Source organism: Lolium perenne, chromosome 1 (genome assembly GCF_019359855.2).
Source record: "Lolium perenne isolate Kyuss_39 chromosome 1, Kyuss_2.0, whole genome shotgun sequence".
Lineage (NCBI taxonomy): Eukaryota > Viridiplantae > Streptophyta > Magnoliopsida > Poales > Poaceae > Lolium > Lolium perenne.
The window spans coordinates 242,030,585-242,102,673 of record NC_067244.2 but is presented as its reverse complement, the minus strand read 5'-3'; the positions used below and the strand labels follow the sequence as shown (position 1 = coordinate 242,102,673).

At 44.6% G+C, this 72,089-nt stretch overlaps 4 protein-coding genes across 4 annotated transcripts; 3 read left to right on the top strand and 1 right to left on the bottom strand.

Moving 5' to 3' along the window:
* Positions 1-24,077: 24,077 nt before the first annotated feature.
* On the top strand, positions 24,078-25,498 carry LOC127327414 (transcription initiation factor IIB-like). Its single transcript, XM_051354190.2, has one exon. The coding sequence runs from the start codon at positions 24,244-24,246 to the stop codon at positions 25,189-25,191; it is 948 nt and encodes a 315-aa protein (XP_051210150.1). The 5' UTR covers positions 24,078-24,243; the 3' UTR covers positions 25,192-25,498.
* Positions 25,499-27,142: 1,644 nt separating this feature from the next.
* Positions 27,143-28,126, top strand: LOC127339250 (transcription initiation factor IIB-like). Its single transcript, XM_051365126.1, has one exon. The coding sequence runs from the start codon at positions 27,143-27,145 to the stop codon at positions 28,124-28,126; it is 984 nt and encodes a 327-aa protein (XP_051221086.1).
* Positions 28,127-32,969: 4,843 nt separating this feature from the next.
* LOC127327412 (uncharacterized) lies at positions 32,970-33,930 on the bottom strand. The gene has a single exon (XM_051354187.2). It carries the CDS (start codon positions 33,831-33,833, stop codon positions 33,216-33,218), a length of 618 nt encoding a protein of 205 aa, XP_051210147.1. The 5' UTR covers positions 33,834-33,930; the 3' UTR covers positions 32,970-33,215.
* Positions 33,931-34,051: 121 nt separating this feature from the next.
* On the top strand, positions 34,052-36,772 carry LOC127327413 (uncharacterized). Its single transcript, XM_051354188.2, has 7 exons — positions 34,052-34,205; positions 35,205-35,276; positions 35,376-35,425; positions 35,539-35,603; positions 35,829-35,920; positions 36,008-36,079; positions 36,454-36,772. Exons 1-7 carry the CDS (start codon positions 34,203-34,205, stop codon positions 36,490-36,492), a joined length of 393 nt encoding a protein of 130 aa, XP_051210148.1. The 5' UTR covers positions 34,052-34,202; the 3' UTR covers positions 36,493-36,772.
* The last annotated feature ends 35,317 nt before the right edge of the window (positions 36,773-72,089 follow it).

The window sequence follows — 72,089 nt, the reverse complement described above, 5'->3', positions numbered from 1 at the left end:
CACCCCATTTCAACAACAATCAAAAAGGGGTTACAGGAGAAATCCGGTCACCAGCCCGGTCCAACCGGGCCAGCAACCGGCCAGTCCGGCGTGCTGGCCGGTCAGCGAGCGGCGGCAACCGCGCTCCATAGGAGGAGCCAGCTGATCCGGTTCGCGCCCGGTCAACCGGGCTCTGACCGGCTGGTCCGGCGCTCCGTCCGTCGGCTGATCGGCAGCCGGCGGCAACCGGGGAGCAACCGGAGAAGCGCCAAGACACGCAAAGGAGCCCCGGTCTCTGATCCGGTCTGACCGGCCTCACGACCGGGCTGTCCGGTCTGTGGCCCGGTCAACCGGGTTTGTCGAGGAAAAATGCTGAGGTGGCAAGTGGCAACGGCTAGATTTTTAAGAACACTATAAATACCCCTTCTTCTACCTTGGAAGGGTTAGGCAACAAACTACAAGCTGTTCTTGAGCTCTCTCTCTCTTACTCCATTGTTAGAAACACCAAAAGCCTCCGATCTCCCTCCTCCTCCACCCAAACTCAAATCCCTCCGGGGAATCACTAGAGGAGGACCCGATCTACTATTCTACCAAGCCAAATCTCATTCCCCCTTGTATTCATCGAGAAGCTTGCTTCCTAGGGTTCCTTGGAAACCCTAGGTGGGCAAGAGGAGTCCGGAAGCATCCGGGTTGTGGATTTGCTCCGGGCAAGATTGTGAAGGTTTGGAGGCTACCTCAAAGTCTACCACAAGTGAGTGAGCTATTCCTTCGTGGGATAGGCTCCGGAGAATAGGGTGAGCCTTCGTGGCGTGGGGAATCCTTCGTGGGACCTCCACCCCTCCAAACGTGACGTACCTTGTTGCAAAGCAAGGGAACACGGGAATACATCCTCGTCTCCGCGTGCTATCGGTTATCTCTAACCGAACTCCTTACTTGTGATTTAAACTGCCTGAGAGAGCCTTCGTGCTCGAGATAGTTGTATCTTCATATAGGTTGCTTCACCTAGTTTGCATTAGGCTCATCTTTATATTCCGCAAAGCCTAATATTGCAAAGAAAGAATTAAAATTTGTAGAAACCTATTCACCCCCCCCTCTAGGTTTACCATCTCTATACTTTCAATTGGTATCAGAGCCTGGACTCTTATTAAGGGCTTCACCACCTTAAGAGTGAGATGGAAAAACTATTCGAGGGTCTAGATGAAAACTCTAACCTTTCGGTTAAAGAGATGAAATCTAGATTCTTGGCATATGATGCCGAGAAGAAGAAAAAGGAGGATGAGCTACAAAGCCAAATGGCAGAAATGTCTACCATGCTTAAGAAATTGACTAGTGGGCCTCCTAGTACGGCTTCGGCCTCACTAGAGAGCTATCGCGAAGCCAACCATGAATATCCCAAAAACACTTCACCCATGTCTCATATAAACCATAGTGGGAATGTTCCCCATTTTGATGGAACTCACTTTCCTTTTTGGAAATCTTCTATGGAGTCTCATATTCGCAGCTGCAGCGTGGAGTTGTGGGAGATCATTGTTCATGGATACCGGGAGCCACAAGATCCCATTCGGTTGACCTCCACCGAATTCTACAACCGTCAACTCAACGCCTCCGCCCGTGACAAGATTAGGAGTGGCATCAACCGCAAGCTCCTTGATCAAGTCAATGACATAGAGTCCGCTAAAGAGTTGTGGGATCGAATCGTAGTACTCCAAGAGGGAACCGATTTGACCCAATCCGCTCTTTATGAGACCGCAAAGCAAGAGGCTCATCAATTCATGATTCGAGAAGGAGAGTCCATGGCCGATGCTTATGCAAGACTTGGTGCTCTTAGAGTAAGGGTCAAGGGACTCGGTGTTGAGAAGTACAATGATGGCTTCGAGATGAATGAACAATTCATAAAGTCCAAGGTCATTGCTATGATTGCCGTCAAACAAGAAGACACCAACCTTGCACTCAACTTACAAATCATGACCAAGAGTGCCGACCTCAACTCCGATGATCTAGTCTCCTATGTGGCCGCCAATGAAAACATGGCCAAAGCGGGAAAGAGGCTCATGGCAATGAACCGTGTTGATGAAGCCTCATACAACCATGAAGCGCCATGCAATCTTGCTCTCAAGGCTAGGGCCGATCATGGAGGAGAGGAAGACTATGAGATTGAAGAAGAGGAAGATATGACCTCAACTAGTGACATGGCTACCGACTTTGCTTTCTTTGCCAAGAAGTACAAGGCTAAGTTCCCTATGCTCCTCAATGACAAGAAGAAGAAGAGAACTTGCTACAATTGTGATGAAGATAGCCACTTTGCAAATGAGTGCCCTTATGAGAAAAGGGTGGACAAGCCAAGATTCATCAAAGGGGTCAAGCCAAGATTGAAGCCAAACCCAATCAATGACCGATACAAGAAGAACAAGGGAAGATCCTTTGTTGGGGCCGAGTACTTGTCCGATGATGAAGAGGAAGATGAGGAGAAGGAGGCCGGGGTGGCCGGTTTGGCTTTCTCTAAGCCCGGGTCACTCTTTACATATGACTACTCCAAGGACTACTCCACGGAGAATGATGTTGGATCCTCCTTCATGGCAAGGATAACTCAAGATGATGACTCCGATGACTCTACCTCATCTACAACCATTGGCTCTTGTCTTATGGCAAGGGAAACCAAGGTAATGGAACCTCCACCTTCCCTATCTACTGTTCTAGATGATGAGAACGAAAATCAAGATGAATTAATTGTGCTTAAGGAACTCTATGATGTTAGATGCACCCTTCGTGGTGAAGCTCTTGTCAAGTTTGATTTCTTGATGGACTCACTCAAAGAAAAGGATGAGTCCATTGAGGAATTAGAATATCAATTGAATGAGAATGAACGGAGATTCAATCTCCTAAGACAAGAGCTAAAAACCGAAAGGTGCATATCTCAAGGCCTTAAGCAACAAATTGAAACTTATGAACTTGATAAAGTTAAGGACCTAGAAACTATTGATAGGGCTCAATTATTGACCCAAGAGCTCAATGCCTCAAAGGAGGAGCTTGAAGTTGCTCATGCTTCTCTCACTAGGGATCTTGACCACCTTGAAAGAGCTAACAAGCTTGTCAAGGATGAGCTCAAGAAACTTGGAGAGAACCATGATCTACTTCAAGAATCCTACAAAAAGGCTCTTGGATCAATGAAGGATCCCATTGATGTTGAAAAGCTTGCTTGTTCCTCCATTTCCTTTACTAGTGAGCATGCTAAACTTGTTGAGGAACATATTCGTTTACAAGAGGAACTTTCTTTGCATGTTGAGACCAATGCATATCTTGAGTCCTTGGTGACCAAATATGGTCTTGACTATCATCCTAATGAATCTTCTTGTGAGCAAGCATCTATTCTTGAGGAAAATGTTAGGCTAACAAAGGAACTTGCAAAGTTCACCACCGCCAAGAACAAGATGGGATTGGATGACCTCTTGAGTAAGCAAAGGTCAAACAATCAAAAGTATGGACTTGGATATGCTCCCAAGTCCCACAAGAAGAACAACTACAAGAAGGAGAAACCCGCTCAAGATAAGAACAAGAAGGTCACTAACAATGGCAAAGCCTCAAAGGGCAAAGCCACTAGTGGTGACCGCACGGGGCCAAACGATCACTATGCATTATTTGTTGATTATTATGGTGATGTCTATGCTAACTATGTTGGCCCTCCTAATGGCTATGCTTATAGAGAGTACTCAATTTGGGTACCAAAAGATATTGTTGCCATTGCAAAGGAACCCATTAATCGATGGGTTCCTAAATCCTCTACTTGATTTTGTAGGGGTATTCCTCCGGTGGTCCAAAATGGGTGTTTGATAGTGGATGCACCAATCATATGACCGAAGGAAAAGGTGTGCTTGATCAATTCATTGAAGATATCAACAAGAAGTCAAGCATTACCTTTGGTGACAACTCAAAGGGAAAGGTACTTGGGTATGGCAAGGTAGCAATCTCTAAGGACTTGTGCCTTGAGACGGTTATGCTTGTTGAACACCTTGGCTATAACTTACTTTCTATATATCATCTTGCCGATGCCGGTTACAATTCATATTTCACTAAATATTATGTGCAAGTCTTTAGGAGTGACAATCTCAAATTGGTCCTTGTTGGATATGTGGAGAACAACCTTTACGTGGTTGACCTCTCGAAAGAGAGCCCCTCCTTCTCCACATGTCTAATGGCGGCCAAGCATGACGAAGGTTGGTTGTGGCATCGCCGCCTTGGTCATGTTAATATGAGGAATCTTAAACAACTCCTAAAGGGTGAGCATATTGTGGGACTAACCGGCGTTTCTTTTGAGAAAGATCGTGTTTGTAGTGCATGTGTAGCCGGAAAGCAACTCAAGAAGAAGCATCCCATCAAGAGTATTGTTACCACATCTAGGCCTTTGGAGCTCCTTCATTTTGGATCTCTTTGGGCCATCACATTATGATACTCTTGGTGGGAGCAAGTATGGACTTGTCATTGTTGATGATTACTCAAGATACTCTTGGGTCTTTCTCCTTAAGTCTAAGGACGAGACCCATAGAGAGTTCATCACCTTCGCCAAGAAAGCTCAACTTATATATGAATCCGAGATCAAGGCAATTAGGACCGACAATGGCACCGAGTTCAAGAACTACACTATGCAAGAGTTTGTTGATGATGAGGGCATCAAGCATGAGTTTTCGGCGCCATACACCCCTCAACAAAACGGTGTTGTTGAAAGGAAGAACCGGACTATCATTGAGATGGCAAGAACCATGTTGAGTGAATTCAACTCACCCCACAACTTTTGGGGAGAAGCCATCTCTACGGCCGTCCACTACTCCAACCGGCTCTTCCTCCGTCCCCTCCACAACAAAACCCCATACGAGCTCCTTACCGGTAACAAGCCTAATGTCATGTATATTCGTGTCTTTGGATGCAAATGCCTTGTTAAGAACAACAAAGGAAAGCTCGGTAAATTTGAAACTAGAACCATAGAGGGTATATTTGTTGGATATGCGGAGAACTCTCACGCCTATAGATACTACAACCGGTCCTCCGGGACTATTGAAGTATCTTGTGACGTGGTGTTCTTGGAGGATAATGGCTCCCAAGTGGAGCAAGTTGTTCCATGTGTTGCAGGTAATGATGATGATCCATCTAGTGCCATCAAGCATATGGGCATTGGACACATCCGGCCCATGGAGGTTCATAATGATGATCAAGATGATGGAGTAGATGTTTCAAGCACGCCACAAGTGGAGCCTAGCTCAACTCAAGCCGAACCGTCAAGTGCAACTCAAGAACCATCCTCTACTCAAGATGAGTCTCAATCCGAAGAACAAGAAGAAGATCCTCATTCCATGGAGCAAGATCATGATGACGATCAAGAAACATCCTCAACTCATGATCAAGCTCAAGTGGTCCCTCATGATCAAGTACTAGCAAGAGATGAATTCATTGATCATGAAGGAACCGTTCGGAAGATCAAGGCCGCTACAAGGGCAAGTGACATGAAAGTGGATCAAGTCCTTGGTAGCATCTCAAGAGGAGTGGTAACTCGTAGACACCATGCATTACTTATCACCTATTGTCAACATCATGCTTTTGTGTCTAGTTTTGAACCACTTAAGGTACATGAAGCCTTGGTCGATCCGGATTGGGTAATTGCCATGCAAGAAGAATTGGAGTGTTTCACTCGTAATGAAGTATGGTCTCTAGTTGAGAGACCCAAGGATCATCGCATCAATGTCATTGGGACCAAATGGGTATTCAAGAACAAGCAAGATGAGAATGGCATTGTTATATGAAACAAAACAAGGTTAGTGGCGCAAGGGTTTGCCCAAATAGAAGGTATGGATTTTGAGGATACCTTTGCGCCGGTAGCCCGTCTTGAAGCTATTCGTCTTTTGCTTGCATTTGCATCTTTCCACAATTTCAAATTATATCAAATGGATGTGAAAAGTGCATTTTTGAATGGTCCCCTAAAAGAAACCGCATATGTGGCTCAACCCCCGGGTTTCGAAGACCCATGCCGACCCAACCACGTGTATTTACTCCATAAGGCACTCTACAGTCTCAAGCAAGCTCCACGTGCTTGGTATGAGTTCCTTAGGGATTTCTTACTACATGATGGGTTTTGCATGGGTACGGTCGATTCCACCCTTTTCACCAAGCGGGTTAAAGGGGGTGGCCTCTTTATATGTCAAATATATGTTGATGATATTATCTTTGGTGGAACTAACCCCAATCATAACAAAGCTTTTGAGCTATTGATGACTAGGAAATTTGAGATGTCCATGATGGGAGAGTTGAAGTTCTTTCTAGGCTTCCAAGTGAGGCAACTTGCAAAAGGCACCTTCATCTCTCAAGAAAAGTATGTGAAGGACATGCTCAAGAAATTCAACATGACCAATGCGAGTCCAATGAAGACACCCATGCCCGTAAAGGGGCAACTTGGTTCATGTGACGGTGAGAAGGATGTGGACATAAAGGTATACCGCTCCATGATAGGATCCTTGCTCTACCTTTGTGCCTCTAGGCCGGATATCATGCTAAGTGTAGGGATGTGTGCTCGTTTTCAATCCGCTCCCAAGGAGAGCCATTTAGTGGCGGTCAAACGGATACTAAGATACCTTGTTCTCACTCCTACTATCGGGCTATGGTATCCAAAGGGGTCAACTTTTGAACTCATTGGCTATTCGGATTCCGATTGGGCCGGCGATAAGGTTGATCGGAAGTCTACCTCCGGGGCTTGACAATTTATTGGCCGGTCATTGGTGAGTTGGTCATCCAAGAAACAAAACTCCACCGCCCTATCCACCGCCGAAGCCGAATACATATCCGCGGCATCTTGTTGCACTCAATTGTTATGGATGAAGAAAACCTTGAAAGACTATGGTGTGTCTCTTGGTACGGTGCCTCTTCTTTGTGACAATGAAAGTGCAATAAAGATCGCCAATAACCCGGTTCAACATTGTCGCACCAAACATATTGACATTCGCCATCACTTCCTACGTGATCATGTTGCCAATAAGGATATTGATCTCACTCATGTGGGAACAACCTACCAATTGGCGGATATTTTCACTAAGCCTTTGGATGAAGCCCGCTTTGTTAACTTGAGAGGAGAACTTGGTATTCTTGATCCTAAAAACTTGGATTGATTAACTTCTTGCACTATATTCTTGCATTTATCTTGCTATCTAGCTTAGAGGCATAGCACATATGGGGATAGTCATCTTACCATGTCTTGGTATGATGCATACCTATGTGTGCAACATAAATAGACCCAATGTCATTTATGGACCCAAGCATGTCTCTTCGCGGTCACATGACATTTGTGCTTTCACATAGGGGGAGTAATTCCCCGCCCCTCATTGAGCCTTCATTACAAATTGATTTGACTATATAAGGCCCAATGATCTTATTGCGAGCATCATTTCCAAAATGACTTATGATTCTTGATATACACTTCGAATCATGCCCATTGTTGCTATTCACATCTTGTTTGGATTTTCTCTCCAATGGGTATGCCTAGAGAACTTTGTGTTTCCAACCCCTTGTCTATGCTCATTGATGACCCACAAGTATAGGGGGTGTATCGTAGTATTTTCGATAAGTAAGAATGTCGATCCCAACGAGGAGCAGAAGGTGTTGACAAGCAGTTTCGATGAAGGATTCACTGTAAATGCTCACAGACAAGTATTCAGGGGGTTTTGATGTAACAGTTGAATAAAGTACGAGTAAGCAAAGTGCGAGAGTAACAATTGCAGCGAGTGGCCCAATCCTTTTTAGCACAAAGGACAAGCCGGTTTGTTTACTTATAATGACCAAACGTTCTCGAGGACACACGGGATTTTAGTCTAGTGCTTTCGCTACATAGGGCTAAATAATCTTCATTGTTATGATAAGTGTTGTGTGGGTGAACCTATGCTAATGTACCGCCCTTCCTAGGACTAATACATACTTGTGATTATACCCCTTGCAAGCATCCGCAACTACAAGAAAGTAATTAAGAATAAATCTAACCACAGCCTTAAACTCTGAGATCCTGCGATCCCTCCTGCATCGATGTACCAACGGGGGTTTAGGTTTCTGTCACTCCGGCAACCCCGCAATTGGCAAACGAATACAAGATGCGTTCCCCTAGGCCCATAAATGGTGAAGTGTCATGTAGTCGACGTTCACATGACACCACTAGAAGAATAACACCACAACTTAAATATCATACCATTGAATATTACTTAACCATAGTTCACTACTAACATTTAGACTTCACCCATGTCCTCAAGAACTAAACGAACTACTCACAAGACATCATATGGAACATGATCAGAGGTGATATGATGATGAATAACAATCTGAACATAAACTTGGTTCAATGGTTTCACTCAATAGCATCAACAACAAGTAGAAATCGATACCGGGAGAGTTTCCCCTATCAAACAATCAAGATCAAACCCAAATTGCTACGGCGGTGACGGTGTCCAGCGGTGGAGACGGCGGTGATGATGGTGGAGATGATGATGATGGTGATGGAGATGATGTCCAGCTCGATGACGGTGACGATGGCGTCGATTTCCCCCTCCGGGAGGGAATTTCCCCGGCGGATCTCAGCCCGCCGGAGAGCTCTTTTCTCTCTGGTGTTCTCCGCCCCGTAGAGGCGGCTGTAACTCTTCGCGAGGTACCCTCTGTGGCTTAGGTTTTCGGGACGAAGGGTTTCGCGAAGAAAAGGAGGCGAAAGGGGCTGTGGGGCCCCCACACCACATGGTGGCGCGGCCAGGCCATGGGCCGCGCCGGCCTGTGGTCTGGCCCCACCTTGGGCCTTCTCAGCTCCTCCTTCTGGCTTCCTTCGTCATCTTGAAAAATAGGATTTTTGGTATAATTTCCTTCCACAGTTGATCTTCCGAAATATTGCGTTCTGACGGTGCTTTTTCCAGCAGAATCCTGGCTCCGGTGCTTGATCCTCCAATAATGATGAAACATGCAAAATAGATGAAATAACATAAGTATTGTATCCAAATATGAAATATATCAATGAATAACAGCAAATTATGATATAAAATAGTGATGCAAATTAGACGTATCAACTCCCCCCAAGCTTAGACTTCGCTTGTCCCCAAGCGAAACTGAGCTCGGTAAACAGGACCACATGTTTATGGAGTGAAGAGTCGATAAATAAAATACGGACAAGAAGCATCATATTCATTCACACAAGACATTATAGTAAACAACTTCCTCATATAACTCAACTTGAAACAAGTATAAGGTAATCACAAATAAAGGTGCATAAGAAATCATAGTTGGTGATGGCAAACTTCGTTCTTGGTCAGAGAACAATTAACAGATTATATTTATCTCATTGAGCAGCGCTCTCATGTTAAAGTTTATAAGGCACAATTTGCATACTCAATCATAATGGTCTCCTCGTAATCATTGATAACTTGCAAAGTTATATTCATTCAGATAAAACTTGTACTAAACAAAGAAGAATAAAAGACATGATGAAGCAAATCACAATATAATGGTTTGATCACAACTACTCAAATGCTTGCTTGAGATGGAGGGAAATAGGTTTACTGACTCAACATAAAGTAAAAGACAGGCCCTTCGCAGAGGGAAGCAGGGATTAAATCATGTGCTAGAGCTTTTTCAGTTTTGAAATCATATAGAGATAATAAAAGTAACATTTTGAGAGGTGTTTGTTGTTGTCAACGACTGGTAGCGGGTACTCTAACCCCCTTGCCAGACAAACCTTCAAAGAGCGGCTCCCATATTATTTTAATTTTATGTGGCACTCCTTCCAACCTTTCTTTCACAAACCATGGCTAACCGAATCCTCGGGTGCCTGCCAACAATCTCATACCATGAAGGAGTGCCTTTTTATTTTAGTTTTATTATGATGATGACACTCCCCCAACCTTTGCTTACACAAGCCATGGCTAACCGAATCCTTCGGGTGCCGTCCATCAATCACATACCATGGAGGAGTGTCTATTTAGTTTAATTAATTTGGGACTGGGAATCCCATTGCTAGCTCTTTTTGCAAAATTATTGGATAAGCGGATGAAGCCACTAGTCCATTGGTGAAAGTTGCCCAACAAGATTGAAAGATAAAACACCACATACTTCCTCATGAGCTATAAAACATTGACACAAATAAGAGATACTAAGTTTTGAATTGTTTAAAGGTAGCACATGAAGTATTTACTTGGAATGGCGGAAAATACCATGTAGTAGGTAGGTATGGTGGACACAAATGACATAGGTTTGGGCTAAGGTTTGGATGCACGAGAAGTATTCCCTCTCAGTACAGGTTTTTGGCTAGCAAGGTTAATTAGCAAGCATAAGAGTTGAGGGAAACAAACAAATATACATGTGATAGAAACAATCATGCATCTTCCTTGTAAGCACAAACAATTTTAACTTCAGAATAATAAGCTATGAGCTAACAAGAAAGAAAGACAATGAAACAACTACATGTATTTCTCTTTTCTACTTAAACCTCAAAGTGTTGTTGCTATTGACCAATGCTAAGTTTGCCAAAACCAAATAGATTTATTCAATGCTCCCAAAGTGATACCAATACTAATGACAAGATAAATCATATAATAGAGATTGCAAACTAAAATAAGATGTGCAAAATGTAAATGATAAGACTTCTCATTAATATTCCATAACGATAACTCACACCAAGGGATACATAGACAACCAACTAAAGGAGAGATACTTCCAAACTGCAACCCATCTTATATGATAACTTCCCTACTCATGATATGACACTACTTGACAATAAAAAGTAAAAGGTAGTGATGATGTGATACCGCGGCACTCCCCCAAGCTTGGAACAAACCAAGGGGATGCCAATACCGATGATGAATTACTCCTGCGGCGATGGTGGTGATGAATTCCTGACAAGCTTCTCAATACGCTCCTGAAGCTCATCAATCTTGTATGTGAGATTGCGAATCATCTCCGAATTGTGCTCGACGCGGTTAAGAAGTCTGTCCGACGGCGAGTCCCAACTCTTGGAGTTATTTCCCCACTCTTCACCCTCAGGCTTCCTCCCTCCTGCAGTGTTAGAGCGATCTATATCCCACTGGCTAGGCAATGCTGCCTTTGGAGTCCCTTCAATTTGATTATTGAAAATTAGATTGTGGAAGGGATGGTGAATGCCTGATAGAGATGTTTTCGGAGCTAGGTAATGACGTGGAACCGCTCCTCCAGTGCGAATTCTTGCGCTCTTGTTTGCACTAAAAGGGTTGTCCACCACCTTGATGCTTGCGATGGTAGCACGCGGGTGTGCGCGCGAATCTTCCTCCACCTCTTCTTCATCCTCTTCCTTGACGTCCTTGTCCTCCTCTTTCCACCCAAGATCTCGATTATCTTCATCCGGAAACTCCTTGCCCTTGTTCTTGGAGACCATGGTGCTTCTAAACTGAAAACAGATCCTGGCAGAAACAGCTCGAAACAAAACACGTCGAGAAAACGATATACGGACCTCCAGGGGTCCAGGGGATTATATAGCAAAAAATTTCACGACAAACGGAAAGTACCAGATCGAACCAGAGTCGGAAAGAGGCGACGAGGCGGCCAGACCATAGGGCGGCGCGGGCCCAGGCCAGGCCGCGCCGGCCTATGGTGGCACGCCCTCGTGCGTCTTTTCCACTCCGTTTCGATCTCGTAATTTTTCATATTTTCCAAAAATAGCAAAAATATTGTTCGGAAAGTAAATTGCGTACTTTTCATTACCAGTACTGTTACCTATTCAAAGTCGAGTTCTGGCGGCCTGTCAATTTGCCCTTTGATGAAAGCCTCCGGTGTTTCCACTCGAATAATATCAACATCAACATTATAAGAATCACCTGAGATATAATGCTTGAGTCTTTGTCCATTCACCACTTGCGTGGCATTGCCTTGGAGAGAGCTAATTTTAATTGCTCCTGAACGATACACCTCCTCAACAACATATGGTCCTTCCCATTTCGAGAGTAATTTCCCTGCAAAGAGTCTGAGACGAGACCGATACAATAGGACTTTATCCCCAATATTAAATTCTCTTTTAATAATCCTTCTATCATGCCATTTTTTAACTTTCTCTTTAAAGAGTTTAGCATTTTCATAAGCTTCACTTCTCCATTCATCTAGAGAACTCAATTGCAACAACCTCTTATTACCGGCAAGTTTAGGATCTTTATTTAATTCTCTAATAGCCCAATAAGCTTTGTGCTCTAGTTCTAAAGGTAAATGACAAGCTTTCCCATAAACCATTTTATAAGGTGACATTCCCATGGGATTTTTATAAGCAGTTCTATAAGCCCATAGTGCATCCTTCAATTTACTAGCCCAATTCTTTCTAGTTTTATTAACAGTCTTTCCCAAAATAGATTTAATCTCTCTATTTGATAATTCTACTTGACCACTAGTTTGAGGATGATAAGCGGAAGCAATTCTATGATTAATACCATACCTAGCAAGAGTTTTTCTAAAACCTCCATGAATAAAATGAGAACCTCCATCAGTCATAATATATCTAGGCACTCCAAATCTAGGAAAAATAATGTCTAGAAGCATTCTTAAAGAGGTCTCACCATCAGCACTTTTTGTAGGTATGGCTTCCACCCATTTAGTAACATAATCAACAGCAACAAGTATATGAGTGTTACCTTCTGAAGACGGAAAAGGTCCCATGAAGTCAAATCCCCAACAATCAAACGGTTCAATAACAAGAGTATAATTCATAGGCATTTCATTGCGTCTGGAGATATTACCAACCCTTTGGCATTCATCACAAGATAAAATAAACTTTCTCGCATCCTTGAAGAGAGTTGGCCAATAAAAACCTGATTGTAGAACCTTTTGCGCGGTTCTTTCTCCGGCGTGATGTCCTCCATAAGCACTACCATGACATTTACTCAATATCTCTTGTTGTTCATATTCGGGAACACATCTTCGCATAATACCATCCACTCCTTCTTTATATAAGTGTGGGTCATCCCAGAAATAATGCCTCAAGTCATAAAAGAATTTCCTCCTTTGCTGAGCTGAAAAAGTTGGAGGCAAGTACTTGGAAACAATAAAGTTAGCACAATCAGCATACCAAGGACTGTCTCGCGAGCTCACCTTTATTACAGCCAATTGTTCATTTGGAAAACTATCATTAACAGGAACAGGATCATAAGCAATATTTTCCAATCTAGACAAATTATCAGCAACAGGATTATCAACACCTTTCCTATCTACAATATGTAAATCAAATTCTTGCAAAAGAAGTACCCATCTAATAAGCCTCGGCTTAGCATCTTTCTTTGTCATAAGGTATCTAATTGCAGCATGATCAGTATGAATCGTAACTTTTGAATCAACAATATAAGATCTAAATTTATCACAAGCAAAGACTACAGCTAATAATTCCTTTTCAGTAGTAGCATAATTTCTTTGAGCAGCATCAAGAGCTTTACTAGCATAATGAATAACATTCAGTTTTTTGTTTACCCGCTGTCCAAGAACAGCGCCTACAGCAAAATCACTAGCATCACACATAATTTCAAATGGTAAGTTCCAATCAGGAGGTTCAACTATAGGAGCAGTTGTTAAGGCTTTCTTTAGAGTTTCAAAAGCTTCCTTACAATCATCATCAAAAACAAAAGGTACATCTTTTTGAAGAAGATTAGTAAGAGGCTTTGAAATCTTGGAGAAATCTTTAATAAATCTCCTATAAAACCCAAGATGACCAAGAACACTACGAATACCTTTAACATCCCTCGGATAGGGCATCTTCTCAATTGCTTCAACTTTGGCTCTATCAACTTCAATACCTCTCTCAGAAATTTTATGTCCCAATACAATTCCTTCATTAACCATAAAGTGGCATTTATCCCAATTAAGAACAAGGTTAGTTTCTTCACATCTCTGCAAAACTTTATCAAGGTTTCGCAAGCAACTATCAAAAGAATTCCCATAGACGGAAAAATCATCCATGAATACCTCTACAATACTCTCGCAAAAACCATGAAAAATAGCAGACATGCATCTTTGAAAAGTAGCAGGAGCATTACATAAACCAAAAGGCATGCGTCTATAAGCATAAGTTCCATAGGGACAAGTAAAAGTGGTTTTCTCTTGATCTTTAGTTTTAACAAGAATTTGTGAAAACCTGCAATAACCATCAAGAAAGCAAAAATGAGTATTTTTAGACAATCTTTCTAGCATTTGATCAATAAATGGTAAAGGGTAATGATCTTTCTTAGTAACTTTATTAACTTTTCGAAAATCAATGCACATTCTATACCCTACGACTACTCTTTGAGGGATGAGCTCATCATTATCATTAGGCACAACAGTCATTCCTCCTTTCTTGGGAACGCAATGCACAGGACTAACCCATCTACTATCAGCAATAGGATATATAATACCAGCTTCAAGAAGTCTTAATACCTCATTCCTTACCACTTCCTTCATCTTCGGAATTAGACGACGCTGAGGTTCAACAACAGGCTTCGCATCATCTTCCATATTAATAGCATGTTGGCAAATAGAAGGAGAAATCCCCTTCAAATCATCAAGAGTGTAGCCAATAGCTCCTCGGTGTTTCTTCAATATTTCCAATAACCTTTCTTCTTCAAACTCTGTAAGCTTAGAACTAATAATAACAGGATATATTTTCTTATCATCAATATGAGCATATTTAAGATTATCAGGCAAAGGCTTTAAATCAAAGGCAGGATCTTCCTTTGGTGGCGGTGTTGTACCCAGATCTTCCACCGGTAAATCATGCTTAAGAATAGGTTGGCGAAGAAAAATTTCCTCAAGCTCATCTCTTTCTTTCCTAAAAACTTCACTCTCGCTATCCTCCAAATGTTGCTTCAAAGGATTATTAGGAACAAGAACAATAGATGCACACTGCTCCATTTTAAAATCATCACTAGGCAAATCAGCTTTATAAGGAGTTTTGGTAAATTTGGAGAAGTTAAACTCATAAGATTCACCAGCAAATTTAGTCAAAATTTTCTCTTTCTTGCAATCTATAATAGCTCCACAAGTATTTAGAAAAGGTCTACCAAAAATAATAGGACAATAATCACTAGCAGCAGAACCAAGTACCAAAAAGTCAGCAGGATATTTAATCTTACCGCATAAAACTTCCACATCTCGAACAATACCAATTGGAGAAATAGTTTCTCTATTAGCCAGCTGAATAACCACATCAATATCTTCAAGTTCACAAGAATCAATTTCGTGCATAATCTCCGTGTAAAGCTCATAAGGAATAGCACTAACACTTGCACCAATATCACATAATCCATAATAGCAATGATCACCAATTCTAACAGATAGCATAGGAACACTAACTTGTTTGGGTTTATTAGGATGTGAAACAATATTAGAAGCATCTTCACAGAAAATAATATGACCATCCTCCACATTTTCAGTCACAAGATCTTTAACTATTGCAACAGCAGGTTCAACTTTTATTTGTTCTTCGTGTTCTACAGGTTTCTTTTCACTTTTATGAACCGCACTATTTATAACAGAGTACTCCTTCATTTTAGCGAGGGAAAGGAGTTTTTTCAATATAAGCTTCAGGAATAACATGATCAGCAGTTTCAACTACAACGCATTTATTAATAGATGAATCAATTTTATCTTTATACGGTTCATGATACTTATCAAAATTCTTCTTAGGCAATTCATAATGAGAGGCAAAAGCTTTATAAAGATTTGCAGCAACTTGAGAATCAAGACCATATGTAGCACTCATATTACGAAATTTATCAGTATCCATAAAAGCTTCAATGCATTTATAATCATAAATTATACCTGATTCTCTATCCTTGTCGTTCTCCCATCCTTCAAGTATTTTCTTGGATCCGATCAAGAAGGTCCCTTTTAAACTCTTCTTTGTTGCATGTAAATGATCCAGAACAAGAAGTATCCAGAAGGTCTTGTCTTGAAAAGAAAGTCTTGCATAGAAATTATCAATAATAACATTACCAGGAAGCTCATGAATGGGGCATTTGAGCATTAAAGACTTCAATCTCCCCCAAGCTTGGGCAATACTCTCTCCATCATGAGGCCAAAAATTATATATGTGATTCCGATCCTTGTGAATTTCACTTGGAGGATAGAACTTAGAATAAAACCGGGCACAATATCATTCCATTCAAGAGAATCCCCATTATCCGAGAATTTATACCAATGCGCCGCCTTACTGCATAGCGATAAAGAGAATAGTTTCTTCCTCACTTCATCCATAGCAATACCTGCACACTTGAATAAACCGCATAATTCATGTAAGAACAATAAATGATCTCCGGTGGACAGTTCCATCCCCTTCATAGCGGTTATCCATAACACGTTCAATAATTTTCATAGGTATTTTATATGGTATCACTTCCTCACCTGGCGCCTCATCCACTACCGTTGCAGTAGTAGTAGATTTCCCAAATAGAAATTGAAGAGAAGATCTCTCCATAATGACTTATAGCAAGCAGTAAATAAAATCAGCACAAACAAGAAAGGTTTTCCTTACCAATTCCACTTACCAATAGCGCTTCACTCCCCAGCAACGGCGCCAGAAAATAGTCTTGATGACCCACAAGTATAGGGGGTGTATCGTAGTATTTTCGATAAGTAAGAATGTCGATCCCAACGAGGAGCAGAAGGTGTTGACAAGCAGTTTCGATGAAGGATTCACCGTAAATGCTCACGTACAAGTATTCGTGGGGTTTTGATGTAACAGTTGAATAAAGTACGAGTAAGCAAAGTGCGAGAGTAACAATTGCAGCGAGTGGCCCAATCCTTTTTAGCACAAAGGACAAGCCGGTTTGTTTACTTATAATGACCAAACGTTCTCGAGGACACACGGGATTTTAGTCTAGTGCTTTCGCTACATACGGCTAAATAATCTTCATTATTATGATAAGTGTTGTGTGGGTGAACCTATGCTAATGTACCGCCCTTCCTAGGACTAATACATACTTGTGATTATACCCCTTGCAAGCATCCGCAACTACAAGAAAGTAATTAAGAATAAATCTAACCACAGCCTTAAACTCTGAGATCCTGCGATCCCTCCTGCATCGATGTACCAACGGGGGTTTAGGTTTCTGTCACTCCGGCAACCCCGCAATTGGCAAACGAATACAAGATGCATTCCCCTAGGCCCATAAATGGTGAAGTGTCATGTAGTCGACGTTCACATGACACCACTAGAAGAATAACACCACAACTTAAATATCATACCATTGAATATTACTCAACCATAGTTCACTACTAACATTTAGACTTCACCCATGTCCTCAAGAACTAAACGAACTACTCACAAGACATCATATGGAACATGATCAGAGGTGATATGATGACGAATAACAATCTGAACATAAACTTGGTTCAATGGTTTCACTCAATAGCATCAACAACAAGTAGAAATCGATACCGGGAGAGTTTCCCCTATCAAACAATCAAGATCAAACCCAAATTGCTACGGCGGTGACGGTGTCCAGCGGTGGAGACGGTGGTGATGATGGTGGAGATGATGATGATGGTGATGGAGATGATGTCCAGCTCGATGACGGTGACGATGGCGTCGATTTCCCCCTCCGGGAGGGAATTTCCCCGGTGGATCTCAGCCCGCCGGAGAGCTCTTTTCTCTCTGGTGTTCTCCGCCCCGCAGAGGCGGCTGTAACTCTTCGCGAGGTACCCTTTGTGGCTTAGGTTTTCGGGACGAAGGGTTTCGCGAAGAAAAGGAGGCGAAAGGGGCTGTGGGCCCCCACACCACATGGTGGCACGGCCAGGCCATGGGCCGCGCCGGCCTGTGGTCTGGCCCCACCTTGGGCCGTGTCAGCTCCTCCTTCTGGCTTCCTTCGTCATCTTGAAAAATAGGATTTTTGGTATAATTTCCTTCCACAGTTGATCTTCCGAAATATTGCGTTCTGACGGTGCTTTTTCCAGCAGAATCCTGGCTCCGGTGCTTGATCCTCCAATAATGATGAAACATGCAAAATAGATGAAATAACATAAGTATTGTATCCAAATATGAAATATATCAATGAATAACAGCAAATTATGATATAAAATAGTGATGCAAATTGGACGTATCACTCATCTCATCATCATCTATCTATCTATATGTACATGTCATCATTTGAGCACTCACACACATTTACACAAAGCATAGGGGCAAAAATGAGGCAAAATTAGACAATTCTGGGCTGGCCGGTTCCTGGCCCGGTTGGACCGGGTCCCTGACCGGATGGTCCGGTTGACCGGGCGGCAACCGGGGTCTGGGCCGGGTCAGCCGGTCACCAGCCCGGTCTGACCGGACTCCTGACCGGTCGCGCGCCTACTATATATTGGGGAAGGGATACCCCTTGGGGTCATCTTCCCCATTGTTCCCCAACCTCCAACCTCCATGGCCGGCGCCCTGACCATCTCCACCACAGCCTAGGTCCTTCCCACCGCTAGTTCCTCCCCAAACTTCACCCAACCGTAGATCGGGGTCTCTCAAGCTTCTTCACCGAAGGATTTGGTCCTTCTCGAGTTCGTTTGGGAGATCTTGGGGATTTGGCCCTCAAGCCCTCTTCACGTGTTCTTCTTGCTCACTTGGGCACCAAGGACAATGTCATCGGGTAAATCTCCCTTCTATTCCCTCTCCTTCTTGCTTTCCCTCTCCCATTGCCACATGTTGAGGAAAGTTGAGAAAACTTAGGGTTAGGGTTAGGGTTTGTAAAGTCCTCATGCCTTTAGAGTGTCCCACATCACAATGCACTTCTCCACTATATTGCTATAGTCTATATTCAAGTTTATGAGCTTTTGCATGGTTTTGTGGTAGAAAATCTGGGCACAACATCACAACTCGACAGATCCGGTCACACGCCCGGTCGACCGGCCGCTCAACCGGCCGGCCCGGCGCATGGCCCGGTCAACCGGGCGCAAACCGGCCTGTCCGGTCTGCTGTCCGGTTGGACCGGCCTGTGCGCCGGGTTGCCCAGTTTTCGCACAATTTCATCACTACACTTGGATATATGCTATGCTCTTTTGGTTTCTCTCTTATTGATGACGTGTACACTTACCCCACTGCTATCCTTGCTCTATTTTCTCATTCACAGATAGTTGGAGTGGTGAGCCACCACGTGGCGGTGTTGCCAAGCGAGGAAGGATGGCTGATCCTCCCCGCCGTTCTAGTAGTCGTGCACCCCCTCAAGCTCATCAAGGTACTGACATTGGCAGCTCAGCTCGGGGTAGAACCAAGTCTGTTGCTACCAAGCACAAGGATAAGCATGTTGCCCAAGAGGATGATGAGGTAGTGCCAACCATCAATGTTGGGGCTGCAAACCGTCTTGAGTGGCAGGAATGGAGGACAGTGAATCCGTATCGCTTTGAGAAGCCAACTTACACTCGTGCGGACAAGGCCTTCTGGACCAACACACAGGCAGCCCTCTGGGAGGGTTTCTATGATTCTCATGAGTATATGAAGCATGGTAATATTGTATCACCCAAGGCCATCAACTCTGACGAGCTTGTCTTGTATGAAGCCACAAAGTACCGTTTTGTGGTTCAAACCTTGAAGAATCTGGGATTGTATGACCTTGTGTGCCTCAAGCCTGATGATACCCAAGATGATCCTACCTTTTGTCCCCTCCTTGTCCGTCAGTTTCACTGCACCGTCTTCTTCCATGATGATGAGGACCGCACTCTCACCTGGATGACCGGCAAGACGAAGTACTCATGCTCCTACTCTCAGTTCCGTGCAGCCATGGGTTGTGGTGATGACAGTGATCCAGGGTACAAGATTCATTCACGGTCCAGGCTTACTAGGGGTGACATCTCTTTCTGCTATCCTGCGAACCCTTTGCCTGGACCTCCCACTATCTCTGGGATGTACTACTCCTATCTGGTACTTGCCAAGCTGTTCCGTGAGAACCTCATCAGCAAGTCTGGCGACCACAGTGAAGTCCGGAACTATCACCTCAACTTGATGTACTATTGTCATCCTGACAGGGTAAGGAAGATTGATGGCTGTGATCTTATCTACAGTGAACTGAAGAGAGCAATTATGGACCGCATGACTCCCAACTACGCCCAGTATGTTCAGCGGCTCATCAACTACATTGTTCCCGCTCCTCGGAATGTTATTGGTGAAAAAGTCATCATGGACCCATTCAGGTTCCCCATTCAGGAGGCCACTCGTCCAGACGTTCCCTCCATGATGCCCAACACTGAGCGCCGTTCCAAGGCACACCATGATCATGATGCTAGCTCCAGTCACTCTCGGCGCTCCCAGCATGGGGCCACTCGATTCTTCACATGCATGTTCCAAATGTGCAAGAACAGCAATGATGTTGCACATCAGACCCTTTCTATGACCCAGGAGACACGGAGGCGCCAGAATGAATTCATGGCCTCAAGGAACCACTCTGTTCCTCCTCCTGGACCTGAGATGGAGCCTGTGGTAGCACCTCAGTGGGAGATGCCTCTTCTTACCGATGAGATGCTCCAGAACTTCGACTTCTCCGTGTACGCTCATGGTGCTCTTCCTACTAGGACTGCTCGTGCTCCCACTCCTACTGCTGATGATGCTGATGATAATGCGGGTGATGATAATGCGGGTGATGATGATGCGGGTGATGATGATGCACGCGAGAGCTCCTCCTCGCTTGGGTTTGGTCACTACTGATGGGTGCGATAGCATTTCTCCTCTTTTCTTCGCCTTTTTGGTGTTCCGATGCCAAAGGGGGAGAAGAGAGTAGAGTCTAGACCACGGAGTTCTTTGATTGCCACAAGCCATGGGAGTTGCTTTATTTGGATTTTATATGGCTTGTGCTTGTTTACTTTGAGTTTTTCAAGAACCATTTGCTATTTCCAATAATTCGTGTATGGATGTGTATGGACGACTATTATGTGTGCTACTCTATGTTAGGATGATTATGTGTGCTATGCTTATATATCTTGATATGCACATCTCCATACCATGCTTGTTTCCTAAAGATATTGGGGGAGCTTCTCATGTTTCACAAATGGTGCACTTTGCATTCAAACGCAAATTCTCCAAGTGCACACATTATGGGGGAGCTTTCGTAATATCTTATATGGAATCAAGGTTTAGAGCTTATCATAATATCTATTTGTGACTCTAGCTCGGTTTGTCATCGTATACCAAAAAGGGGGAGATTGTAAGGGTATTTCACCCTTATCCATTATTTTGGTAACGATGACACCGTGCTAAAGTATTTGGCCTAATATGTTCATAAGGATAATCTCAGGTATTAGGCAATGAGGCGTAAATGGTGTATCAAAGGAACAAGAAGGCTAAAGGAGACCCCCCATTTCAACAACAATCAAAAAGGGGTTACAGGAGAAATCCGGTCACCAGCCCGGTCCAACCGGGCCAGCAACCGGCCAGTCCGGCGTGCTGGCCGGTCAACCGGGCGGCAACCGGGCTCCAAAGGAGGAGCCAGCAGATCCGGTTTGCGCCCGGTCAACCGGGCTCCTGACCGGCTGGTCCGGCGCTCCGTCCGGTCGACCGGGCGGCAACCGGGCGGCAACCGGGGAGCAACCGGAGAAGCGCCAAGACACGCAAAGGAGCCCCGGTCTCTGATCCGGTCTGACCGGCCTCACGACCGGGCTGTCCGGTCTGTGGCCCGGTCAACCGGGTTTGTCGAGGAAAAATGCTGAGGTGGCAAGTGGCAACGGCCAGATTTTGAAGAACACTATAAATACCCCTTCTTCTACCTTGGAAGGGTTAGGCAACAAACTACAAGCTGTTCTTGAGCTCTCTCTCTCTCTTACTCCATTGTTAGAAACACCAAAAGCCTCCGATCTCCCTCCTCCTCCACCCAAACTCAAATCCCTCCGGGGAATCACTAGAGGAGGACCCGATCTACTGTTCTACCAAGCCAAATCTCATTCCCCCTTGTATTCATCGAGAAGCTTGCTTCCTAGGGTTCCTTGGAAACCCTAGGTGGGCAAGAGGAGTCCCAGCATCCGGCCGTGGATTTGCTCCGGGCAAGATTGTGAAGGTTTGGAGGCTACCTCAAAGTCTACCACAAGTGAGTGAGCTATTCCTTCGTGGGATAGGCTCCGGAGAATAGGGTGAGCCTTCGTGGCGTGGGGAATCCTTCGTGGGACCTCCACCCCTCCAAACGTGACGTACCTTGTTGCAAAGCAAGGGAACACGGGAATACATCCTCGTCTCCGCGTGCTATCGGTTATCTCTAACCGAACTCCTTACTTGTGATTTAAACTGCCTGAGAGAGCCTTCGTGCTCGAGATAGTTGTATCTTCATATAGGTTGCTTCACCTAGTTTGCATTAGGCTCATCTTTATATTCCGCAAAGCCTAATATTGCAAAGAAAGAATTAAAATTTGTAGAAACCTATTCACCCCCCCTCTAGGTTTACCATCTCTATACTTTCAAAACATCTCCTACATATGTCCTCATTATATGAGACCTCTGATACCCTGCTTTGCATGTTTCTGCTTCTTCATTTCTGCATTGGCCAATGATTCAACTATGGCACAACGAAAGGCATGGTGCTGCCCTCAAACTTAGTCATGTGTGACGTATTACTGGCACACTAGACTTAGTTTGGGGACAGTCCCTCTGCCTACCGTGTGATCCAATATATGAGGCCTCATTTTGGTATGTCTGGAGCATTGGCCAATGATTCAACGAAGGAACAATGGAAGGCTAGGTGGTGGCCTCAAACTTAGTCATGTGTGCCACTGTCGTAGCACACTACACTTAGTTTGTGGCCACTCCCTATGTCTGCCGTGTCACCAACTGTATGAGGCCTTACTAATGTTACCAATGTCCGTTTTCATCTACACTACTTGTGAGCACGCACACATCTAATTCCTTATGTTCTTCTCGCAGACTGAGAAGATCATGCTTGGGTCACCTGCTGAGGTTCCCGACAAGGGACCGGCGAAGAAGCGTCGTGGAAGTGGCCGACTCCGACTAAGGTCGGCCACTTCCACGACGAGCAAGGGCCGGACCACTTCCTCAAAATCATCATCAAGCCCACCTTCGGCCGCCTCATTATCCCTAAAGCTTTCGTCAAGTGGTTCGGAGATATCCCTGGCAACATCATCGTCACCACCAACACCGGATGCAACTGGAGGATGACTACGAGGAGACAAGGCGATGACGCATTCATCGACCAGGGATGGTCGGCCTTCGCCGTCGCCCATCAGTTCAAGGTAGGCCAGTTCGTCACCTTCAAAAGGGTGTCCTCCTTGGAGTACAGAGTGGTCATCTTCGACCACACCTGCACTGAGGTTGTCAGCAGGTGTCCGTACCATGGCGGTCACACCAGGTGCGTCGTCTCCGAGCACCATGTCTGAAGCTAACCTGGTGCCATGTCGTATCTAGTTGCTGCTCATGTCTAGTGTGTTGAACTATGATCTTGTCTGCCTTCTCCAGAACTATGACCGTGTCTGCAATATGTTGCGCCGTGAACTTGTGTCATCTATAATCACTGCTAAGTTATCTGTCGTCTATGATTTTGTTCTTACTTGTGCTGTTGATCGCTCGTAACCTCAACACTGAAGGGAAGAGGTTACCACAACCGGATTATGGGTTGCAACCAAACAGCAGGACCGCCGTTCTGGGCTGCTACATGACTTTAAAACCGACCTACCAAACGGCCAGAGTCCAAATCTCCACGGGGCCCAAAAATCGCTGTGCAGACCACCAAACAAAGTCGCTTTTATGACCCATGACCCGTCTTGGATGTACAATGAATGCGCAATGCCTCCCATCTCACTGTGTCAGTGATGCAGAAAATCGGCCCAGACAACCAAACACGTCCTTATAGTTGGTATCGTTGTATCATTTAGAGGTTGATACCGCTAGATATATTTATGCTTACTAGTATAAGTAAACAATACCCAAGATTACGACTTCCCACTAGTCACTATAGGAAAAAATGCAGTCTACATACCAACTCCAGGAGCATTCCAGCATGCAACCTAATTCAGTTTTTTTTTACAACTACCTAATTCAGTTGTCTTAAGAGTGAAGAAAATAACCCTATTTACCATTTTTTGAAATGAAAATAACCCTATTTACTAGTATGTCTCGAAGAGTCGTAATGCACTCGTGCACCCTAAATTCGTGAAAGGACAGCGGTTGGCAACAAAGCAGCCCGTCGCAACGTGTCGTGGCCTCCTGTAGCCGTTTGATCCACATCGGACGGCCAGCAAGGTGCGACGCAACTTCCGGCAAACCCCCACATTAACCGCCGCTGTCCCACCATTTGCGCCGCTCGCTGGTACACAATGGAAACCAGTACGCTTGCAGCGGCGCGCGCCGCCGAAAGGGACGCGCTGTACAGCTTGTACTTCCCGGATGCCGGGCGCGTCACGGCGGCGGCGGCAGCGGTGGCCGGCTGCGTCTGCCTCGACCACCTTACGTGCACCGAGTGCGCGCGCATCGTGGGCGCCCCCTTGGTCGCGATCGAGGTCGCCGCCCGCAAGAAGCAGCGCAGGGTTCCTCCCGTCCAGTTGCCGCCCGTCGACGTCAGGTGCATGCCCGGTCAGGGCACAGGCGGAGACGGTGCCCCGGCCGAGGGGATCGGCGCGGCCATCTCCGGCACGGCGGGACCGCTCCAGGCCAAGGGGTTCGAAGCGGCACTCTCCGGCATAGCGGCTCGGCTCGGGCTCCCGGCCGCCATCGGGGACCGCGCCAAGGAGGTGTTCAGGAAGATGAAGAAGGCCAGGGCCTGGCCGCGCATGTGCACGTACTGGACCGAGCAACGGCGCAAGGGCGCGCTGGCCGCCTGCCTCTCCATCGCGTGCCGCAACGAGGGCTCGCCGCGGTCGCTGAGGGAGCTGGCCGTCGCAGCGGCCGCGAGGAAGGAGGAGATCGTCAGGATGACGGCGCTCATCCGGAGGCGTCTCGGGGAGGAGGGGGCCGGGCTGGCGACGGGCGTCGGCGTGGTGCGCGCGTCCGACTACATTCGCCACTTCTGCCTGCTGCTCCGCCTGGGGGACCGCGAGGCCGCCGCGGCAAAGGAGGCGGCGCGGCGGCTGGAGGAAAGCGGCCTGGAGGTGCCGCACATCGGCGAGTCCGTCGCGGCCGCCGTCGTCTGCATGGCCCTCGAGCGCGCCGACGCAGACGGGCCCGACGTGCCCTCGGTCGTGTCGCTGGCAACCGGCGTATCGACGGCCACCATCAGCATTGTGTCCAGGAAGCTGCTCCCGCACGCCGAGCTGCTCTTCGGCTGATGGACATGCCGCCATGGCCTCATTCTTGCTAGATCTCCCCTCCTGCCAATTTGGTATCGATCCCGTCGTGTCCGAAACTACAGGATTCTTGGCGACTATCTATACGACTTGGTGATCTGATTCCTTCGTATTTATGCGGACTGTACTGAATGTTCATTCGTCAGTCCAGACTGTCCAGTAATACTAGCTGTTTGATTGGTAAATTATTAGTGAACACAGAAGAATTCTGGTAAATTCTTAGTGAACAGAGGTTTCTGGTAAATTATTAGTGAACTCGTTGATATGAAACTTTTGATTGTTTTCGGTGTTTGACTGTTTGTTTCTGCGCATGTGATGCTTATGAAAGTGTGCCGTGTATTAGAAAGGAAATGCTGTGAGAGGCAACGAAGCACCGAAAGGCACTAGCAGTACCAGGCAGGCACAGTTGGTTCAACCACGAGGAAAAAAATCACCAGCTAAATTTGCCTGTTTCAGAAAAGAACAAGGTCGCGCAAAGATATCCCGAGAATCTCTGCACAATCCGTTCATAAGAGGTAAGCTGGGCGCTATGTTCAGGTGCCTGTAATTTCACCATCCTTTCGTACCTGATCCAATTCATGGCGTGTACTCCGCTTAGCATCCAACTGGTTGCAGTGCTATGAAATCAAATATTAGCAGATGCATGCGAACACTATCATCAGCAGACAAGAAATGGGGTGTCATGCGCTTTGTCAAAATATGTAAAGCTGGCTCCAATGTTGAAGGAAATAATTCGAGGGCGAACTACAAAAATAATGCAAAGACAAAAATAGCCTTGAAGGAAATAATTCGAGGTCGAACTACAAAAATAATGCAAATTGTTCATAAAAAACAAGTGCATCTGAATGTATTCACCAAAAATCAAGATAGGGCAGTTACCCTACATTTCCCTACTGAGAGCTTCGCCCCAAGCTTTCAATTTATATAGACTCAGTAGTATTTGGTTTCATTACTGAATATACGCGGAGACACGTCAATATACATAAAACCAGTTCCAAAAATGTTACTATGTAAATGTAAATCGGAATTTTGTATTTGATCATAGATCCTTTTTGTTGGTGTATGTATCTGTTTGAGTCATCATCATTTTCACTATCCAAATAAAGAAACTAATTCAACTTTGTTGGAGATAAGAAATTAACCCTATTTACTTTCCAGGGTTCATAATTATTAATTAGATGAGAATTAAGCTAGAGCTCTATCAAGTCCTCACCCATTAGATTTGCATCGTGATTCCTGCTAGATGGGGTATTTTAAATGGGTTGCAGCTTAGATTTTTCGAGTTGCACATTATCTTCCAACTAAGAAAGATATATACGAAAATTAAGTTAGAGCTCGGTTTAGAGGATTTGCATCGCAATTCATGCGGTTGGGAGTTGCATGGTGTTTGCAATTGAGTTTTTTTAGTTGCGCGTGGGTTGCATCTCGCCAAGAAATAAGCCAATTCTTTCCTAGAAGGGAACTAGCCACTCCCTTTACTTGTACACTGGTGAATGGTTCATGCGAGAACATATTTAGTGTACCAACTTCTAAATGATATCATGATACCAACTACTATCTTGAGAAAATTCAAATATTTTTTTCACAACATTAATAAAAACTCGAAGAACTTACAACGTTGATAAAGCTTTTATGTTGGTCATTGGTCATAGATCCTTTTGTTGTTCGAATAAGAAACCTAATTCAGTTTTCTTAGAGTGGAGAAACTAACCCTATTTACCAATGTCTCGAAGACCCTCATCCACTTGTGTACCCAAACTTGAGACGGGACAGTTGTTGGCAACAAAGCAGCCGGTGCAACGTGTCCTGGCCTCGTGGGGCCGTACGATCGGGATCTGACGGCACACAATGTGCAACGGAGCTTCACGGACACCCCATAGAAACGCCAAGGCGGCGGGCAACCGCCACTATCGTCGTCCCAATGGAAACCGGTATGGCGCGCGCCGCCGAACGGGAGACGCTGTACAGCTTGTACTGCCCGGACGGCAGGCGCGTCACGGCGGCGTCGGTGGTCGGCTGCGTTTGCGTCGACCACCTCACATGCACCGAGTGCGCGCGCATCCTGGGCGCGCCCTTCGTCGCGATCGAGCTCGCCGCCGGCAAGAAGCAGCGCACGGATCCTCCCGCACAGTTTCCGGGCGTCGACGTCGGGCTCAGGCCCGGTCAGAGCACAGGCGAAGACGGGACCACAGCCGACGGGTTCGACGTGGCCATCTCCGGCCTGGCGGACCCAGTCCGGGCCCAGGGTTTCGAGGCGACCATCTCCGGCATGGCGGACCCGGTCCGGGACGAGGGTTTCGAGGCAGGAATCTCCGGAATGGCGGATCGGCTCGGGCTGGCGGCTGCCGTCGGGGAGCGTGCCAAGGAGGTGTTCAGGAAGATGGAGGAGGCCAGGGCGTGGCATCATTGCAGGGGCTGGACCAAGGACCGGAGCAAGGAGGACCCCCTGGTCTACGCGGCCTGCCTCTCCATTGCGTGCCGCAAGTTGGGCTCGGCGCGGTCGCTGAGGGAGCTTGCCCTGGCAGCGGCGGCGGACGGCGGCGCGGCGGCGAGGAAGGAGATCGTCAGGCTGGTGGCGCACATAAGGAGGCGGCTCGGGGAGGAGGAGGCCGGGCAGGCGACGGTCGGGATGGTGTGCGCCTCCAGCTATGTGCGCCGCTTCGGCCGGCTGGTCGCGCTGGGTGAAGCGGAGGAGGCGGCGGCGCTGGAGGCGGCGCGGCGGCTGGACGAGGGCGCCCTCGACCTGCGGCACAACGTGGAGTCCGTGGCGGCCGCCGTCGTCTGCCTGGCCCTCGAGCGTGCCGGCGCCGCCAGGAAGCCCGTCAAGGACGTGGCCACGGCCACCGGAATCACCCGTGAGACCATCTATCGTGTGCGTAGTAGGCTGCGTCCGCACGCCGACCTGCTCTTCGGCTGAAGGACGTGCCACCATGGTTTCTTTCTTGCTCTATAGGCGGCGATGTAGTTACGTCTTTGTTGGAAGGTTTCTGTATAATTTCCTTCGCATCGATGCTACTGCACTGATCAGGTCATCCATTCGTCAATCTAGTGCTACATGTTTGATTAATTCATTCGGAGCTCCTGAACAGAGATGAATGCTGAATCATCTCATCTGACTTGAATCTTTTGTTTTGTTTCGTATTGGTTCTTGTTGGTGATAGTGTTTTTAGCATTAATCTTGGCATTTGTATCTACATTTTAGGTTAGTTATGCACATAGTTAAGGTGTTCGTGTAGCATGTTGTAGTCTGGCAAAGTGGACGTGATCTGATCGAGTGAGTCGACACTCGACGGACATGTTATCTGAGTTTGTTAGCTACTACTCCGTACATGCCTGAGTTTGTTAAAGCATGGAGTTGCTAGCTAGCCATCGGAATTGCTTGCGTGCCTATTAAACCGAGGTACTAAGCATTTTACTTTTTTTTTTTTTGAACGAGGCAAAAGCTTTGCCTTTCACTGATATAGGAGAAAAGAGTTGGCCCCGTTTATGAGGAAAACTGGCCGAAAAACCGCTACAACGCGACACCACACGCCAGCCTCGAGGCTGCGCTCCACACGGGTCGACGACCAGCTAGGTCGACACCACACCTCAACGCAACAGGCGGAGGCGAAAGACCGGAGCCACCGCTCCAACTACCACACCGGCCCCAAGGCCGCGCCCCGCCTGGCCGAAGACAAACCCGCCTCCACCAAACCACCAAAACACTCCACAAGACCCTCTGTCCGGTGGACATCCAAAGCGTGGCCCCAAGAGGCAAAGCGACGCACAACCGCCGCCCACGCCGATCCCGCGAGGGATCTAGGGTTTCCCCCGGAGAGCCCGAACGAAGAACAAGAAACACCCGCTTCGACGACGCCTTCAAGAAGTATGCGGCGCCCGCAGGCGTCACCGTCGTCGGTCCTGGCCGGCCGCCAAGACAGAGCTTTCGTCCAGCAAAGAATTCCAAGACCTCGCGTCCGCCCAACAAGGACCGGCACAAACCACACCTACAACCGCTGAGCATCCTTCTGGAAGCCGCCGACGCGCAGAGGGCTGCACCACCTGAAGCCAACGGAGTACCGCCGAAGAACACCGTGGGCGTCGCCGGAACACCACATAGAGGGGACGCCGATCAACACCGACACGGGGCTTGACGATGAACGCCGAAGACCGCAGACATGAGCTCCCGCACCACCCGAAACTGCCGCACTGCCATCCCGGCATCCCAGCACCGCGCCATCCCAGCGTCAAGACGGAGACGCCGCCCAAAGCCAACAGCGGCCGCGGCCCGCATGGCCCGACAGGCCCAGATTGGGGCCCGCCCACCTCCGCGGCCTCCCGAGGCAGCATCGCCGCCGTGGCCCCCGGCAGGCCCCTCCATCGCGGCCCCCTCCGCCGTGGCCATCCTCAGGCGCCGTCGCCGCGGCCTCCACTGCCGCGGCCTTCCGCTGCAGCTCCGTCGCCATGTCCACCCGATGGAGCCCGCCACCGTAGCCACCCGAAGCAGATCCGCCGCTGCGCCGGTACGCACCTCCAGCCGCACGCCTCCTCGACCTCCAGACGCCAACCTCGCCACCGAGCCCAGCCAGACCAGCCTCCGCGGCATGCATCGACCGCAGCAGAAGCCGAAAACACGCCGCCCTGAGATCTCCCTTGAGCCGGGAGAAGAAAGGAGCCCCGCCGCCACCTTCCCTGGGGCACACACGGCTTTGCCGATGGCCCCTCCGGCGCCGGCGAAGCGGGGGAGGGTGGTGGGAGGCTGCAAGGAGCGGCGGCGGCTAGGGTTCCCCCATGTCGCCAGAGGAGGGCGACGCGGGGGTCAAACGGTTTCCCTGGCCTGATTCGTAATGGTTGGCTACTAAGCATTTTACATTAATGGCGTTTCATTTAACAAGAAAACAGAGAAGAGAAAAGTTGGCTGCCGTGAGGCAGCCAACATCAAAATCCATCATCCCATTAATGTGTTGTTTGAGGAGAGATTAGAGACAAAAAGAGGAGCTAGATTCAGCTCTATCAAGTGCGCCGAGTGTCCAGTGTAATAATAGTAAGAAGAAAAGTGCCGTGAATTAGCGCTGCTTCAAGAGGGCAGATAAATCACCAGAAAGCTATTGTTTGATTCAGAAGCAAGAGAAAACAGGATCGCCCAAAGAAATCCTGAGAATCACTCTGGACAATCGCAGTACAAGCTAGGCGCTGCATCTCAACATTACACATCGCCTGAAACAATCAGTACTAGGATTTCTCGGGTGCTGTCAATTTCAACAGCCTTCGGGTGGCTAATCTAATTCATGGCAGGCATGTAGCATCGAACTGATTCAGCGCTATTAAACCTGGCGAACACGATCATCAGCGGACAAGAAAATTGTGATCGTAACTGCATAGGATCATCACTTCCCACAATGCACTATAAGCCGACTAAAACATTGCAAGCTGTCCCAACAAAAAGTGAAGCATCTAACGCATCCAAGCATTGCAATGCATCGATCCTCAGTAGCCAGCAATCTAGCAACACTGTTAGAAAAAGACATGGCTACAGTACTTTGGCAGTAGAGGTGCATACAGATGATCAATCTAGGCAACAAAGATCGACCCGTGCATTAGCATTACAGATGCAAGAAGACGCGTAACAGCTACTCCTAGAAGGCAAGAGTCAGGTAACTGCTCACTATAGGCCTAAAATGTATAGTCTACACATCAACTGCACAAGTATTCCAACTTTCAAGCAGTAAGGAAATGTTCCATTGCGGAACTTAGTTAAGGCTGCAAAATTAAGTATTTCAACAAAGACAACAAAGCTTACTACCATCGAACAGTAAAACCTCACAACCTGCATCTACTAGTTGGTTCAGGTACCCAAACCCATAGGTCTGTAATCTTCAGGAACTACCACTAGTGATTCCCCAGTCAATGTCAACTCACAGTCCGTTGATTTTTTTAGTTACTTGCTCTGTTAAGCTAATTACCACTAGTGATGCAAGTAGACTCCAAACGACATATAGATACATACATATCACTACATGGCTACCCGTGTATGTCCATGTAAAAATCTAAAGTAAAACAACAGGAAAATATCACTAGAACATGCATTGTAGATTCAGCTACCTAATAAGTTTTGATAATAAAGCAGATCACAGGGCTCTAACCAGGCTCATATCTGCATAGCTTATGCATTTCTTAACTAAGATGCAATTAATCACTATCCAGAATGGCCAATGGCTAACAACAGTACAAGACAACTTGCATGAGAAGAGAAGTGTTTCATCCACCAAGATATAACTTTCAATAGCTAGTCTTGGTACTTGTAAAATAACCTTATCTAGCATCAGTGCTGCACTAACAAAATAATTGAAAACACACCATAAATTCTTTTTTTTTTACATGAAACACAACATAAATTCTGGTATAAAGGAAACAGACAAACAACTATAGGTCAATCATACGAGTACTTACGGTAAAATCATCTATACATGTTCATTTGAAACATAGAAAAGCTACTGGTCTGATCTTACTAGCAATATAATCCAGCAGTTAGTTATTACTCCTAGATTCACAAACATCTCTACAAGCAACACATCTCCAGCATGCAATAAGCATTTTGCGCCTAAAATTATCAAACCCAAAGCATGCAAACAATCAATATCTAGCTCAGGATTATAACTAAAATATCAAAAATAAATACCCAACCAAAGTAAAATCCCTATCTCCTGCCAGTTGAAAAGATCAGCAACAAATGTCACAAATCCCAGTGGCATGAGCAGCAGTAATTACTCTCTAAACTAGTGCACAAGCAGCTGTATGGTAACAACTCTCAGGTCAGAGATGGGATAAAACACATGCTAGAGATAACCACCAGCAACGAACAGACGGTTTCTCACACTCAGCATGAATTCCACTAAATTTCCAATCACAGCAATTTTACATAAAGCGCTGATCGACAACGATCCCACACTACAAGATACAGAACTATAACAGCTAGTCAACTGATAAGAAGTTAAGAACAGAAACTAGATGCAGCATGGCTACAAGTGGAACGCCATTAAAAGCTTTCGCTCTCTTAAGTAAGATGCAACTAAAGGTCACTAGCTAATAGCAACAAAGATATAACAAAAAGTCAGTAGCTAATATTAGTAGCAACAGAGATGCAACTAAAAGTCACTGGCTAATAGCAACAAAGATACAACTAAAGGTCACCAGCTAGTAGCTAGAACGACCAATGCCTAACAAGAAAGTTTCCATGAGAATGGAAGTGGCTTCAGCCACCAAGATATAACGGTCGATAGCAGCTATTACTCCTAGATCACCAGGCATCTCGATAAGCAAGAATCCATCACCAGCACAAGTAAGCATTTCACCATGGAAATTATCAAACCCAAAGCATGCAAACAAACAGTATCTAACTCAGGATTGCACTCAAAATATCTGTGATAATTACTGGCGAAAGTAAGATCCCTTATCATCTGCCAGATGCAATGACAAATGTCACAAACCAGATTTGCTTGAACAGCTGTAATTACATGCTCAACAACTGCATGAGAAGCTGTATGCTCGCAACTGTCCGGTCAGAAATACGAGAAAACACATGCTAGGGATTAGCCCCAGCAATGAACAAGACGGTTTCTCACACTCAGCATGCAATCCGCTAAATTACCAATCACATCAGTTTCGTATAAGACGTTAACAGACAGCGCAACGATTGCAGAATGCAAGGAATAGAACAACATCAAGTGATAAGAACAGAAATTAGACGCAGCAGCATAATAATAGCCAGAGACAGGCAGAGGTGGATCACGTAGTCTTCACATATTATTACCATGGCAACGGAAAGTGCACAGACGAACAGGTGCTTGCGACAAGTCCCCAACTCACTAGATTCATTAAGCTACTAATAACCAGCGGAAACGTAAATCCATCCATACCACTACTATAGTCTGGTAACAACAGCGCCACGGCAGAGGAGGATTATCCAGTCTCGTATTAGGCCATAGAGGTGGAGCAGAGCAAAACTTGCGGCGCGTCGCAGCAGCAGATTACCTCTTCAGGTGGAGGAGAAGGACCGCGATGGCAGCCGTGGCGGCGGCCCCAGCAGCTGCCGCGGCGGCCACGGTGCCGTGGGACGCCAGCAGCCCGTCCTTGGTCGAGGGAGCGGCGGTGTCCTCGTCCTCGTCCTTGTCTGCAGCGGCGGCGGAGGCCTTGAGCGCCTTGATCTCCTCCTCGAGGGCGAGCTTCTCCTGGTGCGCGGTGGCCAGCGCCCCGCCGAGGCCCGGGCCGTCGGCGCCGCGGTCGGAGGCGTCGGCGGCGGCGAGGAGGGCCTGGAGGCGTTTGACGTCGGCGCGGAGGGCGGCGGCCTGGCCCTCGGCGTCGGCGGCGGCGCGCTCGGCCGCGGCGATGTCCTCCCGGGCCTTGGCCACCTGCATCTCGAGGCGGGCCGCCTCCGCGGAGAGGAAGCCGTTCTCGTGGCGCGCGGCGGCGAGCCTCTCCTCCAGGTCGCGCTTGGCCTCGCGGAGCGCGTCCATCTCGCCCACGTCGTAGGCGGCGGCGGCGGCCTTGGTGGCGGCGCCGGCCCCGTTGGTGAGCGGCGGCTGGCCGAAGTCGAAGTCGGCGGCGGCGGTCGGGGAAGCGAAGGTCTCGTCGCCGCCGTTCTCCATCTCGAAACCCTGCCGCTGTCTCGGTCGCGCCGCGTGTGCCGTGAGGTGGGCTGGGCTTGGTGGAAATGGAAAAAAGGCGAATACGAGTTCGAAAGCGAGAGGCGCCTCGGGAATATATCGTGGAGCGGAGAGCCAAATTCCCCAATGTTCCGATCGGACGGCCCAGATGAAGTTATTCAGATCGTACGGCTGATGTGGGGCGACGGCGTGGACAGCCAGGGTTGCGTTATATCCACGGGGAAAAAGCAGAGCGGCGACGGCTCGGCTCGATTCCATCTCCCCCTTCCTCGCCCCCTCGCCGCGGAGTCCATTGCGGTCCAGTGAGGAGGAGCGAGTTGCGCGGTCTCCGGCGAGCTCAGGGACGGCACCATGGTAAGATCCGGCGTCCTCGATCCCGTTACTTAGTTGGCTGTTGGGCGATCTCGACCTGCACGCGCCCTCAGATCTTACTTAGGGTTTTTAGTTTCTTTTAGTGGAGCAGACAATCTGCTCCGCGTGGGGCTCGCCGGAATCGGACTGCGTTGGTATGTGGTTGCTGGTGTCCCATGCTTGATGTCTACCGCGGATTCAGTTGACACTGATTTTGGTTAGTAGTAGTGCAGAAAGCTTGTGTACAACTGTAGATACGCTCGGTGTTTGCAGTAAGGATAGTGAGATTGATATTTAGGGATTCTTTTGATTTTTCTGCTCCTTGATTAGAAGCTGAGTAAGAAACGTGGATGAGTTTGTCGGCTTGCAAATTTTGGCATTGGTTTGAGTTCTCTTATTAGAGTGTCGACCTGATTTCCTAATTGACATGTATTCATATCAAACGACTGAAGGCCTGTAATCTGGTAAGTGGCGGAACTGCAGTACCAGTTGGAATTGATTTGCGCTCATGGAAGCCGATCGGCTAATCTAACAAATTGTTGGAGCAGCATCTTGAGTCTGACAGTAGTATTTGGGGTTAACATAACTTCAGGAGTTGCATTAGTGGTACTCCATGTGATGAAACACGCATATTTCTCCATAGAAATTAGCTCTTCGAAATACTCCTTTCAGACCAAGTATAGCTGCTATAATAGTTAGATGTCATGCTAGCTTAAAACCTAAACTGTTTAGGTGCATTGATCTGTTTTAACTACAGATCAATAGCCTATGGTATACGAAACATATCAATTGCTCCTCTTCGAAATAGTGCTGTTAGTACAATAGGAAGGGAAACATTTTGGGTATTGTGTAGAACACGATAATTTGTCTTTAAGACTGCAAAAATGTAGGGTTTGTTGTGTAATTCATGCACTTAAAATATTCTGCTAACTCTATCCATACTAGTATTGTTGTATTGGTCTACTAAAGTGCATATGATGAAACCAAGATTCTTCTTGCTAGGCTGACCATGACCCAGAGCTGGAAGCCATCAGGCAGAGGCGAATGCAAGAGCTAATGGGACAGCGTGGCGGGGTAAGTTACTGAAGTCCATGGTGGGAGTTGAGTCTTCACCGCCAGATGTGTATTTTTCTTGATTGACTGACTGAAATCTATGTTTAACTTTGTAATTAGGCAAATCCACAAAATGCAGGGCAACAAAAGGCTCAGGAAGAGGCAAAGCAGTATGATCCTTTAGTCCACAATCTTCCCATGATTCTGTTATCATTTGCCTTAAGTTATGTCATGTGAAGATCTAGGAATCACTGAGCTGACTTTGTATCTCACTGTCAACCAGGGAAGCTGAGGAACGCCGACAGATGATGCTTGCTCAGATACTGTCTTCTGAAGCTAGAGAGAGGCGTAAGTTTTCTTAACAAGCCAGATCTCATAATAATCTACCTATAAGCAATATGGATACCTTTACGTGTTTCAGAAAAGTGTGTCTAGTTCTGTAAGTAGTTTCCTTAGGGAGTAAATGTTCGGAGATGATGCTAGGCTGGAAAATAAGCACAAGTTTATTCTTTAAAGTGTCATAATTGAAGGGGAACTACAATTTAATACATCTGAATTCTGTAAAATTGGCAGTCTCCCGCATTGCTCTGGTCAAGCCTGATAAAGCAAGAGGGGTGGAGGATGTTGTGTTGAGAGCTGCACAAACTGGTGGAATATCTGAAAAGGTAATAAATATGTAGCACGTTCCATGTTTTGTGCCAATAGATTAGGCTGAACTTGCTTTTAACATTATTGTGTTTTCTGTTCTGTAGGTGTCTGAAGAAAGGCTTATCTCACTTCTGGAGCAAATCAATACCCACACAAGCAAGCAAACCAAAGTGACGGTATGTGAATACAGTAGCTTTCTTGATTCTTAACACACCATACTTGCATAAAAACTGTCACTTCATTGAGGAAACCTACTTTGCTTCCCATAACGGGATTAGATCAGGTTCATTAAAATCTGCTCTATTCTGATATAGAAAGTTTTCCCCATCTGTAATTCTTACAGTGCAACAGATAATAGATGTACGATTACGAACAATCCAACAAAGATGCAGTCATTTCGATCCCTTTTTTATCGAGTGACTTTCATGCTAACTCGAATATATGGTTTAGCAGATAGCATGACTTGTAAGAACAATCCAACAAGCTTGCACTCACTTTGATCCCCTTCTTTAATTACTGTTTTTCATGCTAACTCTAGTATGGTTAACAGATTCAGAGACGTCGCAGCGTCCTTGACGACGATGATTAGTTGGAAAGCTTGATGTACGACTGTATTGATGGAGCGGATGGGTGCAGCGGCAATTTCTTAATTCAGGAACCGTCAAAACCCGAAACTGTTTGATGAATCTTTGGCTGTATATGATCCAAATGTTATTTGTGGTTTCTGTTTGATAACGGTGAAACTGTTGCATTCGTCGCTTCTAGCCCTGAAACTCTTGGCCACACTCTAGGTTCTTGTGGTTGATTTATCAAACCTTTCATTGTAATGCACTAACGTTATTGTGTACTCTTTCATCTTTTTGGTTTCAGCCTTGCTACTATAGTTGGTGGGTTGAATGCGTCTGTTGTTATAGTCAGGGAGTGAGATCCAGACATCCAGTTAGTTTGCATCTATCTACATGAAGCTTGTTTTGGCGTGCATATATCCACATGCACTCTGCCTATACAAACATGCACCTCCAAGCTCCACTCTTTTTCTTGCTATGCAGCTCAAGAAGGGTGCGCACACTGCCCTTCTTCGTGCCTGATGATGCTTCTTGCTTGGGCTTTCAGCCATCATGGGTTTTCTGGTTCTTTCTCCTCTTTGAGTCACCTCAAAAGTTTTTCTCGTTGATATTCGTTAGTGATGATGTTGACTTAAGTTAGCTGGATGGGTGCATGATCTCTTTAGTGGAATACAAAATGTTGTTCCAAGCTCTGGCCTAGTTTCATGTGCTAGCCCCAGATGTGTGCTTAGCCTAGTTTGAGCTCCTCGATGAAGCGAGCTTTGCTCGTCCCTTGCCACGGAGTTAGATGTTCCATGCCTACTAGTCATAGTACAAATCTCTGCTAGGTAATTGATTTGATTCATACTTTCTTAAACATTCTACCAAGTCCCCATAGATATTTAGAGATACTATTTAAGAGGATACATACAAACATCAACATCACGAAATAAATAAAGAAAACGTTCCATAAAAGAAGATGTATTTTATAATTAAAAATATGCGTGCAATGTAAAATATTACTAGAACACTATTTTGACAAGTGCACACCTTAATACACATAATCATGTTTATATTGATAACTACGCTCCTTAAAATTGTATTCACAATAAAATGTTGAGTTATATATATACTCCCTCCTTGTCGTAAAATAGTGCGTGTTAGTTTTGTGAAAGTCAATCCTCACTAACTTTGACCACAATAATTGAGGGAAATATCTATATATATGTATACCATATTGATGTATACTTCACGTTGAATATAACGGTATTGATTTCATATTGTAGGTGTTGATATTTTTTTTGTATAAACTTGGTCAAAGTTGACATGGTTTGATTTCAGAAAAATCTTATAGGCACTACATTTTGGCATAGATGGAGTATATATATCAATAAAAATATAGCTTTAACATCAACTGAGTAATGATGATGATGTAAAAAAAATTAGTATAAGAGGCGGTGGCGGCAGGCAAACAAGAGTAGAAAAACGCTCGTCACGCCGACGGCAAGGATTAACACTACCTTCCCGCCCCCAGGCCGGGTGCAGCGGCACGTGCACGTCGTAGCTCCGACCGGCTTCGCTCCGGCAAGTCCAGCCAAGGCGGGGATTTGGGAAACCAATTGCTTACTATGGAAGGTTTCTGTCTTACGGATTAAGTTTCTATCTTAAGCTTACTATGGAAGACGTTGGCTGGGGAGTTGCGTCTTTTTTTTTTGACAAATCTAATCTCTGCGTAAAGATAATACTACCTCATACTACCTCATTTCACCTGTGGACATAACCATTTAAAAATCAGACTCTATTAAGAACAATCCAACAAAATTGCAGTCATTTTGATCGCTTCTTTATTGAGTGTCTTTCATGACAGAGTGCCATCGGGTCCTTAGTTGTACTCAGTTTTCACCAGCTCCTTAGTTTTTTCTTAGTTTTTCCCAAGCCCTTGTCTGAAACCCTCACAAGGAGCTCGAACGCGAGGAATCCCGTTCAGTTGACCGATCCGTGCTGACGAGTGGGGCCGCGTCGTGTGGAACTGGTAGAAAGGGACCGCGTGAGATAGGACGAGACCGCATTTGGTCATAAGCTTCTCCTTCTATTTTTAACGCCATTTATTTCTTTATGCCTTCGTTTTTACCCAATCAGGTAGGAAATTTAGAGCACAAATCCAGAGAAAATATAGGATAAGCTGCCAACATAGCATAGATATATTCACGATAGATCCAACAGTACTATTGATAGATCCAACATAAATTACATTTTACATGAATTTAAGCTGCTCTACAGAAAGAGCAGTCACATACAGAGAGTGCAGTAGGCACGTTGAACGACTCCAGGTAGCGCATGTGACTCGCTTGGAGGCTGCGCAGATGAATCCTAAGTGCTTTGTGTTGGGCCATGAACGCATGCACGTTCACGATCATTCCAACTCTAGCGTCGCATCTGCCAATGGATTCAGCATGGTTCACCAGGAAGTTGAAGTCGGTGGCGTGGAGCTTCCTGTTGCGGAAGGGGAACCTGTAAACGCCTCGAGCAAAGTGGCCATCGTAATGGCCGGACTGCAGTCTCCTGAGGATGTGATGAGTCTTGGTGTGGAAGGACTCGTCTTCGCTGTCGACATCGCTGCTCTGCACCTGTCACGTAGCACCAAAGATCGTGCAAAAAACACAGAGTCAATTGCAATGATGATGGAACACAGAGTGAACAAAAGATCATGCATGATAATATGGGCACGAAAAAAAGAGGTAGCGTTAGTTACATTGGACACACTTATATCCAGGATTTGAGTCAGTGAACCAAAGATCATGCACAACAAATTTGTACACACCAATTGTTCACTGACGAAACCCTGAATCAATTTGTGCCAAAATATTTATCATCATCGGCACAAATTAATCGGACGAGATTGATTACTCACATAAGTTAACCGAATCTTAAACAAAACAAATCACAAACACTAATAACGCAAGATCTAGAACTAAGAACAGACGAACCCTAATAACGCAAGATCTAACACAAAGGGATTGAACTAGGAACAGACGAATCCTAATAACGCTAGATCTAACACAAAATGATTGAAATGGGATAAGAACAACGGAACAAAGGGTTACCTCCGGCTCGTCGTCGAGGATGTTGGTGTCGTAGGGGTTCTCCGGCGCGACGTACGGCACTGGTTCGTACGGGTCCCAAGCGACGGGGGCCTGGATGGGGGCGGCGGCCGATGCGCCGGTGGCTGATGCGCCGGTGACTACGTCGGAAGCGCCGACAATGGGCATCTCATTTTCTCCATCGTCGACGGTTTTCTTCGGGGGTTTTTCTTCGGTTGTGGAGAAGATGATGGGAGAGGAGAGGCGGTTGCAGTGAGAATGATAGAGTGGGCGAGCATCGAGGGAGAGAAAGAGGGGCTCTATAAAGACGAAGGTGGCGTGTACCGCAACACGCGTCCGCTATGCACGGCTGCAGCATGCACCGCGACACGAGGCTACCTTGGGACGTTTGGTGTACTCAGTTATAACCTCGGGCCTTATACATGAATTTTATCTGTACTCAGTTTTCCCCTCGAGTACTTAGACTGGCAAGTGCAATATACTCAGTTTTACCCTCAAGTAGCTGGTCAACAGAGAGTCAAGAAATGAGATTAACATAGCTAATTGAGTCATTTCATGCGCAAAAAATACAAAAAAATAAAAACATAGTGACACCTACTCATTGAGTCTTCATACACAACCTGCCACCTAGGAAACCTTAACAAACATAGATAAATCAAGTTTTACCACAAATTGCCACTTCTCAGAATCACTAGTAGCTATGAAGATGTATGGTTTTCCACTCAAACCTCTTTGCAAAACATCTTCCCGAAAACATAGTTTGTCTAAATGAGGCCATAATTGTCACGCTCATGTATATTTGAATTGCAAATAATTTCATGTAGCCCAATATGAATTATATTGTACAAAACACATATTTTTCATTTTGGAATTCTTTTGTTTGAATCCCTTAGTCTGTTTACTATTTACGTGTCTTTGGTTTCTTAGTACTACTCAGTTTTGCCCTCAAGTACTGTCACAAATGCTCACAGAAGCCCAAACTTATCTTGATTGGTTGAGCTGTTGTCATACGGATCGACTCCACCAACCGTTGATCGACTGATCTAACGGGCAGTATACCCCTCTCCGTCTCTTCGTGGCCACCCCTCTCTCTCTTCGTGGCCACCCCTCTCTGTCTCAATCGGTGGACAGTGACACCCCTCTACTTATGTGCAATAACGAGTTTGCCACGTAACTATATTCCCTATATTTATGCATTATTTTTCACAATCTAAAAATGTTAAACTAAAAAGTGGTATAATTTTGGTGTAAACAAGAGACATACATATTTGCGGATTTCGGTGAATGCATTATTTGTCATCCCTCTAACAATTATCAACTCTCTTTAGTATTCCTTTTTATTTTAGGGAATATAGTTTGGGATATAGTTTTGGTAATTTGAAACGGCTCAAAAGTGATATAATTTTTGTATAAACACGAGGCATACATACTTGACGGATTTCGGTGAATGGATTATTTATCACCCCTCTAACAATTATCAACTATCTTTAGCATTCATTTTTTTAGGGAATATAGTTTTGGTAATTTGAAACGGCCCAAAAGTGGTATAATTTTGGTAGAAACATGAGACATACATATTTGGCATATTTGGGGGATTTCGGTGAATGAATTATTTATATATATACCTCGCCGGAGGTGGTTGCTACTTGCAATTCGAGATCGTCGTTTGTTGAAGGTTGACCTCCATGGACAATGTCCGTTCCTTCGTCATCACCTTGTTGACGACCTTCACCTTCACCGTCAAGGTTCAGATAAGAAGAGACATCCTCTTCTTCATCTTCTTCGGCCGACACATAAGGAATATCGCCGTTTATGATGCCCATTATATGTTCTTCAGCATTCGCATCATAGTTTCCCCTAATCGGGTTGGCTCTATCGTCCGCCATATGTCACTCCTGAAAACATGTAGTAAAAACTAATTAATTAAGTATAGAAGGGGGGCGGTGGTGGTGGCGAAAGGGGGGCGGTGGCGGTGGTGAAAGGGCAGTGGCGAAAGGGGGCGGTGGCGAAAGGGCGGTGGTGGTGCCGAGGACAACACACATAGGGGCCTCCCTCGCCGCCCCCTCCGTATACACGCGGGGTCGGTGCCCTAATCCCCCTCAAGTTAAATTTATAAGTTGTTTTTTTAAGTTGCAATATACTAAGAACTATTTTTAATTCAAGTTAAAATTTAATTTAATTACTATTTAGAACTACTATATTTTTAATTAGAGTTATTTAGAACTATTTTTAATTTAAGTTTAAATAAATTACATAGAACTATTTTTCATTTAAGTTTAATTAAGTTACTTAGAACTATTTTAAGTTACTTAGAACTATTTGAATTAACAAATTTTAAGTTTACAATTTTTAAGTTTAATAAAAAATAAAATAGATCGAGAGAAGCTCTCTACGCTCCCGGCCGGCCTCTCCTTTCTCTGTTTTCGCTCGGCGTGACGGCGGCCGGCGCGCCGGCAAGCGGCGGCGCTGCGCGTGGTGTAACGGTGGCGCCGGCAAGCAGCGGCGCCCGGGGGAACGACGTCGAGCGGCGGGGCGGCGGCGACAGCGCGGTGGCGGCGCGGGAAGAAGAGGAGGAGGCGCGGCGGCCGACGGCGGCGACGTACGTCGAGATACGGCGGCGAGGGAGGCGGTCGGCGGGCGGCGAGGGCGCGTCTAGGTAGCCTCACGGCGTCCGGGGCGTCGTCTTCGTCGACGTCGTCGACTTCGAGAATTCGCGCGGAGATGGAGAGTGCGCCGCCATTCCGGGCCCACGCGTATATATAGGGACCCCCTTTAGTCGCGGTTGGTGTCGCCAACCGCGACTAAAGGGGTACCTTTAGTTGCGGTTGGCCAGACCAACCGCGACTAAAGGGTTTTTCGCCGGAATTTTGGTTCCCGCGTGGAAAGACCCTTTAGTCGTGGTTGGCGAGGCCAACCGCGACTAAAGGTATATTTCCAAATACTTTTCATTTCAAAATATAAAAATACAAATAATATATAAAAAATTCAGAAAAATAAAACTAATTCATTTCAAAATCTTATAAATACAAATAATATATCAAAAAATTCAGAAAAATAAAAATAATTCATTTCAAAATCTTAAAATACAAATAATATATCAAAAAATTCAGAAAATTAAAACTAATTAAAATACAAATAATATATCTAAAAATTCAGAAAAATAAAACTAGTTCATTTCAAAATCTTAAAAATACAAATAATCTATCAAAAAATTCGGAAAAAACTAATTTCTTCCCACGTTTGTTTTCCCGCATCTTTCTTCCCGCCTCCTGTCTTCCCGCCCTCCGCTTCCCACCAGTTCTTCCCGGCCGCCTCTATCTTCCCGCCCCCTCTTATCGCCAGTTCTTCCCATCATTTCTTCCCACATCTATCTTTCTGCCTCTGTCTTTCACGGGCTTGCAGGACAAAATTCCGAGGCACAACTTCCGAAAATGCCGTAGGGCGTGTGCACCAACGACATCTTCGAGAAGCCTCGCCACGGGAGATTTTCCAACCCTTTACCCAACACTGTTAGAGGAGATGGAGTCTTTCACGGGCTTGCTAGGTTGGCTTGTTGGTCTGCTTGACAAGGCGTATCGATGCTCCTTTTAGTGGCACGGCACCGCTTCTGCTTTGTCTTGTTCCTCCGACAGGACGTTGTGCGCTACATGCTTTATTTCATCGAGCAGTGCATCCACCCACGCATCCTTATCCTGCCGACAGCTTTAGTCGTGGTTGCACCCTCCAGCCGGGACTAAAGCTTACTCAAACGTCCTTATCTCACCGACAGTTTTCTTAGATGACACAAAAACCACCTTTAGTCCCGGTTGCACCCACCAGCCGGGACTAAAGCTTACCCAGACGTCCTTATCCCACCGACAGTTTTGTTAGATGATACAAAACCACCTTTAGTGCCGGTTGCACCCACCAACCGATACTAAAGGTTAGATGACCAGCTCTGGATTCCTCTTCTTCCCGCCATTTCTTCCCTGTCTTCCCACCTCCCGCCTCTTTCTTCCCCCACTTTCTTCCCGCCTCCTGTCTTCCCGCTCCCATTTTTCCCGCCATTTCGCACTACATATATGTACCCCGGCTTAACTAGCATTATCACATCTCTACAATCTCTAATCACTCTCTCATGGCTTCCACCGTACCCACTCTAACCTACCAGCAGGTGGAGGAGCTTTGCGCCTCGAACTACCCTTGCCCACCGGGCTACCGCGTCCCCGCCGGTTGGAGCCTAAGAGTTGGAGGCGTGCCGGTCCCTCCCGTCCCTCAGGATACTGCGCGAAGGGCGGCCATTGATACGTCTCCGACGTATCGATAATTTCTTATGTTCCATGCCACATTATTGATGATATCTACATGTTTTATGCATACTTTATGTCATATTTATGCATTTTTCGGCACTAACCTATTAACGAGATGCCGAAGAGCCAGTTGCTGTTTTCTGCTGTTTTTGGTTTCAGAAATCCTAGTAAGGAAATATTCTCGGAATTGGACGAAATCAACGCCCATGGGCCTATTTTCACACGAAGCTTCCAGAAGACCGAAGGAGAGACGAAGTCGGGCCACGGGGCGCCGCCACATTAGGGCGGTGCGGCCCAGGGGGGCCCGCGTGGCCCTAGCGTGTGGGGCCCCCGTGACGCCTCCTGACCTGCCCTTCCGCCTACTTATAGCCTTCGTCGCGAAACCCCCAGTACCGAGAGCCACGATACGGAAAACCTTCCAGAGACGCCGCTGCCGCCAATCCCATCTCGGGGGATTCAGGAGATCGCCTCCGGCACCCTACCGGAGAGGGGAATCATCTCCCGGAGGACTCTTCACCGCCATGGTCGCCTCCGGAGTGATGAGTGAGTAGTTCATCCCTGGACTATGGGTCCATAGCAGTAGCTAGATGGTCGTCTTCTCCTAATTGTGCTTCATTGTCGGGTCTTGTGAGCTACCTAACATGATCAAGATCATCTATCTGTAATGCTATATGTTGTGTTTGTTGGGATCCGATGGATAGAGAATACTATGTTATGTTGATTATCAATCTATTATCTATGTGTTGTTTATGATCTTGCATGCTCTCCGTTATTAGTAGAGGCTCTGGCCAAGTTTTTACTCTTAACTCCAAGAGGGAGTATTTATGCTCGATAGTGGGTTCATGCCTCCATTAAATGCAGGACAGTGACAGAAAGTTCTAAGGTTGTGGATGTGCTGTTGCCACTAGGGATAAAACATCGATGCTATGTCCGAGGATGTAGTTATTGATTACATTACGCACCATACTTAATGCAATTGTATGTTGTTTGCAACTTAATACTGGAAGGGGTTCGGATGATAACCTGAAGGTGGACTTTTTAGGCATAGATGCATGCTGGATAGCGGTCTATGTACTTTGTCGTAATGCCCAATTAAATCTCACTATACTCATCATATCATGTATGTGCATTGTCATGCCCTCTCTATTTGTCAATTGCCCAACTGTAATTTGTTCACCCAACATGCTATTTATTCTTATGGGAGAGACACCACTAGTGAACTGTGGACTGATGGCGTGTAACTCACACGTTCGTTGGGAACCCCAAGAGGAAGGTATGATGCGCACAGCAGCAAGTTTTCCCTCAGAAAGAAACCAAGGTTTATCGAACCAGGAGGAGCCAAGAAGCACGTTGAAGGTTGATGGCGGCGGGATGTAGTGCGGCGCAACACCAGGGATTCCGGCGCCAACGTGGAACCTGCACAACACAACCAAAGTACTTTGCCCCAACGAAACAGTGAGGTTGTCAATCTCACCGGCTTGCTGTAACAAAGGATTAACCGTATTGTGTGGAAGATGATTGTTTGCAAAAAATAGTAGAACAGTATTGCAGTAGATTATATTTCAGTATAGAGAATTGGACCGGGGTCCACAGTTCACTAGAGGTGTCTCTCCCATAAGATAAACAGCATGTTGGGTGAACAAATTACAGTTGGGCAATTGACAAATAAAGAGGGCATGACCATGCACATACGTATCATGATGAGTATAGTGAGATTTAATTGGGCATTACGACAAAGTACATAGACCGCCATCCAACTGCATCTATGCCTAAAAAGTCCACCTTCAGGTTATCATCCGAACCCCCTCCAGTATTAAGTTGCAAAGCAACAGACAATTGCATTAAGTATGGTGCGTAATGTAATCAACAACTACATCCTTAGACATAGCATCAATGTTTTATCCCTAGTGGCAACAGCACAACACAACCTTAGAACTTTCTCACACGTCCTGTGTGTCAATGCATGAACCCACTATCGAGCATAAATACTCCCTCTTGGAGTTACAAGCATCTACTTGGCCAGAGCATCTACTAGTAACGGAGAGCATGCAAGATCATAAACAACACATAGATATAACTTTGATAATCAACATAACAAGTATTCTCTATTCATCGGATCCCAACAAACGCAACATATAGAATTACAGATAGATGATCTTGATCATGTTAGGCAGCTCACAAGATCCGACAATGATAGCACAATGGGGAGAAGACAACCATCTAGCTACTGCTATGGACCCATAGTCCAGGGGTAGACTACTCACACATCACTCCGGAGGCGACCATGGCGGCGTAGAGTCCTCCGGGAGATGATTCCCCTCTCCGGCAGGGTGCCGGAGGCGATCTCCTGGATCCCCCGAGATGGGATCGGCGGCGTCTCTGGAAGGTTTTCTGTATCGTGGCTCTCGGTACAGGGGGTTTCGCGATGGAGGCTTTAAGTAGGCGGAAGGGCAGGTCAGGAGGCGGCACGAGGGCCCCACACCACAGGGCCGCGCGGCCAAGGGGGGGGGCCGCGCCGCCCTAGGGTCTGGGCACCTCGTGGCCCCACTTCGTCTCCTCTTCGGACTTCTAGAAGCTTCGTGGCAAAATAGGACCCTGGGCGTTGATTTCGTCCAATTCCGAGAATATTTCGTTACTAGGATTTCTGAAACCAAAAACAGCAGAAAACAGCAACTGGCACTTCGGCATCTTGTTAATAGGTTAGTTCCAGAAAATGCACGAATATGACATAAAGTGTGCATAAAACATGTAGATAACATCAATAATGTGGCATGGAACATAAGAAATTATCGATACGTCGGAGACGTATCATGGACCCCGGTCCATTCTTTTACATCGAATACAATCTACTGCAATACTTGTTCTACTGTTTTCTGCAAACAATCATCATCCACACTATACATCTAATCCTTTGTTACAGCAAGCCGGTGAGATTGACAACCTCACTGTTTCGTTGGGGCAAAGTACTTTGGTTGTGTTGTGCAGGTTCCACGTTGGCGCCGGAATCCCTGGTGTTGCGCCGCACTACATCTCGCCGCCATCAACCTTCAACGTGCTTCTTGGCTCCTACTGGTTCGATAAACCTTGGTTTCTTACTGAGGGAAAACTTGCCGTTGTACGCATCACACCTTCCTCTTGGGGTTCCCAACGGATGCGTGCTGTACGCGTATCAGCCATCACGAGCCACTACTATCTCAACCTCACGCCAGAGCAGCGGATGAATCCCCGCTGGCATCCCGATAACCAGCATACTTGGAACGCCTTCTTCATCAATCAGCGTGAGAGGGTGCTCGCCAGGTATGAGGAGGATGGTATGCCTCCTGAGAACTTCCACGAGGCCGGCCGTCGGCTATGGTGGTACGGCCGGACTCTATAGAGCGTTGATGACCCACAAGTATAGGGGATCGCAACAGTCTTCGAGGGAAGTAAAACCCAATTTATTGATTCGACACAAGGGGAGACAAAGAACACTTGGAAGCCTTAACAACGGAGTTGTCAATTCAGCTTGCACTGAAACAGACTTGCTCGCAAGGGTTTATCAGTAGTAACAGGTTTATAGCAGTAGCAGTAGTGAAATAACAGTAGCAGAGTAACAGAGACAGCAGTAGTGATTTTAGTAAACAGCAGGATTAAAAATACTGTAGGCACGGGGACGGATGACGGGCGTTGCATGGATGAGAGAAACTCATGTAACAATCATAGCAGGGCATTTGCAGATAATAATAAAACGGTGTCCAAGTACAAAGCAATCAATAGGCATGTGTTCCATATATAGTCGTGCGTGCTCGCAATGAGAATCTTGCACAACATCTTTTGTCCTACCAGCCGGTGGCAGCCGGGCCTCAAGGGAAACTACTGGATATTAAGGTACTCCTTTTAATAGAGTACCGGAGCAAAGCATTAACACTCCGTGAACACATGTGATCCTCACATCGCTACCATTCCCTCCGGTTGTCCCGATTTCTGTCACTTCGGGGCCATCGGTTCCGGACAGCGACATGTGTATACAACTTATAGGTAAGACCATAAACAATGAATATCATGATGAAACAATAACATGTTCAGATCTGAGATCATGGCACTCGGGCCCTAGTGACAAGCATTAAGCATAACAAGTTGCAACAATATCATCAAAGTACCAACTACGGACACTAGGCACTATGCCCTAACAATCTTATGCTATTACATGACCAATCTCATCCAATCCCTACCATCCCCTTCGGCCTACAGCGGGGGAATTACTCACACATGGATGGGGGAAACATGGCTGGTTGATGTAGAGGCGTTGGCGGTGATGGCGGCGATGATCTCCTCCAATTCCCCGTCCCGGCGGAGTGCCAGAACGGAGACTTCTGGCTCCCGCGACGGAGTTTCGCGATGTGGCGGCGTTCTGGAGTGTTTCTGGCGACTTCGACCTCTCTCCGTGCGTTTTTAGGTCGAGGCCGATAAATAGTCCGAAGGAGGGCGTCGGAGGCCGGCCGAGGGGCCACACCACAGGCCGCGCGGCCCCCCCGGGCCGCGCCGCCCTATGGTGTGGGGCCCTCGGGCCTCCACTTCAATTTCCTTCTGGCTCCGTTAGTTTCCGGGAAAATAGGGCCTTCGCATAAATTCCGAGGTTTTTCCCGAAAGTTGGATTTCTGCACAAAAACGAGACACTGTGAGCAGTTCTCTGAAAACAGCGTTAGTCCATGTTAGTTGCATCCAAAACACACAAATTAGAGGCAAAACAATAGCAAAAGTGTTCGGGGAAAGTAGATACGTTTTGGACGTATCAACTCCGCCCAAGCTTAGGTTATTGCTTGTCCTCAAGCATTTTAGTTAACAACTGAGCGATAAAAGAACTTTCACGAACACATTTGCTCATATGATGTATATATTCTCATGCAATGGCTAATACTCAAGCAGTTCATAATGAGATACATGCAAATAAGATCATCTAACAGCTATGTCAATCATGGAAAGGTACCAACAATTAATAATAAGCATCATGAATCATGTATATAAGCAGGATTGCAATGTTCATAAGAGAGTATGATAAAGTGGTATCTCGCTTGCCTGTATTTGGTGGGCAAAACATAAATGCCCGGGCACCTCCTGGAGTTCATAGAAAGACTAGAAGTAGTGATTGTCAAAAGATAAATGCATCAAAGTTATACCACAATCAATCATATTTTGAGACAAGCATATTGTACTAAGAATGACAGTTGTGCTCTCAAGATAGTGCTCAAAGAAATAATGGAGACACAACATAAAAGTAAAAGATTGACCCTTCGCAGAGGGAAGCAGGGATTAACATGCGCTAGAGCTTTTTATTTTTATAAAGACAGGAGCAAAATTATTTTGAGAGGTGTTTGTTGTTGTCAACGAATGGTAATGGGTACACTAACTACCTCGCCAACCGGACTTTCAAGAGCGGCTCCCATGAATTATTGCATATTTATTTGGCACTCCTTCCAACCTTTCTTTCACAAACCATGGCTAACCGAATCCTCGGGTGCCTGCCAACAATCTCATACCATGAAGGAGTGCCTTTTTATTTTGGTTTTATTATGATGATGACACTCCCCCCAACCTTTGCTTACACAAGCCATGGCTAACCGAATCCTTCGGGTGCCGTCCAACAATCACAAACCATGGAGGAGTGTCTATTTAAGTTAATTAATTCGGGACTGGGAATCCCATTGCCAGCTCTTTTTGCAAAATTATTGGATAAGCGGATGTGCCACTAGTCCATATGAGAGTCCGTCAAAAGTAAATGACAAGGTTGAAAGTTAAACACCACATACTTCCTCATGAGCTATGAAACATAAACACAAATTGAGAAGCATTTTGAAGGTTTTAAAGGTAGCGCATGAGAATTTACTTGGAATGGTTTGAAATGCCATGCATAGGTATTTATGGTGGACACTTTTGGAACAACTTGGTTTTCAGGTGTTTGGAAGCACGAGCAGCGTTCCCGCTCAGTACAAGTGAAGGCTAGCAATAGACTAGGGAGCGACAAATCAAGAGAGCAAAGAATCGTCATAATCATGCTTGCGGCAAAATAAATTAACGGAGGCATAAAAGTGATACAAGAACTCTGAAGCAATATAGATCATCGAGGCTTAATTGACCTTTTTGTTCAGTCATATGCATGCGTGAGCATGTGCCAAGTCGATATAAATGAATTATTCAGAGGAGGATACCACAATGCCATACTTACTTATGAATAAAACAATGCAAACAAACATCCATGACATGCTACTCATATTAATAAATTGGAGCTAATCATGAGAGATCATAAACTACTAGACTTCCTCAAATAACATATACCTCACATGAACCAACTAAGTATGCTCACATGGATGAGTATATGTACAAAAATGAAAACAAATAGAGTTCATACCAGCCTCTCACCACAATCCAATTGTCGTAGATCGTCATTATTGCCTTTTCACTTGTGCAGCTTGGATAATATGAAATGAAAACCACGCTCCAGCCACCGAAGACCATTGAACTCATAAAGAACTTTACAAACCAGAGAAGAACAGCAAATATTTTTGGTGTTTTCAAATTGCAAATAAGAACAAGAGGAAACAAACAAACAAAGCAAAATCTTTTTGGGTTTTCTTATAGCAAACTAGCAATAGCAAATAAAGTGAAACAAATGCAAGAAACTAAAGCAAACAAATGGTGAAGAGAAATAACAGAAATATTTTTGGTCTTTTTGTGTTTTGGGAAGGAAACAAAGTGAAATCAAGAAATAGCAAACTAAAAGAAACACAGAAAAGCGAAATGGCAGAAATCTGCCAAAACCTGACAGCAGTACAGAAATCGATTTTAACAAAAATCTTACGTTGCTCAGATCGAAAAGTGTTCAACTAATGAAAGTTAGATAACAACCTGGGGAACCTGCACAAAAATTGGCAGCTCAAAATGACGCTCTGGCTATTTTTGAGAATTTTTACGGTAACGTTCCAGAATCTGTTTTCAGGCAGCACTTCCCCAAATATTATCTTTCTCTCATTAGAAAACCACTCAATCGAACAAAACAAGTATGTACAAGTATCCAGCAACCATAGTATGCAAAGAATGAGTGATGCTGGTATACCTCCCCCCAAGCTTAGGCTTTTGGCCTAAGTGGAGTTCAACCCCAGCGAGGGTCGTTGTTCCTCGCCGGTGGGTAGTCCATGGAGTAGTCATAGTAAAGCTCCTGCGCAGAAGAAAAGCATGGAGGCTCCACATATCCACCATGTTGATGCGAGGAACTTGCTGCATCGGATGATGAGTCGAGGTGCTCCTCGACCTCTATGTCGTCTCTTGCATGATGGCCTCCTCTCTCTATGTGTGCATCCAGTGCACCTTCTGTAACCGACCAATCTCCCCTGGAATCAAGGTTAGACAGAACAGGCGCAGGCAATCTTACTAATTTCTCAGTTTTCTTAGTTATTCTCCAAACTTTCTTATAAAATATCATCCTATAATACAGGTTACCCAAGTTGGAGGAATCTGAAACAAATTCATGTTTAATCATAGAGGCTATGTCAAGTTTTTCTATGGGGAACGGAATATCAAAATGATGAGGTTCTACATTATGAAAAGCTAGTAAACGGGAGGCGATGAGACCTCCACAAATTCCACCTTTCTCACGGTTAGTGGCAAGTCTATAAGCTATTAATGCCCCCAAATTATAAGACCTACTATTTTGCAAAGGTCAGCAGCTAGAAAAGCCAAATCCGGGATAGAAAGCTTACCACCAATCTTTTTAGCAAGAACGCATTTGGTAATAAAATAGGCAAAGTAGCGGATAGCCGGGAGCTGAATACTCGTGATTTTACCACTTTCACCTGAGAAACTCCTTCCATCGCAAATCATCTTGTAAAGATCCGAGAGTTCTTGCGGCGATCCCCTTATCTTCTCGCACGACCCCCATTGCGGTATTCTAATTGCTGCACAAAAAGCACTAAATGGCAAGTTGACAGTTTTATTGTAAATTTTATACTGGACCGTGGGGTTAGACCGTGACCAATTAAACTTGAAGTCCTGCACAAAAGCCATAGTTAATTTTACATATTGTCTTGGCTCTCCTTCAACAAAGTCACTCAGCCCTGCACGAGAAATTAGAGTTTGAACATCTTCAAGTATCCCCGCGCTTCTCATGAAATCCGCGCACGGGTAGTAAGAGGGGTATACTCCCTCTTCACGATTGACTATCATAACTTGTTGGACTTCCAATTCTTGCTGGTTCAAGTGATATCTATTCCACTCCATTTTCTGAAATTTCAACAACCAATATAAAAGATTTGATTTGGTGACATATAATTGAGGGAAACTACCATAGGAACTTGCTAGAGTACTAATCATGCATCAAAACTAGTTTCTACCACTTAGAACAAGCATGCAAGCTCACTAAACATGTTACCTACAGCAGCAAAATATTCAAGATATACTCAACCAAACGAAATTCTACTTGGATGGGTGGAGGAGTCACATACCGAAGAGCAAATGTGTCAAATTTCAGACAGAAATCTGGGCTGAGCAAAGAGATCGAAAAATCTGGATCTCTGGAGCAAAAACGCGAGTGAGAGGAACTTGGTACGAGTTTTTTCGGGAGAGAGACTGTTCTGGGCGAAAGAGATGACAAAGTGGGGCAGAGGGGGGCCCACACCACATGGTGGCGCGGCCACCTCCTTGGCCGTGCCGGCCTGTGGTCTGGCGCCCTCTGGTGCCCCACAGGTCATCCTCTGGTGTTCCTGTGTGCCTCGTCGAAAAATAGGACCAACGGTATAATTTTTGTGAATTTTTGAAAACTTTGAAAAACGCACATTTACGGGTATTTAGTTTATTATTACTGGCCAGGAAAAATTTCGAAATCTTCAAATAACTAAGGAACTTTGCAAATCAAAAGTGCTACAGCAACTAGAGCAAATGGAGGAAGAAAGAGATGTTGTTTACCTCCTCTATGCATATAAAAAGTATTTGTTAACAAGGTTGATCAAGTCTTGCCACCAAATAAATTTTACATAGCATAAGAAGAAATAAACCTCAAATCAATCATGTTACCTTGAATTGTATTGATATGGATCCAATCACGAGAGTTTGATATTCTTCCTTAGGCTCATATATAGGACAATCAATAGTTCCCACTTTGATAGTTCTCACATTAGAAATAGTATTAACTCCACACGCTTTCTCAATCTTCTTAGGAAAATAAACGGTATGCTCCCTATCATCAACATTGAAAGTAACATTTCCTTTATTGCAATCAATAACAGCCCCTGCGGTGTTAAGAAAAGGTCTCCCAAGAATAATAGACATATTATCATCTTCGGCATTTCCAACACAACAAAATCAGTTAATATTAAGCGATTAGTAGTAACTTGAACAGGAACATTCTCACATATACCAACAGGAATAGCAGTAGATTTATCAGCCATTTGCAAAGATATATCAGTAGGTATCAACTTATCTAAGTAAAGTCTCTTATAAAGAGAAAAAGGCATAACACTAACACCGGCTCCCAAGTCACATAGAGCAGTTTTAACATAATTATTCTTGATAGAACAAGGAATAGTAGGTATACCTGGGTCGCCGAAATTCTTGGGACGTTTGCCATTGAGAGTGTAATTTGCAGGCAGAGTGGAAATTTCCTCATTGGGGATTTTCCTTTTGTTAGTAACAATATCTTTCATATACTTTGAATAAGGTGGCAATTTAATAGCATCACCAAAGGGATTTGCAAGAATAAAGGTTTCATCCAATCGCAAAATTTATTATAGTGTTCTTCTTCCTTTGATTTTAATTTCTTAGCAGGAAAAGGCATTTGCTTTTGCACCCAAGGTTCTCTTTCATTACCATGTTTCTCAGCAATAAAATCTTCTTTAGTGTAATTTTTATTTTTAGCATGCTTTTCAGGTTCTTCTTCAACCTCTTCTTTATCAGGAGTATCATTCTTATCATTATAATAATAATTATCATGTTCATTACCACTTTCAGTTTCAGCATCAGAAATAGAAATACTATTAGGATCATTAACAGGTTCGTGAGGATTCTACAACATTTTTATGTTTCTTCTTCTTTTTCTTCCTAGAATGAGCACTAGGTTCAATGCATTGAGAATCTTGTTCAACTCTTTTGGGATGCCCTTCAGGATATAGAGGATCCTGGGTAGAGACACCACCTCTAGTTGTTACTTCATAAGCATGTTTCTCTTTAGAATTATTCCCTAACAAGTCATTTTGCACTTTAGTGAGTTGATCAATTTGAGTTTGAATCATTTGAAAATGTTTAACAAGCATCTTAACATCATTGGAGGTTCTCTCCACAATATCATGCAATTCACTAATAGCTTGAGAATTTTCCATTAAATGATTCTCTACTCTCATATTAAAATTTTCTTGCTTAACAATATAATTATCAAACTCATCTAAGCATTGTGCAGGAGGTTTCGAATACGGAATATCTTCCCTAGTAAAGCGTTGAAGGGAGTTTACCTCAATCATAGATGAAGGGGGAATTATCTCACATATATCTTCTATAGGAGGTAGATTCTTCACATCTTCAGATTTAATACCTTTCTCCTTGAGAGACTTCTTGGCTTCCCTCATATCTTCATCATTCAATTTAATTAAACCCCGCCTCTTCAATATTGGAGTTGGAGTTGGTTCAGGCGTAGTCCAATCATCATGATTCCGGCTTATTTTAGCCAATAATTTTTCAGCGTCGTCTGGAGTTCTTTTCCTGAAAACACAACCAGCACAACTATCCAGGTATGCCCTAGACTCAATGGTTAGTCCACTATAAAATATATCAAGTAAATCATGCTTTTCTAAATCATGGTCAGGCAGAGCTCTAATAAGAGAGCAAAATCTCGCCCAAGCCTCAGGCAATTTCTCTTCATCTCCCTGATCAAAATTATAAACTCTCTGCAAAGCAGCATGTTGAGCACTAGCAGGAAAGTATTTCCGAAAGAAAACAGCAAGCAATTCTTTTGGACTTTTAATAGAACTAGGTGGCAAACTATTATACCAGGTTTTAGCGTCATCCTTTAATGAGAATGGAAAGATTTTAGCAACAAAGTAAGTACGCTTCTTAACATCATCAGAAAACAAACTACTCAAAGTAGATAACTCAGTCATGTGTTCAACAGCACTTTCTTTTTCAGTACCACAAAAAGGTGTTTTCTCAACAATAGCTATATGAGATAGATCAAGAGAAAAATCATAATCTTTATCCCTAATGTTTATAGGAGATGTGGCAAATTTAGGATCAGGAGACAGTTTATATCTAACAGTATGTTCTGCAAGCAACTTTTTAATTTTTCTTGCATCAGTAGTAGCATTGCATTTTTCAATAAAATCATCATTAAGCTCCACATAATCTTCCTCAGGATCATCACTAAAATAACCAAGTTCAGGTGAACTAACAGGTGTAGTAGCATTAGGAGTTTCAGTATTTTCAATTTGTCTAGACCTAGCAATTGTAGCATCTAGAAAAGATCCCAATGAACCACTATCATCAAGCACAGCAGAAACATTATCAATATTACGAGAGTGTTCAGATTCAGCAGATGTACCCGCATGCGAAGCATGTGGCGGTGAAACAAGTTTATCAATCACAGATGGTGAATCAAGAGCAGCAGAGGTATTCAGAATTGTACCTTTTCTTGTAGTGGATGGTAATATGGCGATCTTAGTATCGCGAGGTTTACCCATGATGGAGAATTTGCAGCGAACAATATTAATCCAAGTGAACTTCGAAATAAAGCTATGCTCCCCGGCAACGGCGCCAGAAAATAGTCTTGATGACCCACAAGTATAGGGGATCGCAACAGTCTTCGAGGGAAGTAAAACCCAATTTATTGATTCGACACAAGGGGAGACAAAGAACACTTGGAAGCCTTAACAACGGAGTTGTCAATTCAGTTGCACTGGAAACAGACTTGCTCGCAAGGGTTTATCAAGAGTAACAGGTTTATAGCAGTAGCAGTAGTGCAATAACAGTAGCAGAGTAACAGAGACAGCAGTAGTGATTTTAGTAAACAGCAGGATTAAAAATACTGTAGGCACGGGGACGGATGACGGGCGTTGCATGGATGAGAGAAACTCATGTAACAATCATAGCAGGGCATTTGCAGATAATAATAAAACGGTGTCCAAGTACAAAGCAATCAATAGGCATGTGTTCCATATATAGTCGTGCGTGCTCGCAATGAGAATCTTGCACAACATCTTTTGTCCTACCAGCCGGTGGCAGCCGGGCCTCAAGGGAAACTACTGGATATTAAGGTACTCCTTTTAATAGAGTACCGGAGCAAAGCATTAACACTCCGTGAACACATGTGATCCTCACATCGCTACCATTCCCTCCGGTTGTCCCGATTTCTGTCACTTCGGGGCCATCGGTTCCGGATAGCGACATGTGTATACAACTTATAGGTAAGACCATAAACAATGAATATCATGATGAAACAATAACATGTTCAGATCTGAGATCATGGCACTCGGGCCCTAGTGACAAGCATTAAGCATAACAAGTTGCAACAATATCATCAAAGTACCAACTACGGACACTAGGCACTATGCCCTAACAATCTTATGCTATTACATGACCAATCTCATCCAATCCCTACCATCCCCTTCGGCCTACAGCGGGGGAATTACTCACACATGGATGGGGGAAACATGGCTGGTTGATGTAGAGGCGTTGGCGGTGATGGCGGCGATGATCTCCTCCAATTCCCCGTCCCGGCGGAGTGCCAGAACGGAGACTTCTGGCTCCCGCGACGGAGTTTCGCGATGTGGCGGCGTTCTGGAGTGTTTCTGGCGACTTCGACCTCTCTCCGTGCGTTTTTAGGTCGAGGCCGATAAATAGTCCGAAGGAGGGCGTCGGAAGCCGGCCGAGGGGGCCACACCACAGGGCCGCGCGGGCCCCCCCTGGGCCGCGCCGCCCTATGGTGTGGGGCCCTCGGGCCTCCACTTCAATTTCCCTTCTGGCTCCGTTAGTTTCCTGGGAAAATAGGGCCTTCTGCATAAATTCCGAGGTTTTTCCCGAAAGTTGGATTTCTGCACAAAAACGAGACACCAGAGCAGTTCTGCTGAAAACAGCGTTAGTCCGTGTTAGTTGCATCCAAAACACACAAATTAGAGGCAAAACAATAGCAAAAGTGTTCGGGAAAGTAGATACGTTTTGGACGTATCAAGCGTCATGGACTACATCACGGCTGGCGATATCCCCCGCCTGCACTACCCTCAGTTCGAGCCACGAGCGCCGCCCGACGACAGCGACGACGACGACGGCAACTTAGAAGGCGACGACTACCAGTACAACGGCGGCGACTATGAAGACTACGAGTATGCATATTATACACCTAGGCAGGAGTATGACTAAATCACTCCATTGTCATTCCGTATTGCTCGTCCACCTTTATCCCACCTCCTGTTAGCTTGAACCATTTGCATCGGAACAAAGGGACCTTAAAGGAGGGTCCATAGTCAAGTTCCCATATCTCCTCTATGTAACCATAATATGTGACCTTTTGCCCAGTCTCGGTTGCTGCATCAAAACGGGCACCACTGTTTTGGTTGGTGCTCTTTTTATCTTGGGCGATCGTGTAAAATGTATTCCCATTTATCTCGTACCCTTGGAAAGTCGTTATAGTCGAAGATGGTGTCTTGGCCAACATGTACAGCTAATCTCCAACATCATTGTCATTCATTAAATGATTTCGCAACCAACTGCCGAAAGTCTCCATGTGGGCCTTTCTAATCCAGGATTCAGGCTTCCCCGGGTTGTTCGAGCGTAAAATATTCTTGTGTTCCTCGAAGTACGAAGCCACCAAGTGGAATTTTGCAGAACTGTGTGGTGTGCTTCAGTCATAGAATGGCCGTTCATACATATCGTTGATTTTCTTCCGATCGTGCCTTTTCCACTTAGTCTCCCCTCGTGCTGCGATTGAGGAAGACCAATCGGCTTAAGGTCAGGAACATAGTCAACACAAAACTCAATTACCTCCTCATTTTCATAGCCCTTGGCGATGCTTCCTTCTGCCCTAGCATGGTTACAAACATATTTACTTAAAACTCCCATGAACCTCTCAAAGGGGAACATATTGTGTAAAATACATGACCGGGAATGGAAATCTCTTTGACTAGGTGAACCAGGAGGTGCGTCATAATATTGAAGAAGGATGGTGGGAACACCAACTCGAAACTGACAAGACATTGGACCGCATCATTGTGTAACCGTGGTAGATCTTCTGTATTGATTGCCTTCTGAGAGATTGCATTGAGGAATGCACATAGCTTCACAATGGCTACTCGAACATTTTCCGGTAGGAGCCCCCTCAAAGAAATCGGAAGCAATTGCGTCATAATCACGTGACAGTCAAGAGACTTCAGGTTTTGGAACTATTTGTACGCCATGTTTAGTATTCCCTTTATATTCGACGAGAAGCCAGACGGGACCTTCATACTGCTCAGGCATTCAAAAAAGATGACCTTCTCTTCTTTGGTAAGAGCATAGCTAGCACGACCTTGAAACCATTCCGGATACCGGTCATCAGGGTCTTTCAGATGTTGTTGGTCCTGCCGTGCTTCCTTTGTATCATTTGTCTTCCCATACACGCCCAAGAAGCTTAGCAGGTTCACGGAAATATTCTTCGTAACATGCATCACGTCGATTGCAGAGCGGACATCTAGGACTTTCCATTATTCTAGCTCCCAAAATATAGATTTCTTCTTCCACATGGGTGCGTGCCCGTCAACTCCATGCGGAACTGATTGTCCGCCAGGACCCTTTCCAAAGATGACTTTCAAATCCTTGACCATATCAAATACCTCAGCACCAGTACATTCTGCAGGCTTCGGTCGGTGATCTGCCTTGCCGTTGTAATGCTTGCCTTTCTTTCTTACGTTATGATTTCGGGGAAGAAATCGACGATGCCCCAGGTACACGTTCTTCTTACAATTACCCAAATATATACTTTCAGTCTCGTATAAGCAGTGCGTGCATGCATTGTATCCCTTATTTGTCTGTCCTGAAAGGTTACTAAGAGCAGGCCAATCGTTGATGGTTACGAAAAGCAACGCTCGTAGGTCAAATTCCTCTTCTTTGTGCTCATCCCACACACGTACACCAGGTCTACCCCACAACTATAAAAGTTCATCAACTAATGGCCTTAGGTACACATCGATGTCGTTGCCGGGTTGCTTCGGACCTTGGATGAGAACTGTCATCATAATGAACTTCCGCTTCATGCACAACCAAGGAGGAAGGTTGTAGATGCATAGAGTCACGGGCCAGGTGCTATGGCTGGAGCTCTGCTCGCCAAAAGGATTCATGCCATCTGTACTTAGACCAAATCTTATGTTCCTTGCGTCAGTTGCAAAATCTTTGAACTCTCTGTCGATCTTTCTCCATTGTGTTCCATCAGCGGGGTGTCTCAACTCCCCGTCCGACTTACGGTCCTCTTTGTGCCATCGCAACAACTTGGCATGCTCTTTGTTCCTCAACAGACATTTCAACTGTGGTATTATAGGAGCATACCACATCATCTTGGCGGGAACCCTCTTCCTGGGTTTCTCGCCCTCAACATCGTCACCAGGGTCATCGCCTCTGATCTTATAACGCAATGCAGTGCATACCGGGCATTCATTTAAATTCTCGTATTCACCGCGGTAGAGGATGCAGTCATTAATGCATGCATGTATCTTCAGAACCTCTAAACCTAGAGGGCAGACAACCTTCTTTGCTTCGTACGTACTGGCGGGCAACTCGTTATTCTTTGGAAACGTATTCTTCAACATTTTCAGCATATTTTCAAATCCTGAGTCAGCTACACCTTCCCGTGCCTTCAAAAAATCCAGTGTGCAACCCAGCTTTTTCAGACCATTATCGCATCCTGGGTACAGCGACATTTTGTGATCCTCTAACATGTGATCCAAATTCTCTCTCTCATTTTCAGTTTCGCACCGTCTCTGTGCATCATCAATGGTCCGACCAAGATCATCAGCGGGCTCATCACGTGCCTCTTCTTCACCTTCCCCTTCACCGCCCCCTTCACCTTCCCCACCTTCAGCATCCTCCATGAAAGTATCACCGAAATGATCAGGATAGTTTCCATCGATGATATGATCCCCTTCTTCATCTTCTTCCATTCTAACCCCTCTTTCTCCATGCTTGGTCCAACAATTATAGCTTGGCATGAAACCTTGCCGAAGCAAGTGCAGGTGAACTTCTCATGAGGAAGAGTAACCCTTCTGATTCTTATAGGCAACACATGGACATATAACAAAACCCTCCTGCTTGTTCGCATTAGCCACTGATACGTCTCCGACGTATCGATAATTTCTTATGTTCCATGCCACATTATTGATGTTATCTACATGTTTTATGCACACTTTATGTCATATTCGTGCATTTTTTGGAACTAACCTATTAACAAGATGCCGAAGTGCCAGTTGCTGTTTTCTGCTGTTTTTGGTTTCAGAAATCCTAGTAAGGAAATATTCTCGGAATTGGACGAAATCAACGCCCAGAGGCCTATTTTGCCACGAAGCTTCCAGAAGTCCGAAGACGAAATGAAGTGGGGCCACGAGGCGGCCAAACCCTAGGGCAGCGCGGCCTGGCCCCTGGCCGCGCCGGCCTATGGTCTGGGCCCCCCGTGCCCCCTCCTGACTTGCCCTTCCGCCTACTTAAAGCCTCCGTGACGAAACCCCCAGTACCGAGAGCCACGATACGGAAAACCTTCCAGAGACGCCGCCAACGCCGATCCCATCTCGGGGGATCCAGGAGATCGCCTCCGGCACCCTGCCGGAGAGGGGAATCATCTCCCGGAGGACTCTACGCCGCCATGGTCGCCTCCGGAGTGATGAGTGAGTAGTCTACCCCTGGACTATGGGTCCATAGCAGTAGCTAGATGGTTGTCTTCTCCCCATTGTGCTATCATTGTCGGATCTTGTGAGCTGCCTAACATGATCAAGATCATCTATCTGTAATTCTATATGTTGCGTTTGTTGGGATCCGATGAATAGAGAATACTTGTTATGTTGATTATCAAAGTTATATCTATGTGTTGTTTATGATCTTGCATGCTCTCCGTTACTAGTAGATGCTCTGGCCAAGTAGATGCTTGTAACTCCAAGAGGGAGTACTTATGCTCGATAGTGGGTTCATGCCTGCATTGACACCGGGACAAGGATGTAAAGTTCTAAGGTTGTGTTGTGATGTTGCCACTAGGGATAAAACATTGATGCTATGTCTAAGGATGTAGTTGTTGATTACATTACGCACCATACTTAATGCAATTGTCTGTTGCTTTGCAACTTAATACTGGAAGGGGTTCGGATGATAACCTGAAGGTGGACTTTTTAGGCATAGATGCAGTTGGATGGCGGTCTATGTACTTTGTCGTAATGCCCAATTAAATCTCACTATACTCATCATGATATGTATGTGCATGGTCATGCCCTCTTTATTTGTCAATTGCCCAACTGTAATTTGTTCACCCAACATGCTGTTTGTCTTATGGGAGAGACACCTCTAGTGAACTGTGGACCCCGGTCCAATTCTCTTTCTTGAAATACAATCATCGCAATACTGTTTTACTGTTTTCTGCAAACAATCATCTTCCACACAATACGGTTAATCCTTTGTTACAGCAAGCCGGTGAGATTGACAACCTCACTGTTTCGTTGGGACAAAGTACTTTGGTTGTGTTGTGCAGGTTCCACGTTGGCGCCGGAATCCCTGGTGTTGCGCCGCACTACATCCCACCGCCATCAACCTTCAACGTGCTTCTTGGCTCCTCCTGGTTCGATAAACCTTGGTTTCTTTCTGAGGGAAAACTTGCTGCTGTGCGCATCATACCTTCCTCTTGGGGTTCCCAACGAACGTGTGAGTTACACGCCATCAAGCTAAATTTCTGGCGCCGTTGCCGGGGAGATCAAGACACGCTGCAAGGGGAGTCTCCACTTCTCAATCTCTTTACTTTGTTTTTGTCTTGCTTAGTTTTATTTACTACTTTGTTTGCTGCACTAAATCAAAATACAAAAAAATTAGTTGCTAGTTTTACTTTATTTGCTATCTTGTTTGCTATATCAAAAACACAAAAAAATTAGTTTACTTGCATTTACTTTATCTAGTTTGCTTTATTTACTGTTGCTAAAATGGCTACCCCTGAAAATACTAAGTTGTGTGACTTCACAACCACAAATAATAATGATTTCTTATGCACACCTATTGCTCCACCTGCTACTACAGCAGAATTCTTTGAAATTAAACCTGCTTTACTAAATCTTGTTATGCGAGAGCAATTTTCTGGTGTTAGTTCTGATGATGCTGCTGCCCATCTTAATAATTTTGTTGAACTATGCAAAATGCAAAAATATAAAGATGTAGATGGTGACATTATAAAATTAAAATTGTTCCCTTTCTCATTAAGAGGAAGAGCTAAAGATTGGTTGCTATCTCTGCCTAAGAATAGTATTGATTCATGGACTAAATGCAAGAATGCTTTTATTGGTAGATATTATCCCCCTGCTAAAATTATATCTTTGAGGAGTAGCATAATGAATTTTAAACAATTAGATACTGAACATGTTGCTCAAGCTTGGGAAAGAATGAAATCTCTGGTTAAAAATTGCCCAACCCATGGACTGACTACTTGGGTGATCATCCAAACCTTCTATGCAGGACTAAATTTTTCTTCGCGGAATTTATTGGATTCAGCTGCTGGAGGTACCTTTATGTCCATCACTCTTGGTGAAGCAACAAAGCTTCTTGATAATATGATGATCAACTACTCTGAATGGCACACGGAAAGAGCTCCACAAGGTAAGAAGGTAAATTACGAAGAAACCTCTTCCTTGAGTGATAAGATTGATGCTATTATGTCTATGCTTGCGAATGATAGGACTAATATTGATCCTAATAATGTTCCATTAGCTTCATTGGTTGCACAAGAAGAACATGTTGATGTAAACTTCATTAAAAATAATAATTTCAACAACAATGCTTACCGGAACAATTCTAGTAACAACTATAGGCCATATCCTTATAATAATGGCAACGGCTATGGTAATTCTTATGGTAATTCTTACAACAATAATAGGAATTCACCCCCTGGACTTGAAGCCATGCTTAAAGAATTTATTAGTACACAAACTGCTTTTAACAAATCTGTTGAAGAAAAGCTTGGGAAAATTGATATACTTGCTTCTAAAATCGATAGTCTTGCTGCTGATGTTGACCTTTTGAAATCGAAAGTTATGCCTAATGAAAATCATCATAATAAAATTGTTACTACAGCAAATGCCATCCAAGTTAGAATTAATGAGAATATAAGATTAATGGCTGAACTGCGTGCTAGGTGGGATAGAGAAGAAAATGAAAAACTAGCTAAAGAGAAGAATGTAGCTAAAGTTTGGACTATTACCACCACTAGTAATGCTAATGCTACACATGTTGCTGCACCTCCTACTAATAATAATAAAAGAATTGGTGTTAGCAATGTTTCCACTTCTAATGCAAAGCGAGAAACTGCTGAAAGCTGCTAAAACTGCTGAAACTGCTTGTGATAAAGCTGCTGAAATTTTTTCCAACATTGGGGATGATGATCCCATTGCTTTAGATTATAATGGTTTGAATTTTGATGATTGCCACATCTCTGAAGTTATAAAGTTCTTGCAAAAACTTGCTAAAAGTCCTAATGCTAGTGCTATAAATTTGGCTTTCACACATCATATTACAAATGCTCTCATAAAAGCTAGAGAAGAGAAACTAGAGCGCGAAGCCTCTATTCCTAAAAAGCTAGAGGATGGTTGGGAGCCCATCATTAAGATGAAGGTTAAAGATTTTGATTGTAATGCTTTATGTGATCTTGGTGCAAGTATTTCTGTTATGCCTAAGAAAATTTATGATATGCTTGACTTGCCACCGCTGAAAAATTGTTATTTGGATGTTAATCTTGCTGATCATTCTACAAAGAAACCTTTGGGTAAAGTTGATAATGTTCGCATTACCGTTAACAATAACCTTGTTCCCGTTGATTTTGTTGTCTTGGATATTGAATGCAATGCATCTTGTCCCATTATATTGGGAAGACCTTTTCTTCGAACTGTTGGTGCTATCATTGATATGAAGGAAGGTAATATAAAATATCAATTTCCTCTCAAGAAAGGTATGGAACACTTCCCTAGAAAGAGAATGAAGGTACCTTTTGATTCTATTATGAGAACCAATTATGATGTTGACACTTCGTCTCTTGATAATACTTGATACACACTTTCTGCGCCTAGCTGAAAGGCGTTAAAGAAAAGCGCTTATGGGAGACAACCCATGTTTTTACCTACAGTACTTTGTTTTTATTTTGTGTCTTGGAAGTTGTTTACTACTGTAGCAACCTCTCCTTATCTTAGTTTAGTGTTTTATTGTGCCAAGTTAAGCCGTTGATAGAAAAGTAAGTACTAGATTTGGATTACTGCGCAGTTCCAGATTTCTTTGCTGTAACGAATCTGGGTCCACCTCCCTGTAGGTAACTCAGAAAATTATGCCAATTTACGTGAGTGATCCTCAGATATGTACGCAACTTTCATTCAATTTGAGAATTTTCATTTGAGCAAGTCTGGTGCCATTTTAAAATTCGTCAATACGAACTGTTCTGTTTTGACAGATTCTGCCTTTTATTTCGCATTGCCTCTTTTGCTATGTTGGATAAATTTCTTTGATCCACTAATGTCCAGTAGCATTATGCAATGTCCAGAAGTGTTAAGAATGATTGTGTCACCTCTGAATATGTTAATTTTTATTGTGCACTAACCCTCTAATGAGTTGTTTCGAGTTTGGTGTGGAGGAAGTTTTCAAGGATCAAGAGAGGAGTATGATGCAACATGATCAAGGAGAGTGAAAGCTCTAAGCTTGGGGATGCCCCGGTGGTTCACCCTTGCATATTCTAAGAAGACTCAAGCGTCTAAGCTTGGGGATGCCCAAGGCATCCCCTTCTTCATCGACAACATTATCAGGTTCCTCCCCTGAAACTATATTTTTATTCCATCACATCTTATGTGCTTTTCTTGGAGCGTCGGTTTGTTTTTGTTTCTTGTTTTGTTTGAATAAAATGGATCCTAGCATTCACTTTATGGGAGAGAGACACGCTCCGCTGTAGCATATGGACAAGTATGTCCTTGGTTTCTACTCATAGTATTCATGGCGAAGTTTCTCCTTCGTTAAATTGTTATATGGTTGGAATTGGAAAATGATACATGTAGTAATTGCTATTAATGTCTTGGGTAATGTGATACTTGGCAATTGTTGTGCTCATGATTAAGCTCTTGCATCATATGCTTTGCACCCATTAATGAAGAAATACATAGAGCATGCTAAAATTTGGTTTGCATATTTGGTTTCTCTAAGGTCTAGATAATTTCTAGTATTGAGTTTGAACAACAAGGAAGACGGTGTAGAGTCTTATAATGTTTTCAATATGTCTTTTATGTGAGTTTTGCTGCACCGGTTCATCCTTGTGTTTGTTTCAAATAAGCCTTGCTAGCCTAAACCTTGTATCGAGAGGGAATACTTCTCATGCATCCAAAATACTTGAGCCAACCACTATGCCATTTGTGTCCACCATACCTACCTACTACATGGTATTTTCCGCCATTCCAAAGTAAATTGCTTGAGTGCTACCTTTAAAATTCCATCATCACCTTTGCAATATATAGCTCATGGGACAAATAGCTTAAAAACTATTGTGGTATTGAATATGTAATTATGCACTTTATCTCTTATTAAGTTGCTTGTTGTGCGATAACCATGTTCACTGGGGACGCCATCAACTATTCATTGTTGAATTTCATGTGAGTTGCTATGCATGTCCGTCTTGTCTGAAGTAAGAGAGATCTACCACCTTATGATTAAGCATGCATATTGTTAGAGAAGAACATTGGGCCGCTAACTAAAGCCATGATCCATGGTGGAAGTTTCAGTTTTGGACATATATCCTCAATCTCAAATGAGAAAATTATTAATTGTTGTTACATGCTTATGCATAAAAGAGGAGTCCATTATCTGTTGTCTATGTTGTCCCGGTATGGATGTCTAAGATGAAGAATAATCAATAGCGAGAAATCCAATGCGAGCTTTCTCCTTAGACCTTTGTACAGGCGGCATAGAGGTACCCCTTTGTGACACTTGGTCAAAACATGTGCATTGTGATGATCCGGTAGTCCAAGCTAATTAGGACAAGGTGCGGGCACTATTAGTACACTATGCATGAGGCTTGCAACTTATAAGATATAATTTACATGATACATATGCTTTATTACTACCGTTGACAAAATTGTTTCATGTTTTCAAAATCAAAGCTCTAGCACAAATATAGCAAACGATACTTTTCCTCTATGGAGGACAATTCTTCTACTTTCAATGTTGAGTCAGTTCACATATTTCTCTCCACCTCAAGAAGCAAACACTTGTGTGAACTGTGCATTGATTCCTACATACTTGCTTATTGCACTTATTATATTACTCTATGTTGACAATATCCATGAGATATACATGTTACAAGTTGAAAGCAACCGCTGAAACTTAATCTTCTTTTGTGTTGCTTCAATGCCTTTACTTTGAATTATTGCTTTATGAGTTAACTCTTATGCAAGACTTAATTGATGCTTGTCTTGAAGTGCTATTCATGAAAAGTCTTTGCTATATGATTCACTTGTTTACTCATGTCATATACATTATTTTGATCGCTGCATTCACTACATATGCTTTACAAATAGTATGATCAAGATTATGATGGCATGTCACTCCACAAATTATCTGTGTTATCGTTTTACCTGCTCGGGACGAGCAGAACTAAGCTTGGGGATGCTGATACGTCTCCGACGTATCGATAATTTCTTATGTTCCATGCCACATTATTGATGTTATCTACATGTTTTATGCACACTTTATGTCATATTCGTGCATTTTCTGGAACTAACCTATTAACAAGATGCCGAAGTGCCGATTCTGTTTTCTGCTGTTTTTGGTTTCAGAAATCCTAGTAAGGAAATATTCTCGGAATTGGACGAAATCAACGCCCAGGGGCCTATTTTGCCACGAAGCTTCCAGAAGTCCGAAGACGAAACGAAGTGGGGCCACGAGGCGGCCAAACCCTAGGGCGGCGCGGCCTGGCCCCTGGCCGCGCCGGCCTATGGTCTGGGCCCCCCGTGCCCCCTCCTGACTTGCCCTTCCGCCTACTTAAAGCCTCCGTGACGAAACCCCCAGTACCGAGAGCCACGATACGGAAAACCTTTCAGAGACGCCGCCAACGCCGATCCCATCTCGGGGGATCCAGGAGATCGCCTCCGGCACCCTGCCGGAGAGGGGAATCATCTCCCGGAGGACTCTACGCCGCCATGGTCGCCTCCGGAGTGATGAGTGAGTAGTCTACCCCTGGACTATGGGTCCATAGCAGTAGCTAGATGGTTGTCTTCTCCCCATTGTGCTATCATTGTCGGATCTTGTGAGCTGCCTAACATGATCAAGATCATCTATCTGTAATTCTATATGTTGCGTTTGTTGGGATCCGATGAATAGAGAATACTTGTTATGTTGATTATCAAAGTTATATCTATGTGTTGTTTATGATCTTGCATGCTCTCCGTTACTAGTAGATGCTCTGGCCAAGTAGATGCTTGTAACTCCAAGAGGGAGTACTTATGCTCGATAGTGGGTTCATGCCTGCATTGACACCTGGGACAAAGGATGTAAAGTTCTAAGTTTGTGTTGTGCTGTTGCCACTAGGGATAAAACATTGATGCTATGTCAAAGGATGAAGTAGTTGATTACATTACGCAACAAACTTAATGCAAATCTCTGTAGCTTTGCAACTTAATACTGGAAGGGGTTCGGATGATAACCTGAAGGTGGACTTTTTAGGCATAGATGCAGTTGGATGGCGGTCTATGTACTTTGTCGTAATGCCCAATTAAATCTCACTATACTCATCATGATATGTATATGCATGGTCATGCCCTCTTTATTTGTCAATTGCCCAACTGTAATTTATTCACCCAACATGCTGTTTGTCTTATGGGAGAGACACCTCTAGTGAACTGTGGACCCCGGTCCAATTCTCTTTACTGAAATACAATCTAATGCAATACTGTTTTACTGTTTTCTGCAAACAATCATCTTCCACACAATACGGTTAATCCTTTGTTACAGCAAGCCGGTGAGATTGACAACCTCACTGTTTCGTTGGGACAAAGTACTTTGGTTGTGTTGTGCAGGTTCCACGTTGGCGCCGGAATCCCTGGTGTTGCGCCGCACTACATCCCACCGCCATCAACCTTCAACGTGCTTCTTGGCTCCTCCTGGTTCGATAAACCTTGGTTTCTTTCTGAGGGAAAACTTGCTGCTGTGCGCATCATACCTTCCTCTTGGGGTTCCCAACGAACGTGTGAGTTACACGCCATCAGCCACTACGAGGAAATCTTTCAAACCCGTAATGAAATCGCCGGAGAGTCGGTTACTGTACATCCATTGCCGATTCATCTGCATTATTATTATATAAAGCATATAATTAACCATCATGCATTTGTTAAACTAACTAGCTAGAAATAATAGAAATTAAACAATGGACTACACACGTGCATATTTTATCAATGACACATGAAAGGTTCAAGTTGCTAACCGCGGTCGAGGAGGAAAAATAAATGAGAAAGCTCAAGTGTGGCTCAGACACTTCATATCATGTTTCTTTCATGCTCTCGGGCATTTCATCGAACACCTTGTGTGCATAAGAGGAACCAAAAGCAAACCCACCAACCCCTTGTGAAGATTGTGAAGAGAAGTGATACCAAATGGCTAAGTGAGTGTGCTGAACGGCATATATAGGGGTGGGCCGCGACTAAAGCCCCCTCCCGTCCCCCAGCTGTCGACCGAGCCCGCTGGGCCCAGACCTTTGGTCGTGGGTCGCCTCCCGAACCGCGACTAAAGATCCCTTTAGTCGCGGTTCAAATATTTTGATTACTAATGGAAACCTCTTTTTCTACTAGTGAGCTAGAGGATCAGGAGGGGTGCGCACACTGCCCTCTGGTAATGCGCTTCTTCGCGCATGATCAAGCTTCTTGCTTGGGCTTTCAGCCGTCATGGGTTTTCCGGTTCTTTCTCCTCTTGGAGTCATTTCAGTTAGCCCCTTCCGTGGATGGGTGCATACTCCTATCTTCTAGTGGAATGAAAAATGTTGGAAGCTTTGCCGACCGGCATGCATGGCAACAAGGCGTAGGTCATACTCCTATCTTGGGAGGTGTTGCTTGACATGAACTAGTCCACGTAATGCAAGGGGGAGGTTAGTTTCGTGTTGAAATGTTGACACCTTGGATGGCGCTGACCACACATGTCGCTTCGTAGGTGTTGCTTGACATGAACTACTCCCGATGATGCACATGGGAGTTAAGCAGTTTCAAGTTTGTATCTTTGAGGTTAGTCCCGGTGATGCATATGGGACTATGGGAGGTTAGTTTCGTACTTTCATGTGCAAGCCCCAGAGGTGTGCTTAGCTTAGTTTTAGCTCCTCGATGAAGCGAGCTTACTCGTCCCTTGCCACGGAGTTAGATGACCTGTGCCTACAGCCTACTAGTCCTAATTAATCTCTGCTAGGTAAATTGGTTAGATTCATACTTTCTTATACATTCTACCAACTCGATATAGATGAGGCGTCGTTTTTTGGAGAGTCTGCAATTCAGGTGTTGTCATGGTGGTGGATGTATTGCTGTCGTTAGGTCCGTGATACTGTAGCCGGGACTTTTATTTCTTAGTTTTCTTTTTCTTTTTTTGGCTGTGTGCATCTGTAGTGTCATTAAGGTGGTGCGTTGTTGCAGAGGCTGGGTGTAATTGGTATCTCTCAATATTAATATATTTCCTTTATCGAAAAAAAACTCGATGTAGATGTTTAGAGATACTATTTAAGCAGATACATACAAACATCGACATCACGAAATAAATAAAGAAAATGTTCCATCAAAGAAGATTTGTTTTATCATTAAAAATATGTGTGCAATGTTAAATATTACTAGAACATTATTTTGACAAGTGCCTACCTTAATACACACAATCATGTTTATATTGCTAATTCCGCTCCTTAAAAGTAAAATAGTATTCACAATAAAATATCAAATTATATATCAAGGCAAAAATATACCTTTAACGTCAAACGAGTAACGATGATATATAAAAATTTAGTATAAATAAATAATTAAAAAATGTTTTAACTTGCTTTGCGACAAGAAATAGAAGTGGATAGACTATTGGGATTTAGGACAGCTCTAGTTGCTTCTCCTCATCTCAACTCCAAATTCCTAACGGATAAGGTCATCACAGTTCGACGGATCATACAAGGCCGTGGAGGAGAACCGAGGGGGACAAGGGCAATGACGAATACAATCACGAACTTGAGGTAACAACAAAGTCGGTGAAGGCACCGACGGGAAGTAGATACATAGAATATAGACGACAAAGGGCGCCGGAAGAGGTTGTCTTAACTATTATCAACGTAAAGAGGTGGCCTTGTGTTCCGGACTTCCAGTGTGAGTGAAATAGAGGAGACAATCACCATGCTTGGCTACTTTGATGAAAATGTTCCCAAGATGACGTAAGATGAAGAGTTGCCCAAAATGAAAGTTTTCAATCTCAAAATTTTACTGTGAAATTACTCGAATCACTCACACTTCACAATATTTGGTCTCATTCAAAATCTTAACCATGTATTTGAATTCCAAATGATATACACACGTTCTCCTCATGGCCCAAGTTAAGATCATATAATTTATTTCTTGGTTATTGCAACATGACAAAGTTCGCCGTGGGCGTCAATGTGGATGAAATCAAAGAGAGACATCCATCATGTTTGGGTATCTTAATGGACTTGCCATCGAGAATACATAAAGTGAAGAATTTTCCATCATGAAAGTTTTTATATTATGGAGACAAACCAAATTTATGCTGGGACAATCTCAATCTGACGTCATGTAAAATTGACGGTGAAATTACTCAAATCGCCCACACTTCACAATATTTTGTCTCGCTCAAAATATATTACTCACATATATAAAATTTATATGCTAATCATATAATCTTGTGACATGATTTAGGATCACATATGTTTATTTTATTGGTTATTGTCAACAAAAGAGGTTGTCGTCTGTACCGGTCTAGGTGAAATAGAGCAGAGACAATCATAATGCTTGGGACATGCACTCGAGATGATGTGTAACACTAAGAATTTATCAACACAATTTTTTTGAATCCTATCAAGATGGAACAAACTGATTTGGTAACACCTCAATCTGAGGTTATTTATAAGATAGACGGTAAATTTGGTCCAATCAATCACACTTGACAATATTTGGCTTCGTTCAAAATGTGACCTCGAGAATACATCATGATAGGTGTATTAGATATATAGACGAAAGTGCAAAGAAGCCCAGGGCCACGCGCCAAGTTCATGCGGCCAACATGGGGTGGTAGCTCGCAAAAACTATGCCTAGTCTCCACGGGCTCTGAAAAGCCAAAGCTATTAGTACGAAAAAAGTCTAGCTAGACGCAATCGCTCGAACTCCTCTTTGATCTTCGTCTTGATCGCCAGGATGGCCGGGCTAGCAGCATTGAAGATCACATCATTCATGTGTCTCTCGATGCACCAAAAGACAAGAATGATCGCAGTCCAAAGTTTCTGTTGCGCAGAACCCTAGCCTTGTCTCGAGATCCTCCAACTAACCAAGTCAGAATATGTTGCATGTATCCAATCTGGCTTACACCAGCGAGCCAGAACCCAAGCGCAGACCTCGCGAGCCATCACCCAACCTAGAAGTAGGTGTTGTGATATCGTCTCTGGCTCCTGGTTGCAGAGAGGAGGGGAAGTTGGGAAAGGAATGCCATGTCGTTGTAGCCCGTCAGCCGTCCAACATCAGTTCATAGAGATGAGCCACACAAAGAACTTGCAAGAGTAAGGAGCCCATGACCACCAAATCTGAGAGGCCATCGGTGCTCCAACCATATTGGCGAAGAAGACCCTGTAGACCAAGCTCGCCGATAAGGACCCACCCCCGGACCAACGCCACACGAACTCATCCTTGCGCTCCAGCGCCAACTGAATATTGGCCAACACATGCCACATGTGGAAGGATTCGACCACCACGGCGTGTCCCAGGTCCAGGCCATAGTCCCTCAACCACTCGCCAGCAAGTCCATCCGTAATTGTGCATGAACTAACCTTGTGGCTCACCA

What these genes read in the sequence shown, in the direction of transcription:
- LOC127327413 (XM_051354188.2), top strand. An exon ending in TTCTGAAGCTAGAGAGAGGC is followed by an intron (nt 35,604 to 35,828) that starts GTAAGTTTTCTT and finishes TAAAATTGGCAG; the next exon opens with TCTCCCGCATTGCTCTGGTC. An exon ending in GCAAGCAAACCAAAGTGACG is followed by an intron (nt 36,080 to 36,453) that starts GTATGTGAATAC and finishes TATGGTTAACAG; the next exon opens with ATTCAGAGACGTCGCAGCGT.
- LOC127327414 (XM_051354190.2), top strand. Translation starts at nt 24,244, where the DNA reads ATGGAAACCAGTACGCTTGCAGCGGCGCGCGCCGCCGAAAGGGACGCG.
- LOC127339250 (XM_051365126.1), top strand. Translation starts at nt 27,143, where the DNA reads ATGGCGCGCGCCGCCGAACGGGAGACGCTGTACAGCTTGTACTGCCCG.
- LOC127327412 (XM_051354187.2), bottom strand. Translation starts at nt 33,833, where the DNA reads ATGGAGAACGGCGGCGACGAGACCTTCGCTTCCCCGACCGCCGCCGCC.